At 39.3% G+C, this 72089-nt stretch overlaps 1 protein-coding gene and 1 pseudogene across 1 annotated transcript; one reads left to right on the forward strand and one right to left on the reverse strand.

Moving 5' to 3' along the window:
* Nucleotides 1-12738: 12738 nt before the first annotated feature.
* LOC120248062 lies at nt 12739-29933 on the reverse strand (annotated as a pseudogene).
* A 24137-nt stretch (nt 29934-54070) lies between these two features.
* LOC120248205 (protein FAM47E-like) lies at nt 54071-55513 on the forward strand. The gene has a single exon (XM_039256463.1). It carries the CDS (start codon nt 54090-54092, stop codon nt 55359-55361), a length of 1272 nt encoding a protein of 423 aa, XP_039112394.1. The 5' UTR covers nt 54071-54089; the 3' UTR covers nt 55362-55513.
* The last annotated feature ends 16576 nt before the right edge of the window (nt 55514-72089 follow it).

Raw genomic sequence — 72089 nt, forward strand, 5'->3', positions numbered from 1 at the left:
AGTTAGTATTAACTTTCTACAAGGCATTGTGAAAGGTTCACTTAAGATCCTAGAAGTCGTTCATTTTGATTTGGAAAAGCATTTTACCATGTTACCTAAGTAAATGATTCAGGTTTTGACACAAGGAGAATTTCATTGATTCAACAAATATTTATTGACTACACTCTCACGGCAATAACGTCTAAGCATAATAGCTTGATTATGTATTGATAGCCTTTGATATCAGTTGATAGTCATCTATCTATTGATTGATCGATCAATCATTCTCCATCCATCTCGTGTGAAAAATGCTATAGAAAGGAGTAAATTAAAGTGGAGTAAAAATTTCAGGGGTGTGTATAGATATGGGCTGTATACTTAAAAAGAAAGGACAAGACAGGGAGGGCCTTATGGAGAAGTTAAATTTTGAAAGAAGACTTTCAAAAGAGGAGCAAGCAACCAATGTGGATGTCTGAAGGAAGATGGCTCCAGACAGAGGAATCACCAGTGCAAAGACCAAGGAATGTCTGCATTGTCCGGGGACCAGTAAGGAGGCCATCATGGCAAGAGCTCTGTGTGAGTATGTACAGAAGAGGGGTCAGGGGGTGGGGTGGACAAGGGTTGGTGGTACAGATGTCAGAGTACAAGTGGACCTAGGTTTTGTGGGGCCTGAATCTTACACAATCTTGGGCTTTTCTTTTCTTCTTTTAAGTTTATTTATACACTTTAAGAGAGAGTGAGAGCAAGAGAGGGGTAGGGGCAGAAAGAGAGGAGAGGAAGAGAATCCCAAGCAGGACACACGCTGCCAGCACAGAGCCTGATATGAGTCTGGAACCCACGAACTCTCAGGTCATGACCTGAGCTGAAATCAACAGTCAGACACTTAACTGACAGAGCCATCCAGGGGCCCCAATTGAGCTCCTCTTTAAGAGAAAGAATTCCAATGTACCAATAGAAAATTAGGTACAAAATTGAAGATTTATGCAAAACGACCAAGTAAATCGCTATAAATTTCAAACCTTAAAAAGCTAATAGAACAGACATCAAAAATCCTGCATTATGATCCAGTATTGTGAGAAATAAGTCCACTGACCCAATCAAAGGAACGACGTGGAGACTCATAGCACAGTGAAGCGAGGCTTTAATCAACATTCTCATAAGAGCGGGTGTCTGATGGACAGGCACACTCGGGGGTTCAGAGCAATTTATCTCTTAGTGTGCAAGTCCCTCCCCTGATTCCTCATTGGCTGAGTACTACAGAGGTTACACCCTTACCCAGATGTCATCTATGCCCACGTGAAGTAAAAAGTAGTCTGATTGGAACTACTTGAAGTGACACAGAGATTTCAATTCTTTGGTGCAAGCTCATTGAAAAGCTCATGAAAAAAATCCCCAAAATGGAGAGGGGAAGAACCACCAGGAAGTGAAGGGTCTAAGGGTTTGAGACTCCATTGCATGTGTGTGTGTTGGGGGGTGGTTTGTACATATTTCCAGTAGGTTGTAAACCTACTGTTGACTAGACAGCACACCTTTCATTTGGTATTTCTGAAAATGAATCATCTCACTTCTCACAAGTATTTAACTGCATGTGCTGCATTTTCATGTGTGTTCCTGATATGAGCAGGTTTGATGTGAGCAAACCATTCTGCTTAGAATTTTATATCTAGTGATTAGAAGAGTTTCCCATAGCCTAGCATCTGGTGCTATCCATCTCAGTAATGTTTCTCTCCCACTTCCCTACATGCTTCTAGGCCCCAGGAACCCTAACACATGTTTATATCACTAAGCACTGCTGGGCCTTGCATCCTCATGTTCTAACTCCAGGTGAGTCAACACAATGAGCAGGACATTTCTGGAAGCCATCCCTTACATGGGAAAGCTAGAAGCAGCTTTACCTCTAGGTAGGAATGTAAACCACATAAATATGCCTCAGAAATCCAAACTAAACATATCCCCAGCTCAGTATGCCCATAGCTACATTACAAATACCCACCTGGTCACTCAAATGACAAAATCCCCCTGGGACAAAGACACCCCAGCTAAGCTCGCATAGCACCTTGTAGCATATGGTAAGGTTTCTGACAACCACAGTGGGAAATGGTGGACAGTTTTGAGTATAGAGACTACATGATTCGACTTACAAATTTTATTTATTCCAAGACACCATTTTTTCTAGATGTTATCTATCAGGTCTTAGATTGGGGCTATTGTGATAACCTTGGTACAAACTGTCTTACAACGGTCATCCTGCAGGAAGCAGTTCAGACATAGCTGTCACTGGCTGCGCAAAGAAGAAGCTGTTTAGGGAAGTCCTTATTTTCTTCTCATCTGTCAAATTCTGTGCATTGTCAGTACTACATGCCTTGCAAATGATTATATGATTTAGTCTTGAAACAAGAAGTTGAGGTGCAAGAGAAATCAGGGAAACACAGCAGCAGGGGGAAACCTTGACATGAGTGAAATGAACATTCATGATTGGAGAAATTATTGGAAGTCTGGAATTTCCTACAAACCAGTGACCAAGTAAGTGCTTTAGAAGACCGATGAAAATACACCAATGAGTAGATGGACTTTGATTTTCTCTTGTTCACAACATGCTTCCAAAAAGATTGCCTATCATTATATCACCTGTCCTGGAATTGTGCAAGTATCTTCAAAACAGACAGATTCTGGTGAGATTATGTGATGTTCTGCACAAGGTTACTATTAAGACAAAGTCTCACAGTTCTTAGTTCACGGCAATGTCACTTATAAATCAAAACTACTTATTACAACTGACAGCATTTTAGATGCAATAACACGGTAAGTTTAACAAGATCACTCTACCTACTTGGTTTTAAGAAGACCCTAAGTGGGCAAGGATTGAAGCAAGGAGGCCATTTACCAGATGATTATGGTGATCCAGGTGACCTGGAGATGGTGGTAACAGTGCAGGTGGTGAGAAGTGGTCAGACAATGGATATATTTTGAAGGTAAAGCAAATACAATTAGATATAGGTTGTGAAGAACAGAAACATGAGAAGGAGTAAATCAAGGCTTCTGATTTGAGCAAGTGGAGAAATAAGAAAGTCATCAGAAGAGGATGCATGGAACTTGGTAGAAAAGATTATGGGGACACTAGAGTTCATTTACAGGCAAGTTATGTTTGAGATGTCTATTAACAGGTGGGAAGGAAGAAAATGTGGGTCCAAATGCTGGATAGATGAGGTGGTGGCATCTGTGAAGTCCTCTTCTGATTGCTAGGACTTCCTCAGTGCAGTAGGAAGCAGGTCACTAGCTGGGAGTAGGGGTGGGAAGGGAGGAGTTAGAGGTTTGAAGAGAAATAGTAAGGTATGAAATAGTCATCTAGGACCTTGCTACTCAAGAGCGAGAAGTGTCAAGCATCACCTGGAAGCTGGTTAGAAACACAGGTTCTCATATCCCATGGGAACATCAAAAATTGTTTATCAAGATCCCCAGGTGATTTATAGCACACCAAAGTTTGAGGTACCCTTTAGGAGAGTGACTAGATTAAGGAAGAATAGTCTGATGACCCAGGTGCACTAAGGGCCCACATGAGGTGTGCAGCATAAATGTAAAGACAGGGCCATCTGCACGGTTATGGGTTTTACTCCAGCCAAATGCACTAGCAGGGCACAGCTATGGAACAGGCAGAGAGCTTGATGTGACTAGAGTTATAGTTGTTTTAAGGATATAAGTTTGAAAGAGTCAAAATAATCAAGGAGATAAATAAATAAATACGTATATACAGGGTGGGGATACAATCATTTTTTTTTTTAACTGATTGGGTATGTGATACAAAAAGTTTAGAGACCCCTTAGTTACACGATATTAGGCACAGCACTACCTCCCCCAGGGATATTTGTTTCTAGTAGGGGTTTTGTGAAAGTCAACAAATTCCCAAGGTGCAAAGGAATGACTTTTTAATAGTATTATCTGAGGAGTTCTGGTCAGTGGGGACTAAAGAACTTGCTAGTATTCACTGAAATCACATTTAAAATTGAACAGAGTCTCCCCACTGAGGTAGGGTCATGAGGTTTGTCACATAATCCTTAAAGATTAATTCTAGAGGTGGAAATTTCAAGCATAAATGTTGTCAATGAAAACGGCTTTGTCTCCAAATTTAAGTCCTGCCTCTGAGGAAATGCTATGAAATGAGCCTTCAGGCTTGTGAGTGTATCCATGCTTTCTGCTGCAATAGTCAGAGTCAAATTCAGAGACACTGGGCAAAGATCGCTCTTGGCTTTTAGGTTGGTTTTAAATCCAGCAGCATCTAGGCCATTGGCACAGTGGAAAATGTCTAAATTAATAAAAACATATAATTTTAGAGTAGAAGGAGACTCTATAGGTCTTTCAGTTTAATTTCTTATCCAGTATAGAGATCAATTTTCATCCAGCTGCGCAAGTACTTCCATTACTGGGAAACACATTCCTGTCCAAGTCAGCTAATTCCAGAGTTGGGCCATTCTAATTCCTTTTTATATTGGCTCTGCATCTGCCTCCCTAAAGCTGCCACCATTGGTCTCAATTCTGCCAAATGGAACAAAAGAGAATAACAATGAATCATTTCAAAATTTTTAAAACCTCATTTCAAAATGTTAACACTGCTCACATATCAGCGTCACCCTAGCGACCCACAGTATGTACTTCTTACTCTTATTTATTCATATCTGTGTTAGAATAAGAACCTTAGAAATGCACACATTTTCCAAGTGATGTCTGATCATTTCAGAATACCACGGGAGTTCTCTGTCCATTAATCTGGACATGACACTCCGATTAATTTAGAATAAGATTCCATTAAGTTTTTCCAATGGCTCAGTTAACACTGTTAATTGATATTGAGCAACAAACCCCTCTGGGTGTTTTTCACATTAATTGCTGCCAAGCTGGGTCTCCCCTATCCAGTACCAGTAATCAATCTTTTGGACTTTAATGCAAGGCTCTTGTTTTCTCTTAATAGGCTTCGCCTTCTTGGTTTCACCTCATCATTCTATCCCATAGGGTTCTGTAATACTTTTGATTGCACGATCTAAGGTGTCTGCCAACTGTCCTCTGCAGAAAAGAGTTCACAGGCCTAAGAGTGGTATCCTTAGAAAGACCTGCTTGTAAACTTGGCCCTTGGCTGGTGGTGTCTGGGAACCTGGAGGGGTCTTAATACTCCCTGTTAAGTGTGTCTATTATGCTTAGATTGTTTGTACAATGTGTTTTATTTAGGCGATCTGTCCTTTTTCTCAAAGTCTGGACTTCCACTACTTGATAGGGTGCCTTGTGACCAGGCTCCAGTAAAAACCCTAAAATGAGTCTCAAAGGGCTTCCCTGGGCAGAAACATCGCACACATGTTGCTGCATTTTCGGTGCCAGGGGAAGAGGATACTCCGTGTGAGCGCTCAGGGGAGGCAGAGAGCATAAGAAGGCCTGCACACAGATTCCTCCAGTCCCCACCTGTGTCTCTCACTGTACTGCTGAGATAAGTCCTAGTCCTGAGTACAACTATATACTGAGTTCTATGAATCCCTTTACATGAGTCCTTGCAGTGAACCTCTGAAATTAGTGGTGATATTGAGGATCCCTGACACTCCTAACTTTGAACTAGCTGCAGGTCTAAATTGCCTGATTCTAACAAGCATGGGTGGGAGCTCAAGGATGCCTAGGATAGTCCAATCTTTGTAAGTTTAAGACTGTGTCTTCACTTGTTTGGGGTAACAAATAATGACACTGCACGTTTGACGACACTGTCCACCATCCATAAAGCAGTGCTCCTCAAATGTGTTGTGGGAGCTCTTACTCCTCAAGACTCTTCTTGAGCCCCAATGTCAAGTATATTTTGGAATTCTCAGTACAATAGAGTCCCCTAGACTTTCTCAGCATCCTGTAGCAGGGTGCATAACTGACACACTCCCTGAGCAAAGAAAATAGAGTTTGCTTTCTATGACTCTTTCACTTACACAAAAGAAATACAGGGGTACCTGGCTGGCTCAGTTGGTAGAACATGTGACTCTTGATCTAGAGGTCGTGAGTTCAAGCCCCATGTTAGGTACAAAGCTTACTTTTAAAAAGAAGTAGAGGAACACCTGGTGGCTCAGTTGGTTACACATCCAACCCTTGATTTCGGCCCAGGTCATGATCTCACAGTTTGTGGGACAGAGCCTAATGTCAGGCTCTGTGCTGACAGTGCAGAGCGTGGAGCCTGCTTTGGATTCTGTGTCTCCCTTTCTCTCTGCATCCTCATCCCCCACCCCCTGCTTGCACTCTGTCACTCTTTCAGAAATAAACATTAAAATATTTTCAAAAATGAATAAAACTGTCTATCAATTTCACATTTACTCCTAATTTTAGTGAATATGATTATACCTTCCCTGTCTCTCCCTTTCCTTTTTACCAAGGGTACACATGCTTTTTATTTTATTTTTTCTATTCTTTTCTTTTTATTCTCACTACTATTGCTAAAAATACACAGAGTGTGCTTCCATGCGCTACTCTCACAGTAGCCAGGGTTTTATGCCAACAGGGCCAGAGGAACACTTGTTTGTTCACTTCGTAAGCTAAACTAATTTGATTTTCATCTTGATTTTGATGAATTCATCTTAATTGAGGTCTTTGACCATATTTAAAACAATTACAGTCCAGGAAGAGGAGAAAACATCTGGGTTGCCAATGTAAAGCCTATGTCTTTTGAACCAGGAAATCTATAGGGTCCTGAGCCTGTGAAATGCTGAAGTCTTTGTATGAGACCAAAACTACTTCTACATCTTAGGAAATCATCTAACTTTTCTTTTTCTTTTTTTTTTTTTCCTTAATGTTTTTTATTTATTTTTGAGAGTCAGAGACAGTGCAAGCAGGGGAGGGTCAGAGAGAGAGTGAGACACAGAATTTGAAGACAGTCTCCAGGCTCTGAGCTAGCTGTCAGCAGAGAGCCCGACACGGGGCTCGAACCCAGGAACCGTGAGATCATGACCTGAGCCGAAGTCGAATGCTTAACCGACTGAGCCACCCAGACGCGCCTCATCTAACTTTTCAAACAGTGTCAAATATGTGTTCGAGGTTTTAGAAAGGGTGATCTTATTTAACAACCAAACTATGGTAATTGATTCTTGCCCAATATGGTGATGTTTGTGAATGTTGTTGTGGTGTTTTTTCGTGTTTATTTTTTAGTTTTTATTTAAATTCTAGTAAGTTAACATATAGTGTAATCTTGGTTTCAGGAGTATGTTTGGTGTGTTTGTAAATATTGTGTCAAAGTGCTATGAAAAAGACTTGAATAATTATTTCAGGTTCTTCCTAAAGGTATCTGGAGTAAGCTCTCTTATGGAGCAATTTTATATGACAATCATTTATCCCTTTGGTCTCATGGTTGACATTCTTGGTAGTTTAGCTTACGAAGTGAACAAACAAGTGTTCCTCTGGCCCTGTTGGCACAAAACCCTGGCTACTGTGAGAGTAGCGCATGGAAGCACACTCTGTGTATTTTTAGCAAGAAATCAACTGCCAACGATAAGGAGAAAGGACACATTGGGAACAAGAGCAGCCATGGGAAACCTGTGAGATACTTTCTCATTTCAAGCCTAGCCTTTCATATTTTTCTCAGGCAACCTTCTCGCTTCACACCACTTGTAAGCATCCTTTTTCCTGAAAGGTTCCACACCTTCTCTACCCTACTTGATCCCTGCACCCAATCCTGGACCCCCCACGTACTTGTCCTGTGGCCTTGGACAAGGTATTTAACCTCTCCGAAACTCCATTCCCTCACTTCTAACATACAAATAAAGTATTTAACACACAATTTTTAGCATGCTGTAAGTAGTCAACAACTGGTAATTCTTATCCATTTCTATCACTATCATTACTTCTGTTATTTAAAAAAATTTAATGTTTATTTTTGAGAGAGAGAGAGACACAGAGCACGAGCAGGGGAGGGGCAGAAAGAGAGGGAGACACAGAATCTGAAGCAGGCTCCAGGCTCTGAGCTGTCAGCACAGAGCCCGATGAGAGTCTCAAACCCACGAACTGTGAGATCATGACCTAGGCCAAAGTTGGACACTTAACCGCCTGAGCCACCCAGGTGCCCCTCATTGTTTCTGTTATTAATGGTAGAATTTCAGGTGTTTTATGATGAACTTGTTTGAATGCTTCCCATAGTCCTCAAATTACATAGGTAGGCAAACATGATGTAGGCTAGCCCTGAGTGGCGTTCCAAGGATTAGGTAGTGGAAGCCATCTGCCCCTTGGTGAAGGCAGAGTACAGGCAATAATAGAACTTACTGACTGTAGACAATTTTAATTAATAATAAAACTGACTACAGTCTGTCTGCATTTCTTTATCACTCAGCATAGCAAAACAGTGGAAGTAATAAGCCTTCCCATAGGGACAGCCACTCCCACTGCCTGGCCTTGTATACCACTGGGCTGGCCTTGAGGTATAATATTGCCTTTTTTTCCCAAAACAATTCCAAAATACTCTGTGGGATTCTGATACTAAATTGAATTCACTTTGAAGTTCAGATCCAGATTGATTTGTTAATTTTGACTAAGCACAAAGATTCTGGCAACTGTTACTGGTTTTACCTATTTTTTAAAAATTTAGTACTGAAAATTTTTGTTTGAAAATATCACCAAGTCCAAGTTTGTGCCCAGAAATAAAGTTTTTTGGGGGGACAGGGCCACACCTATTTGTTTGTGTACTGTCTGGCTACATTTGCATTATGCCAAGAAAATTTAGAAATTGTGACACAGATCATGTGGCCTACAAGCCTAAAATATTTATTAGCTGAACCTTTACAGAAAAGCTTTGCTGACCTCTGACCTAGAGGAAATATATACATTGCGTTAGTGATGCCATTGTCTTTTTTGTTAACTGTTTATGTATTTATTTTGAGAGAGTGCACACACATGCACGAACCACAGAGGGGCAGAGAGAGAGGAGAGAGAGAGTCCCAAGCAGGCTCCATGCTGTCAGTGCGGAGCCTGATGTGGGGCTCGATCCCACAAACCACGAGATAATGATCTGAGCAGAATCAAGAGTTGGACGCTTAACCGAATGAGCCCCCCAGGCACCCCCCAGTGATGCCATTCTTAAGTTGAAAGAAAGATTATATACGTGCATATATAAAGTAAAATATTTTAAGTACATTACTGTATGTAGATATTTTTGAATCCCCTTTTTATTATTATTATTATTTTAGAGTAATCTATATACACAACGTGGGGCCCCAGTATAGTTTATCACAGGAGAATTGCAAACATTACTTTGTGCCAGGTGACCACTTGACCAAAGGTTATTTACCCCGAACCTTTTAGTATAGGAATTATTAACTATTATGCTCCTGAGGAAGGGTCTCTCTTATGTGTCTGACACCAGTATACACATTTGAGAGGCCCTGGCTTGATATTCAGTATCGGTTGACACAAAGAAACTGCTGGCTAACTGCTATCATTCTTCAGATTTAGCTTAAACTTCACTTTGTCTGGCCTCATTCACTCGTCTGGTTGTTGTTGGCTCTGTGTCAGATGAGGCAGGGGATGACCTGGCCATGTGCCTCTCTCATCATCCAGAAGGCTAGCTTGGGCTTGCTCAGTGGTGATGATTACAGGGTTCCCAGAGCACAAGAGGGCAAGCAATTTTCAGGTCTCTATTTATGTCACATTCGCTATCATCCTATTAACCACAGCAAGTCACATGGGCAAGCACAGAGCCACTGTGGGAGGGGGATGCTCAAAGGCATGGACAGTGGGAGAAAATTAGTGCAGTTTTTTTGGTAAATAATCTTCCATAATTATTATGGTAGTTCTAATGATATGAACTCATCCTCTGAGTTGCTCATGTTAAAAATCTCAAAGTTATTTTCTACCTCTTTTTTCCTCCTAGTATAACATGGGAATTATTTAAATTAGTTACATAAATTTATTTTGTGGGAAATCATTTTCTCTCAATATGTTAATCATTTTGTTATTAATAAAATAATGATCACAAATTATTCTTTTAATTAATCATACTTGAAAACTGAAGAGAAATAACATAATTGATAAACTAAAATATTAAATTTATTTAAAGTCCCTTATAAGAAAATGCCACTTAATATCCTGGTAATATATTTCATTGTGTGTTTTCATACAAATATGCAGAGGTAATCACCAATAAGTGGTGATATTTAAACACTTAGGAAAAATATTAAGTGATACTCCTGCCTTAGGTGATTATGTATATGCTTCTTATCTGAAGGTGGCAGTGAGTGAAATTATATGCATTGTCTGTCTATCTCTTTTCAGCGAACTGACTCATTTCTATCATTGCTGCTTCCCAAGGGCGTCACTTGCACTGATGTGGAGTACTGACAATCCCATATGGCATGAAAGCTTCCTACAACTAGCACTTGGAGCAACCATATAAGGGGCCTTTTAGAAAACACTGAGCAGGGATCCTTTCTTACCAGGAGGGGCACACGAGGATACAAACATGGCGCTGTAGAGGCATATTGTTGGTCTCCACTCAAATTAGCTTCGTTACAATTCTGGGCCTCAGTTTATTCATCGGGGAAGCAGGAGATTACCTTTAAAGTCTTCCTGCAACCTGTGGCATTCTAAGTCCACATGGGCTCTGCTGGTGCAATGGGATCAGCACTCTGTTAACCTTAGAAACAGAGAAGGGGCCCTGAACACCCCCACTTCAGGTTACTACAGGAGGCAGGAGCAATCACGAGTATCTGGTAAAAGGTTAACTATTCTTCGGACACAAATCCAAAGTTCAAGTGACACAAGGAACAGCAGGGTAGGAATCCCGAACTTCACGTGCACCAAAGAGTCACAATCATCTATGGGGGCTGTTGGCTCCATAACTGAACCTTCATTTTTTTTCCACATGTTAGAAAATGTCTGTGCAGCATCACCTTGCGGCTGAAATGACTGTCCCCTGCTCTGTGCAGTCCATCAGGGTGACCAGATCAGAGGGAGTGGCCACCACTTCTGGGTCCCAGATCTCTGAGAAGCTGAAAGGGCTCCAGGTGCAGTCAGTCCTCCATGTAACGGGCAAGTGCACGGGGTTCCGGCCACATGGGCAAATGTTCCAGAAGGCTTCATGGGTCTCGGCTGCCGCGGGAAACTCGCTTGCCTGGCTCACCACTCGCTCCCCTTCCTACTGCTGCCCTGCGTCAGGACACCCGTCCTCACTGTCTCAACCCGGGCTGGCACCCACGTCAGTCAGGCCACTCAACCTGAAAGTAAATTCCTCACCTCCAGGTACATTCTGCGTCCCCTTACGTTTACTTCCCTCAAATTGCTTTTCCTCCATACTCCTCAGGGCTTCTCTGCGGAGTAAACACTTGGTCAAACTGGTGTCGTATTCAGAGATTTTAAAATAGATCTGGGAGTCGCAAGTCTCAGTCTTTAGAGCTGAATCCTAAACTTCGCTCTAAAATATGCCTGTCCCTTCCTTTATCCCTCTCTGCCTCCTGATGTTAGAAGCACAAACAGCAAAGAGCCCTCTAGTTCCCCAACTGCCATGTGAAACAGAATTTTTTCCTGAGCACGTAGGAACTCTACAGTATGGTTGTTCAAAACTAGTTTTCCAGAATACTTTCCTTCTTTTGAGCAGCTAAACAAAGGCTGTGGCTCTTACTGGGGAAAGAAGAGTCTATCAGGAATACTTTATGCTGCAAGTAACATAAAACCTGTCTTATAGATGTTTATTTTTCTCTCACAACAGAAAGTCTCAATGTATGCGCCTGCTGTAGACGCTGCTTTCAGGCAAACAGACTTGAGCAATGGAATGTAGAAAGGACCACAGCAACCACGTGGCTGAATAAAAACAGGCCCATCAGGCAATCCACCTCGAAATATCCACAGGCCCTAACTGACCAATGGGCTACTTACAACTAGGCACAGTTACTAAAAAGAGGAGAATTTCATATGTTCCCATACCTCCGCACCTTCTCCTTTTAGATTTTTTTTTTTTTTTTTTTTTTATGTAGGCTTTCCACTCATCACAGAACCCCAATGCTGGGCTTGAACTCACAGCCTTGAAATCAAGACCTGAGCTGAGATCAAGAGTCAGACGCTTAATCAACTGAGCCACCCAGGCAACCCCTCATCTTTCCCCTTTAAAACAAACCCCCCCCCCCCCCCCCGGCCCACTGCCTCATGGCAGACAGTCTCTCCTCTGCTGTCCTGCCCGCAGCTCCCTTGTGGTATATTCAATAAACTTCTATCTCCTTTGTTCTGCCTTGGGAAATTCTTTTCACCTCCCATGGTATTGGCCTCCACTTGATCAGTCGCCCCACTTTTGGGGGCCCTCATCTGATCGAGAGAGACACCCCATGTAGACACCACACCTGCTGACCTCGATCCAGAAGCTTAACAATTTCAGAACCAGCATGTGCTCGTTTGACTTTTTTCTCTTGTTTGATTCCTGGTAAGATGGCTGACACAGCTCTATGTAGTCAGCAGACCCAATGTTGTATAAAGAGAGAGCCCAAAAGATAATGGTTCCCAAAGCAGGATTTCCCAAAGCTGAGTGATATAGGCAAGGAAAATAATTTTCCCTCTATCCTTCTAGGTTCCTGGCTGAGGACCACCAGCCCCCTACCCTGAAATAAAAGGCAGATTAACAGGAGAAAGACAAACAGAAGTTTAATAATATGTATACTCCCTAGAGTCAGGGAAGAGACCCAGGAAAATTGAGTAACTCCCCTGAAATGGCCACAGCCACTACCTTAAATAACATCGCCAGCTAAAGACAAAACAAAATGTTCGGGGGTGGGGAGCCAGTTAAGGGAGGCTACCAGGAAAAGCACAGTCTACAAGGGTCAGGTCGTTATAACGAGATTTAGGTCTTTGCCTTTTCCATCGATAAATTTCTAGAGATTTAGAGTCATCTTCCTCGCCCTGGTTCAGAGAGGAAAACACCCTTAACAAATGGATATTTTCCATATAAAGTAAATATCTCTCACAAAAGGGTAACTTCTACTCTGTTTTCACAGCTTCTCTCATGTCTGCAGTTTCTCAAAAATAAGGAGCCCCAAATAATCCTTATGCCAAAGAGTCATGTTTTGAGGTGGCAAATTTTGCTCCCCTTCAGTGACCATGGGCAAGTTACTAAATTTTGTGAGAATCCTTTTTATCAACAGATATTTATTGTTATGAGCTGAGCACACACTTTAGCAAAACAGTAATAGTCACTGTTCTCAATAATCACCTACTGCAAATATTTTTCTTACAATGTATTTTATTCTGATGAGGTTACAAAAGTAGATTTAAAAAAACACTTTTTAAAAACTGCAGTTAACTTACTCAGAAACATAGACAAAGCTCTAAAGGTTTACAAAGAAAACATAAATTTTTAATGTAACAAACACTTTAGAATATTTTAGACGGCAAACAAGGCTTACTGTTTCTGATGTAGACAAGACATGTAATGTTCTTTTTTTTTTTTTTTAAATGTTTTATTTATTTCTAGGAGAGAGAGAGAGACAGCGTGAGCAGGGGAGGGTCAGAGAGAGAGGGAGACACAGACTCTGAAACAGGCTCTAGGCTCCGAGCTGGCAGTCAGCACAGAGCCCGATGCGGGGCCTGAACCCACGAACCGCGAGATCATGACCTAAGCGAAAGTCAGACACTTAACTGACAAAGCCACCCAGGCGCCCCAAGACATGTAATGTTCTATAACAAGTGTATAACACACTGGTAATCCATTTACAGAATACTTATTTGGAACAGAATCTGATAATGAGAAAAAACCCAAGTGAATTTCCATGCAGGTGTTTCAATAAAATTGCTATCCTGTTGAAAGCCTTTCACAGCCTGGGACATCAAAATATAATGCAAAACACAGTAAGACTGAAGATGTAAGATAATTATTCTCCCTTTTGCCAGGATTCTATGGTAGCAAAAATCACATCCACTCACTGAACTGAACGTTCAGGGGGAAATAATGTCCCTGTCTGAACGTGTTCAGGGTTTGGTGTCGTTAAAAGAGAAGATGAGGCACATTAAAAATTTTAAGAGTTTATTTGAGAAAAATCAATTTGAATCTGGCAGTGCCAAAGGAAAAGTGGCTAGGTACACTCTGTGATAGGCGCCAGGAGAAAGACTTCATAGAGAGAGGGCAGAAGCACAGAAAGGAAATTATTTGTTCGGCTTAAAGCCTCGTTGGCTATTTGTGCTTGGATGTCCTTAGGTTTTGATTTCATGATCTTGAGGGATTTACAGGCTTAGATTTAGTTTGCTTATGTAGGCTGCTGCAGTATGAAAGCCACCTCAGTCCAGTGGCCTTATTTAATTGAGTTGAGCATCTCCAGGCCAGTATTTCTCAGTCTACGGTCTACACTGACAGGTCTACAGGGCAGCACGAGTACCATGACTGCGTCTCCTTAGAATCAAATTTCTAGGACTTACACTCTTTGGGCCTGATTTTTCTCTGCTCATGAGATAGTAACGGTGTGTTTGCTTGTTTGTTTGTTTATTTATTATGTTTGTTTATTTTTGAGACTGAGAGAGACAGAGCATGAGCAGGAGAGGAGCAGAGAGAGAGGGCAACACAGAATTCAAAGCAGGCTCCAGGCTTTGAGCCATCAGCACAGAGCCTGACACAGGGCTCAAACCCATGGACCACAAGATCATGACCTGAGCCAAAGTTACTTAACTGACTGAGCCACCCAGGCACCCCGTGACGTTGTGTTTTAAAAGAAGCTCCACTTCTGCTTTAACCTCACCACTCAAAGGCCAACAAAATCATAAAGAAAACTGAATAAGGTTTGGAAAAGTTAAAAATCACCACTAGAATTATTCCTGTGACCTCTGCAATACTAGAAAAACTTGTGTTGTCATCAAAGTCATGGTGAGTGCAGACTAGCATTTGTAGAGTAACAAGCAACTACCTGAGCTAGGAGTCTACAAGTCTAAGAGGAAACACTTTGATAACTAGCAGCCCTGTAAAATCACCAGATTTATTCACAGTGTGAAGAAGAAGATACATCTGGCTGCCAATAAAAACGCTGTAGATTTTTAGGGGCGCCTGGGTGGCTTAGTCGGTTGAGTGTCTGACTTTCGCTTAGGTCATGATCTCGCGGTTCATGGGTTCGAGCCCCGCGTCGGGCTCTGTGCTGACTGCCAGCTCAGAGCCTGGAGCCTGTTTCAGAGTCTGTGACTCCCTCTCTCTCTGACCCTCCCCTGCTCACATTGTCTCTCTCTCTCTCTCTCTCCTAGAAATAAACAAAACATTTAAAAAAAATAAAAAACAAACAAAACGCTGTAGACTTTTAAATATTTCACAGATTTTTAAATACTTCACACTCCCACAGAGATTTTTTAAATATTTCAACAAAAATCTATGACAGCATCATTGATGGGGTTTGGAGGTGATGGTGGGGTTCGAAGCTGACAGCCAAGGAAGCATTCTTGACGACGTCCTTGGTGCAAAAAGGTGATTTTATTAAAGCCACAGGGATAGGACCCGTGGGCAGGAAGAGCTGCACTGGGGTTGTGACGGGTAACTGATTATATACTTTCAGGTTGGCAGGGGGTCAGGGACAGCATAAGCCTGTAAAGAACTTTGGAAGCAAGGTTTCCAGGACATTGAGGGGCTGGGTGTTGTTAGGAAAACACCATTTATTACTGTTTAGTAAAACCTCAGTCATGAGACCCTTCAGATGTGTATCAGGAGCCATAAGCTTGGAATATGATTGCCAGCGTATATCTTGGGGGAGTTGAGATAAAAGAAGTTTCCAGAGGAATTTTTATATGTTAAAGTAGACTTACAGGATCCTGGGATGTCAGGATCATGTTACCCAAGATTCCCTTTTGCCCACAGCAGAGTGTCATCATTGAGGCAGCTGAGCTCCTACAGGGAGGTCACTCTGCCCATCTCAGGGACTTGTCAATGGGCTGTAGGCAGTAAGGGAATTTAAGTTTTCGTTTGTCTTTGTTTCCCACTTCACGGTGGCAAGCACTTAAACCCCCTTATCTTGATGAGGGTGATATTAGGGCTCCAGGAAATGGAGTCTATACGTTTTGGAGATTCGGCTATAGGTTAGATTGCCTTTTTTTGCAGTTTACTAAGTTATCCATAAACTGAAGGAGACTCCCGTCCTGCATGACTGTGATCTCTATCAGTCAACCATTTTCTTCCTTTCCTTTCCCCTGTTCTTGGGTAGCCAGGAGTGTTTGAGGAATATCACACATATTCCACCTGGCGGGGGGTGGGGAGGGTGGTGGTGGTGCTCTTATCCTATACTTTACCCTTAGCCTGCCTCACACTCCCTCATCACTGTCCAAAAGTATTTTTTTTTAAAAGGCCCAACCATTAAAGCACCATATGATTAACTGCACAATGGAGCAAGAACCCTCCACCCCTTGGTTGTGATCGGGTACAAACAAGAAATAATGATCACAGATACTGAGAACCAAGGAATTCTGATTAGGAGGAGAAAGGGGAAGGTGGTTTGTATAACAGGGAGCCCTGCTTTAGAGCAGACCCCAGGACAGACTGATTTCTTCTGACTCAAGTTTGGTTCAAACTCAAGTTTGGCTCTTTACTCAAGTCAAGAAGATGCCATCCTCTCCCATTCTCTCCCCTTCCGGTTTTCTTCCTACCCTTGACTCCTTGGCCCATGAATGTAAACAAGTAATGTGAACATTAATGTTTAGGTGCACCTGGTGATAAAGTACTTATTAAAAATAATAAAGGCCATTATGTGTCTCAAGTTACCAACAAACTTGTGATTTGTATCTGATTAGGAATCTGTCTTGGGGAAATGATGATGTTTGGTTTCCAGCCTAGTCATGAGGAAAAGGAAGATTTCTATTGCTGAAAATTCATGGATAAAAGTGAGCACCCCTTTGTTTAAGGATACTAGAAATACTAGAAATGAAGATGAAAATGAAACCTAGTTGAATAATAGAAGTTAATTCCTTAAGGAATTAAAAAAATTAAAGGTAACAAGGTTTAGTTGAAAGTTGAGAGGCACAAACATAACACTGTATGTTAACCGACTGGAACGTAAATAAAAACTTAAAAATAAATAAAACATAAAATTAAAACTTAGTAAAAAAAACAAAAAATGGACCAAATTTTACCGATTTTCTAAGGAAAAAAATAAAGCTGAGAGGCAGTAACATTCTAGGCAGTATCTAGAAACCAGCTTTCTTATTAATGCTCAATGTAACCCTACAGAATGACTGACAGAGAACTTTAGATTAGCTTAACATTAATTGTACAATGTTTCACATGGGACTTTTCTCTTTTCACAAGTGCATATCCTATTCTTTAAAACCACAAATAATGACATATGGTTTCAGCCTAAATTGGATGAAATTTTTCTTTAAAATCCTATATGTATTTAAGAATTTATTAACATTGAGTTATTAAAAAGGGATTTTTTTCAAACAATGATTTTCTTTATAGTCTATTGGGATAATAAAAATAAATATCAAGAAATTCTATCAAATCTAACCTTTACTGAAGCCATCAAGGAAGTCAGTGAGTGACTATAAGAGTCACAGCTCTGAAATACAGAAAGTAGGCCAATTTAAAGCTTTTTCTGTCTGGCAAATCTTCCAGTATATTTGCTGTGCCTTAATGTATTCTAAACAGTCAGCTGGAGTTTACTAAGTCCTAGGACACAAATGAAAAATGTTTTTGTTTTCCTTGTTAAAGGGGAAGATCCTTTTTATCCCAACAGAAATAAGTTTGAGTATTGACAGAAAAACAGTCAAACTGAAGAAAACTTCTATGAGGGCTCAGTTTAGTCTTTTAATATTAGCAACACGAGGGAAGATGTTTTACTCATTCCTCCCTTATAAATATATACATTAAACAAGAGGTAGCATACTATACCTTTAGCTGTTCTATAAATTTTGTATACCTTCATGGTTTTCACTGTGGTTTTCCTTACTTTATCTTTATTGGGATAAAGTTGGTGGACTCGACACTACAACATGAATAAAAATAGTGGATTTGAGAACCATGTTTGTGATACTATTTTGGAAGACTTTTTTAATTAAAAATTTTTAATTTATTATATTCTGAGAGGTAGAGGGAGAGAGAGAGAAAGAAAACACTTGAGCAGGGGAAGGGCAGAGAGGGAAGGAGGGAGGGAGGGAGGGAGGGAGAGAGAGAGAGAGAGAGAGAATCCTAAGCAGGCTCTGAGCCAAGCACAAAGCCCAACACTGGGGTCCATCTCAGGACCGTGAGATCATGACCTGAGCCAAAAATAAGAGTCAGATGCTTAACAAACTAAACCACTCAGACACCGAGGAAGATTTTTTTTTTAAGCCAAAATCTTCACGTGTTAAAATTAATTTGAATGATGCATTTCAAAATAAAAACCTTTAACATTATTGTGGTATCTCTCCTGATCAGAAGGGGCCCCCAAATGTGGGCAATGATCAGGAAGAATCCTGTGGTATGGGTGGTGAAAGAATTCACTGGAAGCACAACAAAGGAGACAGAAGTTTAGTGAACACACTGCAAGGGAGCAGTGGGCAGTACAGCATGGGAGAGACTGCCATGAAGCAGTGAGTGGGAGCTGTATTTAAAGGGGAAGGTGAGAAGGTGACATATGGGATTTTCCCTCTTTTGGTAGCTGTGCCTTTTTTAAGTACCCATTGGTTAGTTAGGGCCTATGAATATTTTGAGGGGGGTGAATCACCTGATGGCCCTGTTTGTACTCAGCCAGGGGGTCCCTTTAGGCCCTTTTGCTTTGATCAAGTTTCCATTGCTCAAAGCTGTTGTCTAAAAGTGGCCTCTACAATTATCCTTAGAGGCCTTAAAAGATACTATTTCTGATATATACACATATACTCTCCTAACAACCTAGATAGATTTACATGTTGATAAAATATCAAATAAATATTAAAAGATAAAAAGGACTTTTAGAAAAAAGCTTTGGTTGCTCATATACCTCATACATCAAATGATGATTAACACAGTAATCATAGGAAATAAATAATAAATAAAATATCAATCATGGAATTTTTAAAGATAGATGGATAGATAGAGACATATAAACATAAAGATTTTAATCTTTAGAAGCAGTGGCATACAGACTTGAAAACAGAATACAAAATGATATAAATGTTCTAAATATTAAGAACACTAAAAACGTCCTTTAACTTCTAAGTTGAAGTGGAATGAAAATTACCTGGTTATGTGATTATGTTGCTAAGAAATTTGGTTTGCAAATATGCTAATAAATTATTGGCAGAAATTTTCATTATTTATCATGTTGTCACCTGAAATAGACTCAGTCTATTTCTTCAGCAAAGAAACAATAGCCAAACTAAAAGTGCAGGTTAGTCACCACATATTAGAACCAAACGTGACTTCGTAAAAACAACAGGCCACAGAGAACGTCGAAGTTAGCTATGCTTAAAAGTCCTTGCTTAGAATCCAACCTATTTTTGGAATAATTTTATCACTAAACACAGACAATGGGTGTTTTTGTATCCTATTTTCTCAGACTGTTTCACTAGCTGTATTAGTTTGCTAGGCCTGCCTGGGTAACAAAGTACCGCAAACCAGATGGCTTAGAAAAATAGAAATATATCATCTTACAATTCTGTAGGCTACAAGTTCAAAATCAAGGTGCTGGCAGGGTTGGTTCCTTTTTTTTTTTTTAATTATTTATTTATTTATTTATTTATTTCTGAGAGAGAGATAGACAGCGTGAGCAGGGGAGGGTCACAGAGAGGGAGACACAGAATCTGAAGCGGGCTCCAGGCTAGCTGTCAGCACAGAGCCTGATGCAGTGCTCGAACCCACAAACCGTGAGGTCATGACCTGAGCCAAAATCAGACACTTAACCGACTGAGCCACCCAGGCGCCCCAGGGTTGGTTCCTTTTAAGAGCTTGGGGGAAAGGATCCATTCTAAGCCTCCCTCTTTAACTTATAGACACATCACTCTGATCACTGCCTTCATGCTCATATGGTGTTCTCCCTGTATGCATGTCTCTGCATCCAAATTTTCCTTTTGTGACACCAGATATATTGGATCAGGGCTCACCATAATGATGTCATCTTAATTACATCTGCAAGGACACTATTTCCAAATAACATCATATTCTGATGTACTGGGAGTTGGGACTTCAACCTATAATACATGGGAAGAGCCCAATTCAACCTGTAACTAGAATCTGTAACAGACTGGCACTAACATAACTCTAAGAATCGATGAAGTGAAGGGTCAACTGTGTTACAGAAATCTTACAATCCAAGCTTCTCAATGAATTCCTGTAGTGGTGCCACCTCTCCCATATCAATGAAATTGAACTTTGGAACAAATAAAATACTTTTGTATTTTTTTGTTTTTTTTTTTTTTTAAATAGTTTATTGTCAAGTTGGTTTCCATATAACACCCAGTGCTCATCCCCATGCCCTCCTCCATGTCCATTACCTCCCTTCCTCTCCCCCCCATACCCATCAGTCCTCAGTTTGTTCTCAACATTCAAGAGTCTCTCACGGTTTGCCTCCTTCCCTCTCCCCCGCTACTTACCCCCTTCTTCTCCCCCATGGTCAATAAAATACTTTTTTTGATATTTTTATTTATTTATTTTCTTTTCAAGTTTGTATTTAAATATCAGTTAACATACAGTGGAAGATTGTTTTCAGAAGTAGAATTCAGTGATTCATCACTTACATACAATATCCAGTACTCATCATAACAGTGCCCTCCTTAATGCCCATCACTCATCTAGCCCATCCTCCTTCCACCTCCATCAACCCTCAGTTTGTTTGCAATGGTTAAGAGCCTCTTATGATTTGTTTCCCATTCCCATATGTTAATCTGTTTTGTTTCTTAAATTCCACATATGAGTGAAATCATATGGTATTTGTCTTTGACTGACTTATTTTGCTTAGCATAATACACTCTAGTTCTATCCATGTCATTGCAAATGGCAAGATTCTATTCTTTTTGATGACTGAGTACTATTCCATCACACACACACACACACACACACACACACACACACACACACCTTCTTTATTCATTCATCAGTCAATGGACATGTGGGTCTTTCCATAGTTTGGCTATTGTTGATAATGCTACTATAAACCTTGGGGAGTATGTATCCCTTTGAATCTGTACTTTTGTATCATTTAGGTAAATGCCTAATAGTGCAATTGCTGGATCCTAGGGTATTTTTAAATAATTTTTTTAATGTTTGTTTATTTTTGAGACACAGAGAGAGGGAGCATGAGAGGGAGAGGAGCAGAGAGAGAAGGAGACACAGAATCTGAAGCAGGCTCAGGCTCTGAGCTGACAGCACAGAGCCCGATGTGGGGCTCGAACTCACAGACTGCAAGATCATGATCGGAGCCGAAGTTGGATGCTTAACCAACTGAGCCACTCAGGCGACCCTATTCTTGACTTCTTGAGGAACCTCCATACTGTTTTCCACAGTGGCTGCACCAGTTTGCATTCCCATCAACAGTGGAAGGGAGTTCCCCTTTCTCTGCACCAACACCTGTTGTTTCTTGTGTTAACTTTAGCCATTCTCACAGGTGTGAGGTGGTATCTCGTCATGGTTGTGATTTGTATTTCCCTGGTGATGAGTGATGTTGAGCATCTTTTCATGTGTCTCTTAGTCATCTGTTTGTCTTCTTTGGAAAATTGTCTATTCATGTGTTCTGTTCATTTCTTAACTGTATTATTTGTTTTTTGGGTGTTGAGTTTGACAAGTTCTTTATAGGTTTTGTCTACTAACTCTTTATTAGACATGTCATTCGAAAATATCGTCTCCCTTGGGGCGCCTGGGTGGCTCAGTCGGTTAAGCGTCCGACTTCGGCTCAGGTCATGATCTCACGGTTCGTGGGTTCAAGCCCCGCGTCGGGCTCTGTGCTGACAGCTCAGAGCCTGGAGCCTGTTTCAGATTCTGTGTCTCCCTCTCTCTCTCACCCTCCCCTGCTCACGCTGTCTCTCTCTCTCCCAGAAATAAATAAAACATTAAAAAAAAAAAAGAAAATATCGTCTCCCATTCTATAGGTTGCTCTTTAGTTTTGTTGATTATTCCATTCACTGTGCAGAAGCTTTTTTTTCTTGATGAAGTCCCAATAGGTCATGTTTGCTTTTGTCTCCCTTGCCTCCGGCCAACATATCTAGTAAGAAGTTGCCACAGCCGAGGTCAAAGAGGTTACTGCCTGTGTTCTCTTCTAGCATCTTTATGATTTCAGGTCTCACATTTGGGCATTTCATCTATTTCTCATGGCAAGAGCTGTGCAAACGCTACCATTTCCTCCCTGTGACTGTCATCCAGCGAGGCCAGTGCGGCTCCCAGCAGATTTCTGTACCTTGATTTTATATCCTGTGACTTTACTGAATTCATGTATTAGGTCTAGCAATTTTTTGATGGAATCTTACGGGTTAACTACATAGAGTATCATGTTATTTGCAAAGAGTGAAAGTTTGGTTTCTTCCTTGTTGATGTGATGCCTTTTATTTCTTTTTGTTGTTTGACTGCTGAGGTTTAGAATTCCAGTACTATGTTAAATAGTAATGGAGAGAGTGGACATCCCTGTCTTGTTCCTGACCATAGGGGAAAAGCTCTCAGTTTTTCCCCATTGAGGATGATATTAGCTGTGGGTCTTTCATGTATGGCCTTTATGACATTAAGGTATGTTCTATCTATCTCTACTTTGTTGGGGGTTTTTAATCAAGAATGGATATTGTATTTTGTCAAATGCTTTTTCTGCATCTATTGGTGGGATCATATGGTTCTGTTTTAAAATTTTATTTGAGAGAGAGAGAGAGACAGAGAGACAGAGAGTTGGGGGTAGGGTCATAGAGAAAGGGAGAGAGAGAATCCCAAGCAGGCTCCGTGTTGTCAGTGCAGAGCCTGTCATGGGGCATGGGAGATCATGCCCTAATCAAAATCAAGAACCAGATGCTTAACCGAATGAGCTACCCAGAAGACCCCATAATTTTATCTTGCATATCACTGATTCTTTCTGTTCTTTCTGCTTTGTCCATCCTCATTGTCATAGCATTCATTTAGGTTTGCGTCTTGGACACAGCATTTTTAATTTCACCTGACTAGATTTTAGTTCTTTTTCCTCTACAGTAAGGGATTCTCTAGCATCTTCTATACCTTTTTCAAGCCCAGCTAGGATCCTTAAAATTGTTTTAAATTCCAGTTCAGGTATCTTACTATATCCTTATTGATTATCTCTCTGGCCATTACTTCTACTTCCTGTTCTTTCTTTTGGGGTGAATTACTCCATCTTGTCATTTTGTCCAGTAAAATAAAAAGCTAGATCCTAGGTGCATTTTGGTCTGCTTGTTAAAAGAAGCTAGATCCAAAAAGTTAAAATTAAACAATGAAAAAATAAACATTAAAAGGAAGGTAGATCCGGTTTTCCCTAGAGCTGAAGCTTTGTACACTCTATGATCAGTAGACTTGGTACATGAGAAGGGTTTGTGTTGGTCTTCTGGGGGAGGGACCTTGTTGCTCTGATCCTCAGGTGGACTTGCCCTAGTAGAGACGTACCTGCAAGGCACCACAGGGCGGGGTGGGGGTGGGGGTTGAGGAGGTGGGACTTGCTGTAAGCAGCTCCAGTTTCCACTTGGTGGTGCTGTTTAGCTCAGTGAAGTCTCTCAGTGCTGATGGGGGTGGGGAGCAAAATGGCATTGCCCTGCTCTCTCATCCCCAGATCGGAGAGCTCATGCCTGCCTCTCTTCAGGAAGCCCTCACAGAAAAGCAAACTATCACCCCTCTTGTGTCTCTGGCTTCTGTCAGATCCCTGCCTTCACCCTATCTGCGTCTAAGCTGTCTGCCTGACACAAGGCACAGGGCTCCTATGTTTTATCTCAGGCATGTGGTTGGGTTTCTAAACTCCAAATTTTATGGACTTGCATGGCACTGCTCTGTGCTGATCCTCTGGGGGAGGGTCCCACCAAGCTTTTGCCATTTGCAGGCCCATCCCAAGAAAGTGGATGCTCAACTACGCAGCAGTTTGGAGTTTATGGCAAAGTGGAGCAGAAGCCGACACTGAGTCTCACTGCCCTCGGCCTGTGTCCCCACTCCAATGTCTGGGAAAAGTGAAGCACGTTGGTGCCACCCATTCTGTTCCTGGAGAGGCCATGCCACCACTTTCAAATGTACTCCATGCAGGGGAACTGTTTCTCCCTGTGTGACCCAGGGGATCTCAGACCATGCTGTCAGCTCCCAGGTTTCTGCCCTCCTTCCCTACAGGAGCACCTCTAAGCCAGGAACAACCACAGTGATGGCAGAATTCAAAAACTTCAGATTTGGGGTTTCATGGCTTATAATAACTTGCAGTAGTCTCCGTAAGCAGGCTCCCTCCTCTTCACGGCAGTTCTTATCTCTCTCACATCAATTCTCTTCATCTTCTACCTTCCATGATTCTACTTGTAGACTTGTAGTTTTGTTCTGTCAGTTCTCAGGATGATTTCTTGGGTGTCCAGAATGATTTGATATTTATCTAGTGGTGTTTGTGGGACAAAGCAAGCTCCTCTGCCACCTTCACAAATAAAATACTTAAAAGTATGCGTTGTGGTAGGCCTTTTCTTGCAATTACATCACAGAATCAAAGTGCTGGTAAGAAATATGGGCATAAACCTTAAACAAATGCTTTAGAATTATCTTTACCACAGATAAAAGGTTTTGGGGAAATGGGACATCAATCTTAGATGGAAAAGGGGTTTCATGATCACGTTTAATCCTGAATTCAAGCCTTCAAATAGTTGATGTATTTTGGAGCAGAACATTTGAGTGCGCCTTAATATTAATAGCATCTTTCCAATGATACTCATATCTTGGACCTGCAGACATGAGTAAACAGCTTGCTCCAGTGCAGAGTTATCATCTGGTTGAAGAAGTCTACAGTACTGTCAACTACTGATTGAGGTCTTCTGCCTCTGGCAACAAGACTGCTCTTATAGTATGACCACTTCTCAGAGTGCTTCTGCAGGTTTTAAGTGTTCAAACTCATGAAATCCTTCAGGGATGTTCTTCTTTGACTTAAATGTATTAGAATAATAGTTGTATTGGAATAATGAAGAGGAAGCTCATCTCCTCCTCAGGGGTGGAGGAGGGGACAGGGAAAGTCCATCAGACTGCAGTGCAGTCAGTATTCAGAGTCAGCATTTGGGGAGTGAAAAGGGGTAGACAGTTCTCAGTCTGTGGAAGGTACAGCCCAGGCTATCGCTGCTCTGAGATGGAATCAAACTTGGTACAGATCTCTGTGCTGCCCCTTCTACCTCATCAACCATAAACCCAGCTACCTCTCACAAGAGAAGGCTTCATTTACACTATGATTATAATCTTTTATATCAATCAAATACCCAAGCCAATATGTAATTATGAATTGTGGTAAGTTATATGAAGAGAAAGAAAAAAATTCTATAAAGAACATAAGTGTCAACATTTGTAAAAATGTGGTAACATGCTATATGTTTCAAGGATTAAATACTATAATGCATGAAAAGCACTTTGCATAGCATCTGGTGTTCAAGAAATGGTCAAGGATACGAGCCATTTTGATACTGAATTTTTGCTTTGTAATTCCAAACTATAATATCTTCTATGTTGAAATGTTTGCTGATTTACAGTGAACAATTCTTCTAAGGATTTTATAGTCTATTATTATTTACTGCAATTAATTCACCAACTTGTTATTCTACCCTTCCATAAAGAAGAATTAGGTATATGTAGGTTCTATGTCCCATTAAAAGCATATATGGTTTCTTCCTATGCACACTAATTACAGAGTTCTCTTAATTCTATTGCTGTCAGAATGGACAAACTATGTGATATTACTTGTATTATTTTCTGCCAAAATGTTAAGAATTTATATTATTTATATCACACAAAAAATCAGACTGACATCTAAATCATGCTTGCTAGTTTTCATGATCAGTTATTTACTTAGGTTTGTTTCATTTTTTCCAGCCATCTTACAGTTTTACTGTTTTGATTTACTCTAGCTCGATGCCAATCTTTTCCCCACCTGGAAAGCATTCTTGGCACATGGCACTGCGACTAAGACTGTTCTCATGGGCAGCCTCTGTGCCATTCCAAGTGACTGTGTGATTGGGAAGGACCAGAGTGTCTGAGAACAAAAGGATGGAGTTTCCCTCGGTGTGTGACAAGAGGTTGACCGCAGGCTTGGGCTGTGACGTGTCTCTGGTCTATTCTGCTGTTTTCCTGTGCTCATAAATTTGCAGGTAATAATATAGGTCATAGAGTCATGTGATGTGGAGTTTTAGGTCTGAGAGGGCTTTAAAGTCTATCCTGTCATACATGTCAGCATGGGACTGTATCTCCTAGAGAATAATACTTAAAAATAGTAATGACAGCTAAACGTATTAAAATTTTAATAGCTGTCAGTCTTGCACAGTAAAAGGTCAGCCCTTTACCTACTGACTCACGTATTTTTGGCAATGCCCGCCTGTGGGACGTACCGTTGTTCCCAGATGAGCAAACCGAAACGTGGGGAAGGTGCAAGTGTCCAAGAGACTGTTATGGAGGCCATGTGATGGCTGATTTTTCCCCAGAAATAATGTTGCCTATGTATATACTTGTTTAGAGTTTACAAACTTCTTTGGCATATGTTATTTCCATTCGATCTTCCTCCTCACGGGCTTGTGTGAGGCTTCTCCAAACAGATCTCGCCGGCCATCCATTTCTGCACCTTTCATCTGAGAAACTGGAAAGGCTTATCCATACAGCATTATCCACATCCTAGAAACAAGGGCCTGGAGTGTGGGCCTAAATGTCACCTCCATGGTTTGTTCTGGGCCATTGAAAGTCTCTCCAGGTAAATCGTGGTTTGGGTAAAGAAGCAGATTGGATAGGCATGGAGGAGGGCACTTGTTGGGATGAGCACGGGGTGTTGTATGGAAACCAACTTGACAATGAACTATGAAAGAAAAAAAAAGAAGCAGATTGTCCAATACTCCCAGGAAGCACTGGGTTAGTAACGAAGACACCTGGCATCCCCTGCTGCCTCCAGGTCCCCCTCTCCTCCATGCAATCACAGTGAACCCAGGCTGAGCCAGGAGCTGGTAGGGTCCTTCCCGGCCACTAGAGGCCAGCAAGCCGCAGTCAGCAGCCTCCAGGCTGGAGCCAGAGTGGGCTGCTACTCACATCAGGACAGTGGTGAAGACATGAGCATTCTAGATGAGGAAAATGATGCTAGGGTGTTTCTAGAAGAGGCAGGTCATTTCAGTGTGTTACCACTGAGATGCCTGTGGTGTTCCAGGTCTCCCAAGACTTCCCTGAAAGGCAGTCCTAGGCAAATTCAACGAGTAGAGAAACGGTGCCTTTGGGATGTCTGCCCACGTCTTCCAAAGCACCGTACTTTCCTTTTCAGCATAGTGCTTTCCTTCCTCCCCATGCCCGTTTGAAATAAAAAACAAACTTTATTCTCTTTTTTCTTCCAATAATTTAATTTCTTGAACACAGTAAAGTCTCACCCCTCTTTCTCTTCTCTTGGAGTTATATTATCTTTCTCTCCCGGTTTTTCTTTCTAGTGCTCACTCCTCTCTTCTCTCTGCTGCACGTCTGCAAGGGGATAAACACTGCCTGGGCAGGTAAATTACTCTCACTGTTTGAACTACCACCTGTGACCTAGTGACTCATAGATCTCATTTCTTTGCCCACACTCCGACAAGCTCCAAAGTTCCCATTTCTCACTGAGTGTCAGACATTTATATTGTAAAGCCACAAGTCTAAACGTCTAAACCAAACTGACTCCATGACAGGCTTTAAGTTTCCCCTCTAAACTAGAAGGCTTGAGTTTCAGCTTCCCCGAAACTATCAGGGAAACAAACACATTGCCCAAGGCAGGAGAAACCACCCTTGCAACACCCAATCAGGAAAGGCCAGCGACCACCCTCCACATTGTTAAGGGAGAGGCCTGGAGATACAAACTATAGATAGGACCCTGTTACCTAATGTTAAAGTTAACCCGTTAGTCGCCGAACAAGACCCTAGGCTCGCTCTGCGATTGGTTGAATTTAAAGGTTCTCTAAATGTTGTAACTGGATCCCGCCAAAAGTAATGAATACTCTAGACAATGTGTATGGTTAAACCCGCTGTCGATAATGTTGAATAATTATGACTGGATCACTGTTCCCATGTCACAACTTCTGTAACTCCCCCATCACAAACCCCATAAAAACCCTACTCTGCCTTTGTTCGGGGCTCTCAGCACGGATCCATTGCGTTGGTGAGGTCTGGGAGCCCGAGCTTAAGCCTTTAATAAAGCCCTTTGCTTTTGCATACGTGACTCGGACTCCTTGGTGGTCTTGGGATTTTGGGGAGAACGCGATCTGGGCATAATAATATGTGGGTGTGTCACCGGGACCTCAACTCAATTCAACCAGAATGAACCCTATATGGTATTGTGTGAAATCATCCTAACAAACATATTTGCAAATATTTACATCTGTAGATAATATCTGTGAAAGGAGACACAAGAAACCAATACAGGTGATAGCCTTCGGAGCTGGACACACTACAGCCAGGGGATAAGTCTGCAGAGAGACTCATTTTTCTCTATAGGCCTTTTTCAACCATTTATATTTCCTTTAATGTCCATGATGAGCTATTTTTACAAAAATTTTTAATGTTTAATTATTTTTGAGAGAGAGAAAGAGAGAGAAAGAGGGTGGGAAGGAGGGAGGGACACAGAGGGAGACACAGAGTCTGAAGCAGGCTCCAGGCTCCCAGCTGTCTGCCGGGAGCCGCACCGGCCTCTCTGGATGGCAGTCACAGCAAGGAAATATCAGTGTTTGCACAGCTCCTGCCATGAGAAACGAAAACTGGTATCTCTTTCTGCTACTACTGGCTCATGTTGGAAATGAGCCTGCTGGTATTGACCAGGCCTCACAATATTCTACGTCAGACTGACATTCCCCACACAGATTGCTCATAAGGAAAGGCATGTCCCTGCCTTTTCCAAAGAGATTTCAGATAAAAATACTGTGGATGATCATTAAAAGGGCCTTATAGATCCAAGACTTAACATAACAAAAGGGGCTTGAGTCTGGCCCTGAGACAAAGAGCCTAATTTAGAGTTAAGGGCAAAAAAAAAAAAAAAAAAAAAAAAAAAAAAAAAAAAAAAAAAAAAAAAAAAAATAGAGTTAAGGGCAAATATCAACCTCCACCCATTTGTTTCTGCCTGGAGCATTTTCTGGCCATGTATATGCTGATTACTCCCTGTGAAGGAACCTATTGAGGAACTTCTTCTTTTGTGATTTTGGGAGCCAAGGTGTCTCCTGAAAGACCTGTTTGACCCCTGCTCACAGAGAAGTAACTTCACCCTTTTATGCTAAAAAGATTGTCTGGTATGCTAAAGATGCCTTCCTTCCCCATAAGATAAGCATCTAAATCCCCTACCTCAATCACTGTTGATAAAGGTTATACATGAGTCTCCTACAAGTCTATGTTCTGGGAAATTCTTACATATCAAATAAGTTTGTTATCAGAAATCATTGTCTAAGGCAAATGCCACCTCTGTGCCGTCCCCCAAACGTAAAATAAAGTTGAGCCCCAGTCAGAGCAGAGATGCCTGCCTGGTGATCAGAAAGAATCTCCGGGGTTCTTGCACTCTCTCTCTCTCGCCGACACTGCCCATCCTTCAGGGACCCCTGGACATGCCAGAGCCGGCCTCCGACAACTGTCAGCAGAGAGCCTGACGTGGGGCTTGAACTTGTGAACATCATGACCTGAGCCGAAGTTGCACGCTTAACAAAATGAACCACCCAGGTGTCCCTGCTAACAGGACCTATTTTTTTTAAAAGGTAGTTATTTTTTAAGGTAATCAAATAGACATCTTTACATTAAAATCTTCTAGTGTTCTACCAAGCTCAGAGTCGTTCTTCTGTCACACTGTCTGGGTAGGTAAGTTCCTCTCACGGTTCTGACTACTGCTTGGGAGCTGGTGACTCCTAGATCTAGTATCTCTGGAAGCTTTACAGTTGCATTTCTGACTGTCAGACATTGACCCGTGGGTGTGTCACCAACCCCTCAACTCAAGCCCTACTACACCCCATTCACCGCCTTTCAGCTATTGTCCCTTGAGAAAGGACATCTACAAATAGTATAAATACCATCAACTTGTATTTTAAATACAGATAAAGAAGGGACCCCCTTCTCCTCCTCCTGAATTGTCAGTCTCAGCTGCAAACGACCATCATCTTGCCACATGCCCTCCAGAACTGTGATTCATTCCTTCCATCCCCAGATCCCTAGAACCATCATTATCAAGCAGCCCTGCCCCTGCCCCTACCCAGAAATACCACTCAAATTCAGCCTGTCTTCCTCATTTCTCTTACCTTTCTTTAGGCTTCAGTGATCTCTTTTGTGGGTTTCCCTGCTACCTCCCAATTTGAATTACTTTTTCCAGTACAGTTCTTTTCAAGGTCACCCTCCACACAGCTGCCCAAGTGATGGACATAAGCATACATCTAACAGCCTCGCCCCCGGCCTATGCCCGAGTGGTTCCCCATCCAAGGTGAGGTGGCATCCCGCCCTTCCCGGGCTGGCCCTTTACGGGGCCTCATCTGCTCCCGTCTCGTCTCATCACAGAAGTCACACCACTGTTTGCAGTTTCCTCGCCCTGACACTCTCTGCTCCTCCTTCTGCTCGGAAGGCCCACTCCTGACCCCCTTCAGTGTCCCGTCGTCTTGGCCGTCTTCTTACCATCACCGAAGACTCTCTCCATCACCGGAGACTTACACCAAGCCCTAATGAAGGAGAGTGGAGTACAGGCTGTGGAGACTATGCAGAAAACTGCCAGCTGCGGGCCCAAAGTCACCCCCTCATTTACAAGGTAAGGCAACAGGATCATGATTTCCAGCCAGATTAACTGTAAGTAACTAATCCACAATTCCCATGGCTGTGACATCAGTAACCTGGCATAATCCCTGGAGAAATGAGAAGGAGCATGGAGAACTCACACTTAGACTGCACAGTGTCTGGCTGCCCGACAAGACGTATGAAAGGAACCGTGTAGGTACTAGGAATCCAGAGAGTTCCCTGCTGTCCTAGAACGTCTCCTGACAACTTCAGTGCACTTCTGACTTCACAGTGAACTAGGTTAGTATTTACCCTCCTTTCAGACTTGGGCACAATCTTATCAATTTGCTATGTAGGCAGCAAGATGACAATGAGTTTCTGTCTCTCATAAAGTCTACCTTTTCATTGCTCACACCTAAAATTTCAAAGCAAGTCTAAGTTCATTGAGTGCAGAGAAAAAAATGTCAGCATTTGGACATTACAGACTTAAGTTTAAAACAAAAGTGCCATGAGTCTTTGTATAAGTTTCAATGATAAAGATATGTGGTAGGAAATTCTCAACATCCAAGTGGTCTCTACCAAATAAGAGTGGGGCTGAAATATCTGTGATAATGAAAAAAGATATGCAGAACTGAAAGAGAGGCACTATCAGGAAAATTCAGAGTCAGGGTTAGCAGTTACCTTATCTTTGTGGCACACACCAAGAATCAGAATGGTCAGCAGAGGAATGTTAGACTGTTGGCCATTCTCTGGGCTTTGGAATGTGTCACAAAGATTACATGGATGGCACAATTAAAATAAACTCAGCTTAATTTCAAGTTGTTTATTAATGCATTCAACAAATATTTGTTGAATGCTATGTGCAACAATTGGGGAAAAGAGACTTCTAAAGAAAGTGATAACACACATCTGAGACACCTCTAAATTAGCCAGTCTAGATTTTTCAAGGGGATTTGTGAAAAGGTGTCATGAATAAGAATAGATAACAGAATTAAATAACATATCTAGTTAGGAATGAGGCTGTCTATGTCTCTCGCTTCTCATTTGAAGGTAAGTCACAGCTACAGAATAAAGGAACACAAAATATAGATAGAGAGATATCGTGTCCATACATCCAAAGGATTTGGGACAATCTCAATTTAAATATCCTTTCCCCTGTCTTAAAGCATATGCTTGTACCTATCAAACCACATATATAAATTTAGACTTGGGAAATACAGCTAGGTTGGCAGAAACAGAGGGCATCCAAAGATTCACTGGGTCTCTTCAGGAGGACAAAAAGAGAGCACATTAAAAACTTAAGAAACAGTGACTTCAAGGATCATGAATGGGTACCTGGCTGGCTCAGTTGGAAGAGCATGCAACTTTTGATCTTGGAGTGGTGAGTTCAAGCCCCATGCTGGGGATAGAGATTACTTAAATAAACTTTAAAAAAAGGATCATTAAGACAAAGACAAAGCCATAGACAGCTGTGCATACTGGAGAAGACAGAGCAAAAGAGCCTAGGCAGGCTGTTTTCAAAGGTGGAAGGCCTGAGAGACACTTCTTTGGCATTCAGAGGGAGGGGAAATTTTTTTTTTTTTTAAAAGCGGGGGGTGGGGGGGCGTGGGGGGGGAGGAGAGGCTGGAAGAATAACGAAAGTTCCTCCTGAACATTTCTTGAAGGCCAAGTTAATTTGCCAGAAGATTTGCACTGACTCCATGTCACTCATTTTGGAGTTCCAATAAGCCCTGGTATAATTTTTCTTTCTTTCAGAGAACAAACCATACTAATCTTAGCAAATGGTCATAGGTATTTTTCAGGGTAATAGAGGCATTGCTAAAACACAAATAGATAAGGTGGTTTATACAGGGAAATCTAGTCATTGCAATACTTCTTCAAGGCTAGATATGTTTTGGGAATATGTAAAAATTTTGACTGTGTCTAGGGATGGACCACAAATGATATTTCTACAGAATGACTCACCTACATTCTCTTGTCCAAGGTGGGAATAGCTATTTTGAGCCAGAAAATATTAATTGAACCTGGTTCTACCACTTGCTGACTGTTAGATCTGAGACCAGACATTTTAAGCCGTCTGAGCTTGAGATCCCCATTTACAGAAAGGAGACAAGTTCTTCCTTGCAGAGATTTTAGAAAGATTGAGATTTTCTCTATCCTCCTCTCTGTCTTTCCCACCACCCCACTCACATATGTAAACACGCATACTCTCTCTCAAAATAAGTAAATAAACATTAAAAAAACAAAAATAAGAGCAAACAAGGCATAACTCTTGATCAATGAGCTAAAAATATGTCATAGAATAGTAGGAGAGCTGACTTTTTTTTAAACTTAAAAATTTTTTTCTTACTGTTTATTTATTTTTGAGAGAAAGGGAGAGCATAAGTAGGAGAGGCACAGAGAAAGAGGGAGGCAGAGGATCTGAAGTGGACTCCATGCTGACAGCAGACAGCCCGATGTGGGGCTCGAACTCATGAACCCACAGATCATGGCCTGGGCCGAAGTCAGACACTTAACCCACTGAGGTGGCCGACAGAGAACGTACTTTCGATAATCATGTACAACAAACTATTTTTACATCTGGGTAATGTCAAATTCTATATATAATACCAATGTTGGCTCCCCCCCCATCATTTGACCCTACCATTAAATATTTAGCATGAATAGATATAATAACTGTCTTCAATAAAGTGGATATAAATGTTTTACCTACCATGGTCTTCAATGCCAGTCTCACAATTAAGGCCAGAGATAAGGTCATCTTAAAAACTAACAAAATGTTCACTATTACCTTCTGGATGTCACTTGTGTAATATTCTTGCTGCAACCTTACCTAATGTCTTCACCAAATGTTTCCTGAATATCTGACAAACATTCATACCATACTAAGTTCTATAGGGGACATAATGATAATTAAGGCACAGTCCATGCCCCAAAGGCACTCATGATCTAGTGAGAGAGAGGTGCTAGTAATAACTGATAAAAAGGTCAGCTCTTAAGGGGTTTACCAAGAAGGGTACAAATTATTCTGAAAATATAGGCAAAAGGTTATTTCCAACTTCAGGGATCTAGGAGGCTTCTGTGGGGCAAGTTATTTTGAGCAAGGTCATGGAGGATGGGTAGGACTCCATCATCATCATCTTCATCAGATATGGCAGTAGGGGGATGGGGGTTAGCAGCTAGGCTGAGAAGCAAGCTTGAGCTTGACCTGGAAAGAAGATGAAAGTGGGACATACTCAGAAACAGATGCTGCAACACCATGGCCAGAACACAGGAAGGAAGAAGATGAAGTTGAAAATGCAGGTCAAGAGAACATGTGGGAGATTCTGAATGCCCAGCTGGAGAAGCTAGAGTTTTTTTTTCTAGATGCAGAAATCCAATGAAGGAAAAATGCCATGATGGGTCTTGATTCTGGAAAGGTGTACTACTCAAGTCAGTATGGAGGATTTATTGGACAGGTGAGAGAGAGCCTAAAAGGAAGCTAACCAGATAAGGAACATAGCCACAGGTCAGGGGCTTTAAGAGCTAGAAGGAGAGCAGTGGAAGCAGAAAACAATGGATTAACAGCAGTTTGCATCTTTATCTTGACATATTTCTTGAGGGCACTGGTCTCAGGTACACTGTATTACTTAGATTAAGGGCCTTGGGCTAGACTGAAGAGATGAAAGTACTTAAATATGACAAATTTGTGCAACTGCTCTTATAAAGTTTTGCCTGGTGGTAAATGTCTGAAGAAGGCACACTGAGAAGTGATCATGTGCAAAGGTTTTTTTTTTTAACCAAAAGACATGTGATACAATAAATATAATATGAAAATGTAAGTTCAATGATTTGCATTATTCTGACACCACACAATACCCCAGATTTTTACATCAGTGTCCTCTCAGCAGTTGATGTGAATTTTCTTTAGCCTTTTAACTTTGGCAGTTTCTGTTATTTTTACATGAATATCTTTTGCACCTGATGGTTGACAACTGGAATGGTCACTAATTTGTTCCCCAAACATGACTAAGCCAAGGTACCTATGTTTTAAAAATGCCTTGAGATCCTTGTATAGATGTCCAAACTCAGATAAAAATCACATAATCATGAAATGAAATGACCTGTCCTGTTATTTAAACTCTATCCTCAGAAATAAAAGAGTATGAATTAATACTGTTAAAATGTCCATACAAACCAAAGCCATCTACAGGGTCAATGTGGTCCTTATCAAAATAACAATAGTATTTTTCATAAAACTAAAACAAATGATTCTAAAATTTGTATGAAACCACAAAAGACTCCAAATACTGAAAAAATCTTAAGAAAGAAGAACAAAGCTAGAGGTATTGTAATTCCAGATTTATTTTTTTAATGTTTATTTATTTTTGAGAGAGAGAGAGAGAGAAAGAGGCAGGCAGGCAGGCAGATAAAGAGGGATACAGAGAATCCCAAGCAAAGCTCCATGCTGTCAGTGATGAGCCCAACAAAGGGCTCAAACTCATGAAACATGAGATTATGACCTGAGTCAAAATCAAGAGTTGGATGCTTAACCAAATGAGCCACCGAGATTTCAATTCCAGATTTTCTACAATTCCAGATTGCAAGATATACTACTAATCTATAATAATCAAAACAGTATGGTACTGGCACAAAAATAGACATATAGATCAATAGAACAAAATAGAAAGGCCAGAAATAAACTCACACTTATATGGTCAATTAATCTATGGCAAAGGAGGCAAGCATATACAATGGGGAAAAGTGTCTTTGCAATACATGGTGCTGGGAAAACTGGATAGTTAAATGCAAAAGAATGAAACTGGACTACTTTCTTATACCAAACACAAAAAAAGCCAAAATGGATTGAAGACCTAAATGTGAGACCTGAAACTATAAAACTCCTAGAAGAGAACACAGGCAGTAATTTCTCAGACATTGGCCACAGCCATATTTTTCTAGATGTCTCTCAGGCAAGGTAAACAAAAACAAAAATAAACTAGTGAGACTACACCAAAATAAAAAAACTTTTGCACAGTGAAAGAAACCATCAACAAAACAAAAAGGCAATCCTACTGAATGGGAGAAGATATTTGCAAATGAAAAATATGATAAGGGGTTAATATCCAAAATATAAAAAACACTTTACAACTCAGCATTAAGAAAACAAATACTCCAATTAAAAAATAGGCAGAGGACTTGAATAGACATTTTCCAAAGAAGACATACAGATAGTCAACAGACACATGAAGACATGCTCAACATCACTCACCATCAAGGATATACAAATCAAAACTACAAAAAGATACCACTTTACACCAGTCAGAATGGTTAATATGAAAAAGACAAGAAATAACAGGTATTGGTGAGGATGTGGAGAAAAAGGAAGCCTTGTGCACTGTTGGGGAATGCAAATTGGTACAACCTCTGTGTGAAACAGTATGGGGGTTTCTCAAAAAATTAAAAATATGATCCAGTATATCTACTACTGGGTATTTACCCAAAGAACACAAAAACACTAGTTTGAAGAGATACATGGATCTCTATGTTTACAAAAGCTAAGATGTAGAAACAACTCAAGTGTCCATTGATAGATAAGTAGAAAAGAAGATGTAAGGCACACACACACATAATTGAGTATTACTTAGCCATTCAAAAGAATGAGATCTTGGTGAACCTGGGTGGCTTAGTCAGTTAAGCGGCTGACTTTTGCTCAGGTCACGATCTCACAGTTTGTGAGTTGGAGCCCCGCACTGGGCTTACTGCTGTCAGTGCAGAGCCTAACTGGGATACTCTGTCCACCTCTCTCTCTTCCCCTCCCCCGTCTCAAAAATAAAATAAAAACATTAAAAAAATGAGATCTTGCCATTTATGACAACATAGATGGATCGACCTGAGGGCATTAGGCTAAGTAAAATAAGACACACAGAGAAAGAGACATACCATATGAATTCACTTTAGGTGGAATCTAAAAAAAAACCCCCAAAACAAACAAAAACAGAAACAGATGCATAAATACAAAGAACAAACGTGGTTGTCAGAGGGAAGGGTGGTAGGGGGATGGGCGAAAAGGGTTAAGGGGAGGGGGAGATACAGGTTTCCAGTTATGGAATGGATAAGTCACAGGGATGAAACGTACAGCATAAGGGACATAATGGCATTATAATAGCATTGTATGGGGACAGATGGCAGGTACACCTGTGGTGTGTATAGCATAACACATGGACTCATAATAAACGTCGTACACCTGAAATTAATGTAACACCATGTATCAACTACAATAACAAAATATTTTAAGAAAAAATAAATAATCAAAGATTCTGAAACACATGCAACAGGTCAAATACCACTGTCAGGATTGATTCTTCTCACACCTAAAGTAAGAGCTCTCATTTACACTACTGCATTTGTTTTCTTCCTTGAGATAAAAAAGTGCATCTGGGAATATAGTTAAACAGATTGCTTTAGAAAAGAATTCAAGAATGACTCTAAGTGAAGATTCCTGGCACTTTTCTATGCATGTTAATGCATGTACTCTGCATATCAATGACAAAACCAAAAGGAAGGCTCACTTGTTTTCTTCTTCCAAACATATTAGGATTCTTCCTAGCTCCGCTCTTTCCTCACTCCCTAAGGAAATCAAGATCTGGGCAAGACTACAAGGCTGGACAGGGGATGAGAGGATAGTGGGATGTGGATTCCTGGCTCAAACTATGGCAGTACCACCGGATTAACAAATGTTCACCATCTCTGGGAAACAAAACAAAAGATTTTGTATCCCCACCCCCACCCTTATTTATTTTGCTTTGCAGATCAGGAACCCAGGAATGTATTTAAAAATAGAAACACTGATTAGCTTTTGATAATTAAATAGCTCTTTTTTCTTGCATTTAAAGACAATTTCATACTGTTAAAATGTAGTCTACTGTCATATTGGTGACAATACGAAGTGTTTCTTGCTCAAATTTTCCAATGAATTTGATTAGTCTATTGACATGGTTAAATAAAAGAATCAGAGAGACAGTGAGATACAATATCTACAGACAAGCAATAGTTGATAATTAAAACATATATTAAGGGCTCTATAATGCTTTTTACTGTCAAGTCTGTCAAGCTATTCACCAACCCATGCTATTCTTGATATTTACTAGGGAAAAAAAAACCCAAAACAAGAAACTGCAGTTCGTTTTTAAGATAGTACAGTAAAATATGTTCTTAGTGGGAGGGGAGAGTCACTGTAACTCTTCTCCAAAACAGAAAGTGCTGTTCCGGTAGTCCATCTGAACTTTAAAAACTCATGGAGACAGGATGGTAATAACAACTGAACTATAGATAAATGACTACCTCATTCAATTACTGTTTGAATAGAAAAACAAAATAAAAATTGAAAAGAAACACTAGGGTGGTTGGGTGGCTCAGTCAGTTAAGCGTCCAACTCCTGGTTTCAGCTCAGGTCAGGGTCTCACGTTGGGAGTTCAAGCCCCACATGGGGTTCCATGCTGACAGTGTAGAGCCTGCTTGGGATTCTCTCTCTCCCTCTCTCCCTCTCTCTCTCCCTGTCCGTCCCCCACTCACTCTCTCTCTCTTGCTCTCAAAATGAATAAATAAACTTAAAAAAATAATAAAGAAACATTAATGTGACTGTTTAAAAGGAGACCACACAACTCCTTCCTTGGAGCACTAATCTTGAGAGATAATGGAGCAAAAGGCTTATATTTTGGATGGCAGCTGCAACTTTTCCTGGAAACTAAGAATTCTTTAATACAGAGGAGTAAATTATTTTCTAAATGCACTGATCCAAGCTCCTAAAATGTCTGCTTACTTCTGAGAAATAAGAACTTCATTCTCTGTTCTTAATGGAAGGATAAAGCTCGTTGTTTCTGCTTAAGGATCATTGAGACGGTACTTTAAAATTCTCCCTACACAGAGATTTTTCAGATATTTATGAAAAAATCTTCTTGATTTAAATTATTTTGGTCTACAAAGCCAGATAATCTGCTTCAACCACTTCATTTTACACATGAGATAAATACAAAAAGGTAAAGGAAACAGCTCTAGATTGTCTATTATTTTAAAAATCTGTATGCTTGGGGCGCCTGGGTGGCTTCGTCGGTTAAGCGTCCGACTTTCGCTTAGGTCATGATCTCGCGGTTCGTGGGTTCGAGCCCCGCGTCGGGCTCTGTGCTGACTGCCAGCTCGGAGCCTGGAGCCTATTTCAGAGTCTGTATCTCCCTCTCTCTCTGACCCTCCCCTGCTCACGCTGTCTCTCTCTCTCTCTCTTCTAGAAATAAATAAAAAATATTAAAAACAAAAAAATAAAAATCTGTATGCTTAGAAAAGGAGGACAAAGGTCATTTCCTATCAGTATATACAAGCTGATCTCAGAACTCTTGTGGATCTCCAACTTGCTTCAGAGTTCTAGAAGCTCTGATATCGACTGCTGGCAGCCGCACTGGCCTCACTGGATGACAGTCACAGCAAGGAAATGGCAGCGTTTGCACAGCTCCTGCCATGGGAAATGAAAACTGGTATCTCCTTCTGCTACGACTGGCTCATGTTGGAAGTGAGGCTGCTGGTATTGACCAGGCCTCACAATATTCCAGATCAGACCGATATTCCCCACACAGATTGCTCATAAGGAAAGGCGTGTCCCTGCCTTTTCCAAAGAGATTTCAGATGAAAACATTGTGGATGATTGTTCAAAGGCTCTTCCTAAGGGCTTGAAGATCCAAGACTTACATAATAAAGGGGGCGTGAGTCTAGCCCTGAGACAAAGAGCCTAATTTAGAGTTAAGGGCAGATATACACCCCCACCCAATTGTTTCTGCCTGGAGCACTAGCCGCCCAGACCCCAAAGCATTTGTTATCAGTATTTGAAGTGACTTATTCTGGCCTTGAATATGCTGATTGCTCCTTGTGGAGGAACCTACTGAGGAACTTCTTCTTTTGTGACTATGGGAGCACAGGTATCTTCTGAAAGACCTGTTTGACCCCTGCTCACAGGGAAGTAACTTCACCCCTTTATGCTAAAAACATTGTCTGATATGCTAAAGATACCTTCTTCCCCATAGGATAAGCATCTAAATCACCTATCTCACTATTGATAAAGCTTACGCAGGAGTCTTCTACAAATTTATGTTCTGGGAAATTCTTACATATCAAAGAAGTTTGTTATCAGAAATCATTGTATAAGGCAAATGCCACTTCTGTGCTGTCCCCCAAACACATAAAATAAAGCGGAGCCCCAGTCAGAGCAGAAATGCCTGCCTGGTGACCAGAAAGACTCTTGGGCCTCTCTCATCCCTCCCTCGCCGACATCGTCCATCCCTCAGGGATCCCTGGACCCCGGCCAGAGCCAGTCTCCAACAATCGACATAAGCAAGAACTGCATAGGACAATGCCCAGCTACCAAATCTTGAACTGAATTCTGTGCTGATCTAATGACAGCCCTAAGAAGATACAAGTGAATACCTCAAGTTGCTGTGATAAATAAATACTCATATATCCTTTGATGGCCCCTGTTTTTCCCTCTGCTGGAGGCTGAGCAGGCTCCGGCAGGTCCAGGGGTCCCTGAAGGATGGATGGTGTCGGCGAAAGAGAGTGAGAGAGCCCCGTGATCCTTTCTGATCACCAGGCAGGCATCTCCGTCCTATCGGTTTTGGTGTCTTTATTTATACGTTAAATGATAACATGACATCAGAAAAAGGAATTTTTACAATGGATAACTCTTTGTGATAAGATGCTTTGGAAAGTGTACAGAAGCAGGTTTTACAGAAATATTCTTGCAGAACTATTCCAATTATAGTGAGGTTAAGTAAATCTTATAACTAAAGAATTAAAGGGTATTCTTAGTAAAACACAGGATACATATTTGTTCTAAATTAATAACGCTAAGGTTAGGTCATAGGTTAAGTGTATAGATGGGCTAAGAGTCATTCTGTCTGGCTCTCAAGATGACCAGTGTTTTTGAGCTGGTTAATGAGTTGTTTGTGGAAACCTATTTGATGCTTCATGTGTGAACACCACGGAGGCCCTAAAAGTGTCAGCCTTTTGTTTGTGGGTAATGTTTTAGCTACTCTTATCTATCCTCATCCCAGCCACCTGTAAGGGAGGGTGTTTGCAGAAAGTAGGCCTTGGGGAAGGGGCTGCCATACATCACCAATTAGGAGAAGGTGTAAGTATTAACTTAAGTTCTGCCCTTATCTGTACCTTAACTCTAAATTAGGCTCTTTGTCTCGGGGCCAGGCTCAGTTGTAATTCTTGTGTTCTTAACCCCCTAAGTCTTGGATCTGCGAGGCCCATAGGAAGAGCCTTTTGACAATCATCCATAGAGCTTTCATCTAAAATCTCTCTTCCAAAGGCAGGAATATGCTTTTCCTTATGAGGTATCTGTGTTCAGAATACGGGTCTGATATGGAATATTGTGAGGCCTGGTCAATACCAGCACAACATGAGCCAGTAGTAGCAGGAGATACCAGTTTTCATTTCTCATGGCAGGAGCTGTGCAAACACTGCCATTTCCTTGCTGTGACTGCCATCCAGAGAGGCCAGTGTGGCTCCCGGCATCCCCCCTTTTTTTTTTTTTTTTGCATTACATCTTCTTCCTACCATTAGATTCTGTGACATACATGCACTGCATGGACTGATAAGTGCTGGTCAACGTATAACAAAAATGAAAAAACAGAAAAACTTATCAGCTTCTCAAACCTTATTAGCATGAAACTCATGTAATATGTTTTGGTCATGGCAACTTACTGCTTTCACAAGAGTTCGTTGAAATGGATATAGATTTATTGGGCATATGTTTATGTGGTTAGAGGAGAAAAAAACAATTCTATGCACTGGCCTTTTTTTTTTTTTTTTATGTCATGATGGTATTAGGGGGAGTGTGGTGGGGGTATGGAGAGCATCAGTCTCTTGTCCTTGACTCTGGAGTAGCAGCACCATAACTTTAAAAGGCAGGACCACAGGGTGGACCCCCAAAGGGATGCTGTTGTTAGTCGTGGGCCTGTCCTGCTCACCTTATCCAGCCTGGCAAGGGTAAGTATACTTATCAGACAAAATAGACTTTAAGTATAAAACTCTCTAGAGACAAAGAAGGTCACTTTGTAATAAAGTGGGAATTCAATAGGACAATATAATAATTATAAATATATAGGTACCCAACTTCACAGCAGCTAAATATATAAAGCAAATATCAACAGATCTAAAAGCAGAAATTGATAGCAGTACAATAAGAGTAGAGGACATTAGTGCCCCACTTATAATAAAACAGCCAGACAGAAAACCAATCAACTGATTTGAGATCACTATAGACTAAACAGACATAAAAGACATATATAGTAGTTACCCTCCAAGAGTAGAAGAGCATGCATTCTTCCTAAGTGCACATTAAAACATTCTCCCAGAGAGATTACATACGAGTTCACAAAATAAGGGTTAATGAATTTAAGACCCCAAATAGCTGAAATAATCCTGAGAAAGAAGAAGAAAGCTGGAGCTGTCACAATTCATGATTTCAAAATATACTGCAAAGCTATCATGATAAAAAAGTACGGCACTAGCATAAAAATAGACATATAGACCAAAGAAACAGAATAGAGAACCTAGAAATAAATCCATACACCTAGGATCAACTGATCTTTGACAAGGGTGCCAAGAACACATGATGGGGAAAAGAGTCTCTTCAATAAACGGTGCTAAGAAAGGAGGATATAAACATGCAAAAGAATGAAATGATCTCATACCATATTAAAAAAAATCTCAAAATGGATTAAGACTTAAATGTAAGGTCTGAAACTGTAAAACTAATAGAAGAAAGCATAGAGAAAAAGTTCTTGACATTAGGCTGGGCAATTATTTTTTGGATATGTCAGCAAAAGCAAAAGTAGACATGTGAGGTTACATCAAACAAAAAGCTTCTACAAAACAAAAGAAACAATCAACATAGTGAAAAGGCAACCTGCAGAGTGTTTGAAAATATTTTCAAACCATATATCTGAGAAGGATTAATATCCAAAATATATAAGTAATTCAAGCAAATCAATAGCAAAACAAAACACTTTGATTAAAAAGTGTGCATTGTTGGGATAAGCACTGGGTGTTATATGGAAACCAACTTGACAACAAACTATGAAAGAAAAAAAAAGTGGGCAAAAGACCTGAATTTCTGCAAAGAAGACATACATACAAATGGCCAACAGGTATAAAAGAGTGCTCAACTTCACCAATCATTAGGGACATGCAAATCAAAAACACAATGAGATATGGACTCACACTTGAAAATGGCTTTCATCAGAAAGACAAAAGATGGGGCGCCTGGGTGGCTTAGTCGGTTAAGCGTCCGACTTTCGCTTAGGTCATGATCTCACGGTTCGTGGGTTCGAGCCCCGCGTCGGGCTCTGTGCTGACTGCCAGCTCAGAGCCTGGAGCCTGTTTCAGTCTGACTCCCTCTCTCTCTGACCCTCCCCTGCTCACGCTGTCTCTCTCTCTCTCTCCTAGAAATAAAAATATTAAAAAAAAAAAAAGGCAAAAGATAACAAATGTTGGTGAGGATGTGGAGAAAATGGAACCCTTGTGCACTGTTTGTAGAAATGTAAATTGGTACAGCCACTATGGAGAACGGTATGGAAGTTCCTCAAAATATTACAAATATAACCACCTTATGATCTAGCAATATCACTTTGCAATATATATCCAAAGGAAATTAAATTGTGGGTATATTGAGATACATTTACTCCCATATTCATTGCTGCATTATTCACAGTAGCCAAGATATGGAAACAAAGGCGCCCGGATGGCTCGGTTGCTTAATTGTCTGACTCTTGTTTTTGGCTGAGGTCATGATCTCTCAGTTGGGGCGTTCGAGCCCTGTGTCAGGCTCTGAGCTGACAGTGTGGAGCCTGTTTGGGATTCTCTCTGTCTTTCCGCCCCTCTCCTACTCACGTACTGTCTTTCTCTCTCTCTCAAAAACAATAAATAAACTTAAAAAAAGATATGAAAACAAATTACATGTTTACCCACAAATGAATAAGGATAATGTAGGACACACACAGAAATATTATTTAGCCATAAGAAAGAAGAAAATCCTGCCTTTTGCAACAACATGGATGAACCTGGAGAATGTTATGCTAAGTGAAATAAGCCAGATTCAGGGCTGCCTGGGTGGCTCAGTCGGTTAAGCATTCGACTTTAGCTCATGTTGGAGGCCGGCTCTGGCAGGTCCAGGGGTCCCTGAAGGATGGATGGTGTCAGCGAGAGAGAGAGTGAGAGAGCCCCGTGATTCTTTCTCATCACCAGGCAGGCACTCTGTCCTGTCAGTTTTGGTGTCTTTATTTAAAGGTTCAGCAACAACATGAAGTCAGAGAAAGGAATTTCTTACAATGAGAGGCCTTTTGTGGTATCAATTGCAGAACTATCCCGACCAAGGAAATAACGGGATGTTCTTAGTGAAAAACAGGATAACATATAGGTTAAATTGTATATAGATAAGCTAGGAGTCATTCTGTCTGGCTCTCAAGAGGATGAATGTTTCTGAATTGGTTTGTTTGTGGAAACTACCATGGGGGCCCTAAATGTGTCAGTCTTTGCGCCTGGGTTTATGTTTTAGCTACTCTTATCTATCCTCATCCCAGCTGCCAGTGTGAGAGAGGGTGTTTGTGGAATGTAGGCCTTGAGGAAGGGACTGCTATGCTTCACCAATTAGCAAAGATATATATAGTAACTATGTTCTGCCCTTATCTGTACCTTAACTTTAAATTAGGCTCTTTGTCTCCGGGGCAGGCTCAATTGTAACTCTTGTGTTCTTAACCCCCTTCATTATCTAAGTCTTGGATCTGCAAGGCCCAGAGGAAGAGCCTTTTGACAATCATCCACAGAGCTTTCATCTAAAGTCTCTTTTGTAAAGGCAGGAATATGCTTTTCCTTATGAGGTATCTGTGTTCAGAATATGGGTCTGATATGGAATATTGTGAGGCCTGGTCAATACCAGCAGGCTCATTTCCAACATGAGCCAGTAGTAGCAAAAAGAGATACAAGTATTCAATTCTCATGGCAGAAACTGTGCAAACAAAGAAATTTCCTTGCTGTGACTGCCATCCAGAGAGGCCGGTGTGGCTCCCAGCAAGCTCAGGTCATGATCTCCCAGTTCGTGGGTTCGAGTCCCACATCGAGCTCTGTGCTGACAGCTAGCTCAGAGCCTGGAGCCTGCTTCAGATTCTGTGTCTCCCTCTCTCTCTGACCCTCCCCTGCTCACGCTCTCTCAGAAATAAATTTTTAAATAATTAAAAAAAAGAAATAAGCCAGATGCAGACAAACAAGTAATGCATGATTTCACTTTCATACTGAATCTAAAATAAACTCCTAAAAGCAGAGAGTGTTAGCAGTGCTGACTGTCAGAGGCTGCGGAGGAGGAAGAATGTCCAGGAGATCTAATGTACAACACTGTGAATACAGTTAACAATAGCATATTGTATATTTGAAATCTGAGGCACCTGGGTGTCTCAGTCAGTTAAGCATCCAATTTTGGCTTGGCTCATGATCTCCTGATTCATGAATTCAAGCCCCACATCGGGCAATGTGCTGATAGCTCAGAGCCTGGAGCCTGCTTCAGATTCTGTGTCTCTCTCTCTCTCTGCCCCTCCCCCACCTGTGCTCTGTCTCTCAAAAATGAATGTCAAAAAAATTTTAATATTGTATTGTGTATTTCAAATATGCTAAGAGGGTAGATCTTAAGTGTTTTCAACACACATAAGAAAAGAAGATGGTAACTGTGTGAGGTGCTGGATGTTAATTAGCTTGACTGTGAGGCTTGTTTTACAGTATAAATGCATATCAAATCACCAAGTCATACACCTTAAACATAAAATTTTAAGTTGCCAACTATACTCCACGAAGCTAGGGAAATAAGAGTAATGAATTTCGAAAGACTGAGGAGAAAAATTAAAATCTGTACATAAATGTTTATAGTAACATTATTCATAACAAAAAACTATAAACAAACCAAATGTTCAATTGATGAATCAATAAAGTATAACCACACAATTATTTGCAAGAAAAAGAAACAAAGTACCCAGTATATGCCATAATATGGATAACACATGAAAACAGTATGCTAAATGAAAGAAGCCAATAAAAAGGACCACATATTCTATGATTCCATGCATATCAAATGTCCACAGTCAGCAGATCTAAAGAGATAGAAAGTAGATGAGTGGTTGCTTAGGGCTGGGATGGCTGGAGTTGTTCCAGAGTCATTTGTATGTCATATGACAAAGTGGGAAGATACAGAACTTTTAAAGGTATTTGAATATCAGAATTTATCCTATTTCTGGCCATAAACTTTAGTGAACTTACTCATCATCCTTTTCATTAATGTTTATTTCTTTTAGAGAGCGAGGGAGAGGGAGAGACAGAGCAAGAAGAGGGGAGGAGCAAAGAGAAAGGGAGCACAGAATCTGAAGCAGGATCCAGGATCTGAGCTGTTAGCACTGAACCCGACATGAGGCTCAAACTCACAAACTGTGAGATCATGACCTGAGCCGAAGTCACATGCTTAACCGGCTGAGCCACCCAGGTGCCCCATCATCTTTGTTTTATCATCTGAAAATGTCACCTTGCTCCTGCATTTAAGTGGAGATTGTCTGCCAGTGATTCACACTGCAGCAAACGAACAAAATAAAACAAGCAATTATCTTCAGACTTAGACCATGTTCCTATTTTCTTGCTCACATTTTTTATTTCCCAGTTTCATACTTCAGCTTCTGACACCAATCTTAGTTTACCCTAGTTGTACTAATCCATTTAATTCCAATTCATTGATGGGCAATCTTAACCTACATCAGTCAATACTTATTCAGAAAAGATTTACCTCAAAGATGAAATTTGAGCACAACTTTTGAAGTAATTAATATGAAAAAGCTGATTTCATTGGCAAAGAAATAATGGGAATTTCATTACTGGGAAAACAGACTAATTATACTTTTAATTGCAATAGTTTGAGGATCCAGCACACGGTCTGGCATAAATTGAGAACTTAACAAATGTGTAGTAAGTAGAAGGATAAATAACCAAATGGATTTAAACAAAGACCTATTATCAGGCCATAAGTGAGGGATGATATCTAATCTGTAATTGGCGTACTGGGAAATTTTGGTGATGACAAAAGAAAAGCTATGTTAAATCAGAATGATAAAATAACAATGTGGTATGGTGAGGAGTTTGGTATTCATGTTGTGTATTTGAAAATGGATGTATATTTGGGGTGCCTGGGTGGGTCAGTCAGTTAAGCGTCCGACTTCAACTCAGGACATGATCTCATGGTTCGTGGGTTCGAGCCCCGCATCGGGCTCTGTGCTGACAGCTAGCTCAGAGCCTAGAGCCTACTTCAGACTCTGTGTCTCCCTCTCTCTCTCTCTCTGAAATAAATAAAAAACACTAAAAAACATTTAAAAAACCCAAAATGGTTGTATATCATAAGCACGAGGAGAAACTGAACTGAATGGTATAAAATTTCAGGAAGAATGTAAGCTTCAACAATGTAGGTATGATCCACAAATTTCTAAAAAAAAAATTTAATGTTTATTTATTTATTATGAGAGAGAAAGAGAGAGGAGCAGAGAGAGAGGGAGAGCCCAAGAAAGCTCTGCACTGTTAGCGAAGAGATGTGGGGCTTAATCTCCTGAATCATGAGATCATGACCTGAGCCAAAATCGAGTCAGGCGTCTAACCGACTGAGCCACCCAGGTGCCCCATGATCCACAATTTTTAATGATTAAGATCAGTGATAAGAATATGATAAGGTATTTGATGGTTAAAAATTCTTTATTAACTTTTGAGAGGGCAGCTTCACAAATTCATGGAGACAAAGCAAAAAAAGATAGATAGATAGATAGACAGATAGATAGATAAAATTTCCTCTTCTGGCCAAGATAGAGGAAAAGGGTCTAGATTTACCTGTTGAAACAACAACAAAAAAAGATGGGGGAAGGGGTGGAAATATAAGACAATAGTTTGTAAGACACTGGACATTAGGCAGTAGAGATCCGTCTCTGAGAGATGGAAAACAAATGAGATGAGCCCTATGGTTGCCCCAGATTACTTAATAGATTTCTAGGCCATGGCTCAGGGAGGGGGAATCTAGGCAGAGACCAACATTCACTCTAAATTTAGGAGAGTAAGCTAAGAGACATTGGAGAACAAAATGGGTAGACTTCTCAAGACTAGAAAGTAAAATTTTATGGAGAGAGAGAACTTCAGAAACTTTCAGACCCCAACCTCACCTCCATCCTAATTGTTCAACTGATTACTGATCTGCTCATACTTTTGAGGAAGTTATCTAAGGCCAGGAAATGAAGTACCTAAACAGATTACAAGTAATAATGCCTGGCAGGTATCCCAGGCCTAGTATAGTGACTGTTCCTGGCAGCGAGACTGTAAAGCCTCAATATTCACAGGCAGTAGTTGTGGACCTGAAAACTTGGGAATAATTTGCCATAGATTGAACACTGCTCCGTTTCTGCCTATTAAATCTTAAAAGGAGCCCAAAAGGATCAGACCATTTCTAAGCAATTTAACAGCAGATAAAAAACAAGCTTCAAAAATATTTATATAATTATAAAACTATCCAGCACCCACCTGGGTAAATTTTACTATTTTTGGCATCCAGCAATTACTAGGGTGGAAGAGGCAGTAACATGCTTCTATATTTAAGAGACAAACCAATCAATCAAAACCAACCCAGAATTGATACACATGTTAAAATTATTAGGAAAAGACATTAAAACAGTTTTAATGTCTGTATTCCTAATTTTCAAAACATTAAGTAGAGACATGTAAACACAAACTCAATCAAACTTCTAGAGATGAGAATTTCAAAGTGTAAGATGAAAATTATGTTGTAAGGCATTCATGACAGATCAGATATTGCAGAAAAAAAGATTACTGTACTTGAAGAACTAGTGAGAGAAATGACCTGAAATGCATCACAAAGGAAAAAAGAAACCTTCAAATGAGCACAGTATCAGTGAGTTGTATGAAACTTCAAGTAATATAATATGTGGATAATTGGAATCTACAAAGAAGAGAAGAAAAAAGCAAGGTAGAAAACATATCTGAAGATATTATGGCAATTTTCCCCCAAATTTCATGGAAACTATAAACACACAAATTCAGGATGTTCAACAAGCCACGAGCATAAGAAATACAAAAAATGACACCATGGCACCTAATAATCAATTTTCTCAAAAACAATGATAAAGAAGACATCTTAAAAGTAGCCAGAGGGGAAAAAGACACATTATGTACAAACTGAAATCAGAGTGACTTTATACCTCTCGTCCAAAACAATGCAAATGAGAAAGGAATGGAGCCATCGTTTTCTAAAGTACTGAAAGAAAAACCTACTATGATCCCAGAATTCTATACACAGAGGATATATCTTTAAAAATGTCTCTGAAATGGGGCACCTGGATGGGTCAGTCGATTAAGCATCCAACTCTTGATGTTGGCTCAGGTAATCTTGTGGTCATGAGATGGAGCCTTATGTTTGGGATTCTCTCTCCTTCTCTCTCTGACCCTGCCCCCCTCCTCTCAAAATAAGTAAATAAATAAACATTTAAAAAAATCTTTAAAAAAAAAAAAAACAAGGCAAAATAAGAACAAAATTCAAGTATGTAAGAAAGGAACAATTTCAACATCAGGAGACATATGGTACAGTATATTTTTCTTTTCCTTGAAGGAAAATGATACAATAGATATATTGATCTAAACCAAGGAGTAAAGAACAATGAAGCTGATCATTACATGGGTAAATACTTTTTAAATGTTTATTTATTTTGAGAGAGAAAGAGAGAGAGCAAGTGAGCATGAGAGAGGGGCGGGGAGGGGGGGGCAGAGAGAGAGAATCCCAAGCAGGCTCTATGCTGCCATGCAGAGCCCGATGCAGGGCTTATCTCCTGAACCATGAGACCATGACCCGAGCCAAAACCAAGAGTCAGATGCTTAACTGAGCCACCCAGGTGCCCTGGTAAATGTTTTTATGTTAAACTCTATTTAAGAGTGATATAGTCTTTAAGCCAAAGTAATTCAAAAAGTAGTGTGGAGGTTATAAAATATATAAAAGTTAATGAACGTCCACATGCTACAGGCTAACTATGTCTCCCTCAAACTTGTATGTTGAAACTTAATCTCCAGTATAATGATATTTAGGCATAAGGCCTTTGGGAGATGATTAAGTCGTGAGAGTGGAGCCCCCTTGAATAGGATTAATGCCCTTATAAAAGAGGCTTTAGAGAGATTCTTAAGCCTTTATGCCATGTGAGGACACAGGAAAAGATGGGTGTCTATGAACCAGGAAGTTGATTCTCACCAGATACCGAATCTGCCTGTACCTGAACTTGGAGTTCCCAGCCTCCAGAACTGTGAGAAATAGACTTCTGTTGTGTATAAGCCACCCAGTGCAGGATGTTCTTTTATGGCAACCTGAAAGGACTAAGAAATTGGTACCAGAAGTAAGTTGCTGCTGTAACAAATACCTACAAATGTGGAAGTGGCTTTGGAATTGGGTAATGAATAGAGGCTGGAAGAGTTTTGAGGTGCATGCTGCAAAAAGCATTGTAGATTGCCATGAACAGACCATTAAGGGTGACACAACAACAGACCAAAGTTGGGAGAAGAAACCAATCAAAGAGAAAACAAAAAATAATGGGACAAATCAATGAAACTAAAATCTTTATTTAAGAAGATCAATAAATTGTGTTATTCTGTATCTGGTCTGATTAGGAAGAAAAGGAAAAAAGAAGATATGAACTACAAAAATCAACAATGGAAGAGGTGACATTACCATAGATTCCATAGATATTTAAAGGACAATAAGGAAATAGTATGGATACTTTATGGCAATAATTTTGATAATATAAATAAAACGAACATATTACTTGAAATATACAAACTAACCAAAACTCATTCAAGAAAAATTAGATAATCGAAATATCTCTATAGCTATTAGAGAAACAATTTGCAGATTAAAAAAACAGAAAACAAAAACCTTCCCCCAAAGAAAATTTCAAGCCTAGATGGCTTCACTAATGACTTCTACAAAATATTTAAGAAAAGACACAACACCAATCGTATAGTTTCAGAAAGTGGAGGCCATGGAATACTTCCCAAATCATTCTATGATGTCAGCATAACCCTGATAACAAAGCTAAACAAACGCATTAAAGGAAAAGAAACACCAGATAAACCCCATAAACAGAGATGCAGATACATGTTTGTAATGTTTTATCAAATTTAATCTAACAACAAATACAAAGGACAGGTGGGGTTTATCTCAGGAATTCAAAGTATTTTTGCCACACAGAAATTACTGTTATTTATTATTTTAGCAAACTTTATTTTTTTTAATGTTTTATTTATTTCTGAGAGAGAGGGAGAGACAACGTGAGCAGGGGAGGGTCAGAGAGAGAGGGAGAGAAAGAATCCGAAACAGCCTCCAGGCTCTGAGCTAGCTGTCAGCACAGAGCCTGATGCGGGGCTCGAACCCACAAACCGTGAGATCACAACCTGAGCCAAAGTCGGACGCTTAACCAACTGAGCCAGCCAGGCACCCCAGCAAACTTTACTTTAGAAAGTAAAAGTTGTATGAATATCTCAGTGGGTGCAGAAAAGGCATCTGACACAATCCATGTATCTGAAACAAAGTATTTGTCACTAGGCCTCAGAACTCTAGGAATAAAAAGAACTTAAACTGAAAAACAGTATGTATAAAAAAACCTAAAGCTAGCATCACACTTAATGGCGTTCCCCCTAAGATCAGAAATAATACAAAAATTTGGGCACCTGGTGGCTCAGTTGATTAAGTGGTCAACTTTGGTTCAGGACATGATCTCAGAGCTTGTGAGTTCAAGCCCTGTGTCAGGCTCTGTGTTGACAGCTCAGAGCCTGAAGCCTGCTTTGGTTTCTGTCTATCCCTCTCTCTCTACCCCTCCCCTGATCATGCTCTCTCTCTATCTTTTAAAAATGAATAAATATTAAAAAAATTAAAAAAAATAATACAAAAATTTCTGCTCTTATCACTTCTAATCAACATAAGTAGGTTCTAGCCAGTGCAATAAGGCCAGGAAAAAGGTTTTTCCGATTGGAAAGGAAGAAGTGAAACTATATTTATTAAGAGATGACATGATTCTCCATATAGAAAATTCAATGGACTTCACAAAAAAAAATAAAAAAGATACTAAATGGGATGCCCAGGTGGCTCTGTGGGGTTAAGCATTCAAGTTTTGGTTTCAGAAGCTCAGGTCATGATCTCATGGTTCATGAGTTTGAGTCCCACACTGGGCTCTGCACAGACAGTGCAGAGTGTGCTTAGGATTATCCCTCTTTTCCTCTTTCTCTGCCCCTCCTGCATGTTCTCTCTCTTTCTTAAGATAAATAAATAAACTTTAAAAAAGCTATAAAATTGATGTCAGTTTACAAAGGTTGCGTGATATAAGATTAATACACAAAAATAAATTATTTTTGTATATATTAACAATGAACATGGTGACTAAAAATTACAATACTAGTTACAGTAGTATCAAAAAAACAAAATATTAAGGAAAACCTAGAGAAAAAAAGATGTGAAAGAACTATGCATTAACAACTACAAAATATTGCTGAGATAAATGAAAGAACAAATGTAAATGGAGAGTTGGACTTTTTTCATGGGTAAGAAAACTCAATATTAGATGTCAAAATTGATTTATTGATCCCACCAAATCCTAATCCAAATCCCAACAGGCTTTTTTATAGACCCTGACAAACCGATTCTAAAATTCCTATAGAAATTCAAAGGACCTAGAGGAGTCAAAACAACTTTGTAAAAGAAGAAAAGAACTTGAAAGACGAATACAACCTTATTTTTAGACTTATAAAATACAAAGTAATCAACACAGTGTGGAATTGGTATACAGAGAAAGCAGTGAAACAGAAAAGTATCCAGAAATGAACCCTCAGAAATATGGACAACTTACACCTACCAAATTATAAAGGTAATTCAGTGGAGAAAAGATATTCTTTCAAAAAAAAAAATTCTGGTTGCTCAATCAGTTAAGCATCCAACTCTTGCTCTTAGTTCAGGTCATGATCTCACAGTTTGTCGGTTTGAGCCCTGTGTTGACTCTACACTGATGACATGGAGCTTCTTGGAATTTTCTCTCTCTCTCTCTCTCTCTCCTTCTCTCTCTCTCTCTATCCCAAACTTGCTCAGGCAAATGCGTGTGCGCGAGCTCTCTCTCTCTCCCAAAGTAAATAAACTTTAAAAAAAAGATTCTTAAAAAAAATTCTGGAACCATGGGATATCCACAGGCAAAAAAATAAAATAAAAAAAATAAAAACTTTGATCCATATTTTGCATCACCTAAAAAATTAAATTTAAATAGAGGACAGATCTAAATGTAAAAACTAAGATTACAAAATTTAGCAGAATGAAAAACACCTTTATGACCTTTGTGTAGGGAAAGCTTTCTTAGATATAACACAAAAAGAACAATCCATAAAAAAAACTGATAAGAGGACTTCATCAAATATCAAAACTCTGCTCTTTGAAAAACAGTGTTAAGACCATGAAAACATAAGCCATAAACAGAAAAAACTGAGAGAAAAATTTACAAATCATATATTTGATAAAGGACTTACATTCAGAATAAACAAAGAACTCAGAACTCAATGATATAAAGCAATACAATTTTAAGACGTATAAAAAATTTGAACCAACACTTCACCACAGGAGAGAGAAATAGCAAATAAGCACATGAACGGATAGTCATTAGGGAAATGCAAATTAAAAGTACAGTGAGATATCACTACACACATATCAGAGTAGCCAAAATTAACATGGCTAATCATGGCAAGTATTGGGCAGTATGTGGACGAAGAGCAATTCTCACTACTAGAAGGAATATTAAATAGTACATCCCCTTGGAGAAACTTTGGCGGTTTCCTAAAATGTTAAACAAACACTTATCATATGCCTCTGCTATTTCTTTTTCTGCTAATGTTTACCCAAGAGAAATGAAATGATGTACAAAGACATGAACACAAATATTTGTGGCAGCTTTATTTGTAACAGCCTCAAATTAGAATTAACCCAAAGGTCCATTAAAAGGTGAATGGATAAATAAAATGTGGAGTACGCCCATATAACAGAATAGTACCCTTAAACAGAAAGGAATGAACTTTCGGCACCCACTCTAGGAGAAAGCTGGCTGCCAAGAGGCAAATGCGTGGACCCCCTCCCCCCCCCCCAGCCCCGGGAAGAATCTGGGGGCCTGACTACAGAGGTCGCCTAGCAACCGGAAAACAAATCACTGAAGCTGATGGTCGCCCAGGGGCTAGAGGTACCATGGAGAACAAGAAGTGGCTGTTAGCCCCAGGGCCGCTGGAACCAATGCCCCTGGGCATGACCTGCAAGCCCTGGTACAAAGACAAATTACCTTCCAAGTGTTTTGCAAAGCACAAGAACAACGTTTTGAAGTTTCCCACCTCCTTGGACAGCCGGAGGTGGATATTTGTGAAAGAGGGGCTGGACGACTTCAGGAGGGGGTGTCCACCTTGTGAAGATCTGATTACTCGCAGCCCTAAGGAGGGCTTTCTCCCCATCATTGCTCACAGAGTTCCCCAGCCTGCCCCAACAAAGAGTCATAAAAAGCTGACCAAGGAAGCAGACCCATTTTCTACACTCTCACCAGCCCAGCTAGCAAGGAAGGCATTCATGGAGGACACTGAAGCCCACCTGACTGAGCATCCCTTGGCTTTCTATCCAAGTCTAGAGAAAAATCTACCTGCAGACCTCTTACTAAAGGTTCTGAAAGTGCTGGATCCTGACAGGAAACTGGAGGCCACTTGGGCTTCTTGTGAGAACACGGAGAAAAAAAAGAAGTCTCCCACAAAGCTTAGTAAGAAACGTCCTGTCAAAGTTGAATTTCCCAAGAAGACTCCTGGGTCATATCCAGACAAAGTGCCTCTTGAAGAAAAGAGCTCAAGCACAAATGATTTGCTCGAAATTCCTCCTATTCATAGACAAATACCAAGAGGAGTTCGTAAATTCTGCAAGTGGGTTGCTACTTTCGGAGACATGGGCATTGATGAAGAGTTCATCATGAAACTGTTTGACATTGGCTATGAGTGCAAACTATCCCGTGAAATGGTCTGCCTGAAGAAATTAAACCAGGTTCCTATGGATCTAAAGAACAGGAAGGGGCTAGATGAGATGGAGGGCATAAGATTCTCCTTACAGGGGAAAGACTGGGAGAAGAAACTCCAGCCACCGCAGAGCCCTTATAAACCCAACTGGGTGAAAATAAGGTATGGAGCATGGTACCTGAAGCCCAAGTTGTGGAAAAAGCTAATAAATGATGAACCTTTGATTGACCCCAAGGTCTTACTTGAAGCTCAAGATGGGAGTCTGAATGTTCCTGAAAAGGATATTATTGAAGACCTTTATGGAACAATTGCCTTTAAAGATTTCATTCAACTCAAGGGCTACAGGATGCCAGGCTTTCTTGAAAGGTTGTTTACCAGGAAGGGATGGAGCTATGATTCTGTTAAGACTCCTATACACCGAGTAATGAAAATGCACCCAAATATAGAAGAAGACCCACAGGAAGATGTTTAAACATTTTTCTATTTACTACTTACTTGGTGATTTCTCTTGTATTTTAACATCAAGTAGAATTCATGATGAGTGTTCCACTGTGCATGTACAATTTTGATTCCACAACGTGTGTCGATTTATCACTTAATGTCTATAAAGATTCCTCAATGACCTTCTGCTTGGCATCAATATTTTATTAACTATAAAATCAATATTGATATATACTCTTTTTTTTTAAATTTTTTTTTTTAATGTTTTATTTATTTCTAGGAGAGATAGGGAGAGACAGCGTGAGCAGGGGAGGGTCAGAGAGAGAGGGAGTCACAGACTGAAACAGGCTCCAGGCTCTGAGCTGGCAGTCAGCACAGAGCCCGACGCGGGGCACGAACCCACGAACCGCGAGATCATGACCTAAGCGAAAGTTGGACGCTTAACCGACTAAGCCACCCAGGCGCCCCTGATATATACTCTTTTTATAGCATGGTGAATATTAGATCATTATATCAATTACTGGTAAAAATAAAACCATAAAAGGACTACTTAACAAAATAACCTAGTTATGTCCACAATATGAAAGGAGTCTCAAAATAAATGTGCCAAATAAAAGACTTGTATAGTTTTGTTTATGTTCAAATTGTAAGGAAATAATTATGACAATTATTTTGTTAAGCAAAATGTAAAAGTCACAGCCAAAATAATGTTAGCTTCATTTAATAATAAAATTGTTACTTCACCTGTCAGGATTGTATCAGGCCCCCAAACTAGACTGAAAACTATTCATGAAGGGGTGCCTGGGTGGCTCAATCAGTTAAAGTGTCTGACTTTAGCTGAGGTCATTATGTTGCGGTTCATGAGTTCAAGCCCTGCGACGGGCTTTGTGCTGACAGATCAGAGCCTAGGGCCTGCTTTGGATTCTGTGTCTCCATCTCTCTCTGCCCCTCTTCTGCTTGTGTTCTTTCTCTCTCTCGTCTGTCAAAAAATAAATAAATGTTAAAAAAAAAACAATTTAAAACTATTCATCAAAATTATAGATAAAACTTTAGTTATGCTGTTTTATCATACGTCCCAAATGAATATATTTAAAACTTTTCAACATGTTCATAAAAATTCACCATGAAAGAATGTTTCCATATCATATGACATGGGTGCAGAATAGCAGGGAGCTTCAAGTCTATGGCAAATCTAATGTGCACAGTAGATCTATGTAAGTAAAATGACAGAGCAGCATCAAATATCCTCACATATCTGTTCAAGTGAAACTTTTTTTTAAATGTTTATTCATTTTGAGGGAGAGAGCATGCAAGCCAAGGAAGGACAGAGAGACAGGGAGAGAGAGAATCCCAAGCAGGCTGTACACTGACCTTCAGTGCCCAGTGTGGGGCTCGAACCCAGGAATCATGAGATCATGGCCTGAGCTGAAATCAAGAGTCAAAGGCTTAACCAAATGAGCTACCCAGCCGCCCCTCTATTCAAGTGAAATTAAACTTTGCATCTTGTGAATAGCAATTTAAAATTCACTCATACATTTAAAATAAGAAATCAAGCAACCTCGGGGCGCCTGGGTGGCTTAGTCGGTTAAGCGTCCGACTTTTGCTTGGGTCATGATCTCGCGGTTCGTGGGTTCGAGCCCCGCGTCGGGCTCTGTGCTGACTGCCAGCTCGGAGCCTGGAGCCTGTTTCAGTCTGTGACTCCCTCTCTCTCTGACCCTCCCCTGTTCACGCTGCCTCTCTCTCTCTCTCTCTCTCTCTCTCCTAGAAATAAATAAAACACTTTAAAAAAATTATTAAAAAAAAAAAAGAAATCAAGCAACTTCTTTACATTTCTAAAACAACAGGTAAAACTGGGACAAGTAAATCTGTATCTAGAAATATTTGTAGCACAGATCTAAAACACACTTCTGTTTCTAGTAATGAAGGAATCCATCTGTATATTGAAGTATATGTATATATTTCATCTTTGTAACATGGGAACACAAGTCCTCAGGTTGTATCATCCACTCATATCCTTATTGCAATCAACTACTCTCCTTTCACTTACTTCCTCGTTTTCATTAAGGTTTCTTAGTGTCTAAATTACTGTCTTGCTCTCTGTGACTACTCTTAATAATATTCTTGACACACAAAGACCATTCAAAGTCACAAAGACTATCCATTCAAATCTTGGCATTGGTTTTTTTTTTAATATATAGAAAAGAGAATTACTTTCTTTACTTGCGTATAAATATATACACACATGGCTTATATATTAGCTTCAAACATATAGGTGTTCTTAGCCTTTATAATGTTTATTCTAAAGGAGAAGTACAGTAAGACCTGCAAGTTCCTGAATCCCAGAGATTACAAATGTGTGTATTTTTTTTTTATTGGGGTATAACTGACACACAATATTATATTAGTTTTACGTGTACAATAGTGACTTGACATTTGTCTACATTGCAAAATGGTCACGATAGTAAATAATCTAGTTATAATCTGCTACTTTACAAAGATAATATTATTGACTATATTCCTCATGCTGTACATTACACTCCCATGACTTATTTATTTAATACCTAGAAGTTTGTGCTTCTTAATGTCCTTCATCCATTGTACATCCCCCCCAACCCCTGTTACCTCTGGCAATCTCCAATCTGTTCTGCATATCTAGGACCCTGAATTTTGTGTTTTAGATTCCACATGTAAGTGAAATCATGTGGTATTTGTCTTTTTCTGTCTGATTTATTTCACTTATCATAGTACACTCAAGTTCTACCCATGTTGCAAATGGCAAGATATCATTTTTTTTTTTTTATGGCTGAGCCGTATTTCATTGTACATATATACCATATCTTCTTTACCCACTCATCTATTCATGAACACTTAGGTTGTTCCCATATCTTGGCTATCGTAAATAATACTGTAATCAACACAGAGGTGCATACACCTTTTCAAATTAGTGTTTTCATTTCCTTCAGATAGATACCTGATACCCAGAAGTGGAACTACTGGATCATATGGTACTTCTATATTTAATTTTTTGAGGAACCATCATACTGTTTTCCATACTGGCTGCAGCAATTTACATTTCCATTAAAAGTGCATGAGGGTTCCCTCCTCTCCACAACCTTGCCAACACTTGATATTTCTTATCTTTTTGATAATAGCCATTCTGAAAAGTATGAGGTGATATCTCATGGATTTGATTTGCATTTCCCTAATAATTAGTGATGTTGAGCATCTTTTCATGCATCTATTGGCCAATCTGTATGTCCTCCCTGGATAAATGTCTATTCAGATCCTTTGCCCATTTTTGTTTGGATTTTTTTTTTTTTTTTTTTTTTTGCTATTGAGTTGTAGGAGCAACTGGTGGGACTTAAAGCCTGGAGTTCTAAAGGTCAGTGGGCTTGGCTGCTGGTATAAGAGCCCAGAGGGCACTACACTGCTCTAGGAGAGAAGGCAGGCAAACATCCTGGGGGCAAACAGTTTCAGAACAACAATCTGAAAAGAGCCTGGGGCATACAATGAAGAATGAAGAGATTATTCCCTCTTTTTTCTTCTCTGAGTGCATCTGGAAAGGCAGCATTCACGGGAGACACCTCTCCAGGAACAAAGGAGGTGACTGGCACCATTTCTCCCCCACACCTGCCACTCCTCAGTATAAACACAGAGCCACCTACAGGAAGAAGGACAGTGCTAACACTGGATGCCTAACTTGTTTACACCAAGCCCCGCCCCCTGCTTTCCTATGGACTAGCTCTTCTCAGTTATGCCTGCCTCAGTCCCAGCTCAGCAGGCCACTCCCCCAGCAGACCAACAAAAATCTCTGCCCACCTCAAGTCTCTCAACCAGAGAGTTTTGCAGGCCCTCAGTTCCAGTGGAGGTGCACACAGGCCTCATTTCACAGGCAGACCAGAGCACACCCCTTGCCACTCTTGCCACATTCAGGCCAGAAACCAAACACCACCTGCAGCAGGCAAGGAGCATGCAGCACACACCAGAGACGTTCTCTGAAGTGCCAAGCCCTGGGCACTACATGCCCTCTTCTTCATAAGGTTATTACTTTCAGGGGCAGGAAACATAACTGGCCTTTTAAACAAAGAGAAAGCAGAGACTTAGATAAAATGTGAGGATGGAGGAATTTAACCCAAATGAAAGAACAAGATAAGGCCATGGCCAGAGATCTAAGCAAGACAGATATACGTAACATGGTTGATGGAGAATTTAAAATAATGATAAGGATATTCACAGAGCTTAAGAAAATAAGATATCAGTGAGACCCTTACCAGAGAGAGAAAAAGGTTAAAAAAGAAGTGAAAGACTTGTGCTCTGAAAACTATAAAGCAGTGATGAAAGAAATTGAAGATGACACAAAGGGAAAGATATTTCATGCACGGGGATTGGAATAACAAATATTGTTAAAATGTCTATACCACCCAAAGCAATTACACACTTAATGCAATCCCTATCAAAATGCCAACAGCATTTTTCACAGAGCTAGAACAATCTTAAAAGTTGTATGGAACCACAAACGACCCCAAATAGCCAAAGCAACCTTGAAAAAGAAAAAAAAAAGCTGGAGGCATCACAATTCTGGACTTCAAGTTACATTATAAAGCTGTAGTAATCAGAACAGTATAGTATTGCTACAAAAATAGACAAATAGATCAATGGAACAGAATGGAAAGCCCAGAAGTAAACCCACAACTATATGGTCAATTAATCTTCAACAAAGCAGGAAAGAATATCCAATGTGAAAAGACTGTCTCTTCAACAAACGGTGTTAAGAAAAATGGACAGCAACATGCAAAGGAAAGAAACTGGATCACTTTCTTATACCATACAGAAAAATAAAAAAAATAAATTCAAAATGGATGAAATATCTACATGTGAGATCTGAAACCATAAAAATCCTAGAAGAGAACACAAATAGTAACTTCTTTAACATTGGCCATGGCAACTTTTTTCTAGGTATGTCTCCTGAGGAAGGGGAAACAAAAGCAAAAATAAACTATTAGGACCAGGTGAAAGTACAAGCTTCTGCACAGTGAAAGAAACAATGAACAAAGCTAAAAGGCAACCTATGGAATGGGAGAAAATAATTGCAAATGACATATTTGGTAAAGGATCAGTGTCCAAAATATATATAAAAAATTTATACAACTTCACACCCCAAAACCAAACAATACTATTAAAAAGAGATTCAGAATACATGGATTGTTATTTTTCCTAAGAAGATATCCAGATGGTCAACAGACACATAAAAAGATGCTCTACCTGGGGGGCGTCTGGGGGGCTCAGTCAGTTAATTCTCTGACTCTTGATTTCAGCGGTTCGTGGGATTGAGCCCCACGTCAGGCTACTCGCTGGCAGTGCAGAGCCTGCTAGGGATTCTCTCTCCTCTCCCTCTGCCCCTCCCCTCTCTCAAAATAAATAAACTTAAAAAAGAAAGATGTTCAACATCACTGATCATCAGGGAAGTGCGAATCAAAACTACAATGAGATACCACCTTATACCTGTCAGAATGGTTAAAATCAAAAATAGAAGAAAGAAATGTGGGCCAAAATATCGAGAAATGGGAGCCTTCTTGCACTCTTGATAGGAATGCAAACTGGTGTTTGGGATCTTCTGTGGTTCCTTACCAATTTTAGGATTATTTTTTCTGGCTCTATGAAAAATGCTGTATTTCAGTAGGGATGGCATTAAATTTGATAGTAGATTGCTTTGGGTAATGGAGATTTTATTTTTTATTGTTTGTTTGTTTTTGAGAGAGAGAGACAGAGTGTGAACAGGGGAGGGGCAGAGAGAGGAGGAGACACAGAACTCAAAACAGGCTCCAGGCTCCACACTGTCAGCATAGAGCCAGAATCTGGGCTCAAACCCACAAACTGTGAGATCATGATCTGAGCTAAAGTTGGACATTTAACCAACTGAGCCAGCTAGGCACCCCTGGGTAATGGACATAGTGATAATATTTGTTCTCCCAATCCACGAGCATGTAATATCTTTCCATTTGTCTCATCTTCAATTTCTTTCATCAATATTTATAGTTTTCAGAGTGCAGGTCTTTCCCCTACTTGCTTAGGTTTACTCCTAGTTATTTTATTATTTTTGGTAAAATTGTAAGTGGGATTGTTTTCTTAATTTCTCTGTCTGTTACTTCATTATTAGTGTATAGAAATTAAAAGCTATTCACATTTTAAAACTGCTTTACCTGCTAACTTTCCCACTAGAAATAACATAAAAGAGATTTCAATGACTATTTAAATTAGAAAAGAAACAGAATAAGAGGGAAGAGAAAAACTATTAGCCTTCTAGAATTATAACAGAAGAATCTAAAATTAAAAATTAAAAAATTAAATGAGCTTTCATATAATGAGTATACTACTTTATCAGGGTGAGTCTAGTTCCTAAAATGATATCTACCACGTATTGATTGGAACCATTGAGCTAAGTGTAATATTAGCATCATCTTAAATGAATCACCTAATTTAATCCTTATATTATTTCGTATCATTAGTACCATTTTTTCTGATGCGTACATCACTATTAGCAAGTTTGCATAGCTGGGAAGGCATGGAGCCAGGCTTTCAACTGAGGTCTATTTGACACAGAACCCTACATCTTTCACCACCTCCAATGAAGGAAATAAGGAATGCTTATTGCATTCATTCTGTACCTATGTACCTTAAGTGATGCAGCAGTACACAGAGAATATAGATCATTAATGATCTAAATTCTCAAGATTCATGTGCTCATTACAGACTACACATTAAGGGATGAAAACTTAAAATCTTGCCTTATTTTCTAATAGCTAGCAAAACATTTCCCAAATCACTTCACTTCATATTATGTACATGAAAATGCAGAATAATCAATAATCTGTTTTCTACTAGTGCTCATTTAATTCTACACCATGGCTTCTAAAAAAAAATATATATATATATATACATACACACATATATTTTTTAGAAAATATGTTTAGAAAATATTTTATATTTTATATAAAAAACTATATATTTTAGAAGCCATGGTGTAGAATATATTTATATTTATAAATATATATTTATATTTATATGTTTATGTGTTTATTATGAGAAAGAGAGGTAGAGAGCAAGCAGAGGAAGGGCAGAGAGAGTGGGAGACAGAATCCCAAGCAGGCTCCAAGCTCTAAGCACGAAGCCTGATGCAAGGCTCAAACCCACAAAATGTGAGACCATGACATGAGCTGAAACCAAGAATTGGATGTCTGACCAACTGAGCCAGCCAGTCACCCCTATATTTTTTAAAGAAATTAACATTCACAGAATACACATACACAATCAGCTAAGATGCATATTCTCACTAATGTCTACCTGACTAATGTCCAACATTAGAAAGGCAGGCAAAAATATTCATATTATTATTATTCATAAATTATATCTGTAATGTTAATTATGAAATATAGGCTATGATTGCATGTTGGTAATTATTTTTCTTTAGAATAATTTAAAATATATAGTATTTGTATTATATAAAAGTGTAACATATATTTATTTATTCATATCACAATCCTAAATTTTAGTTAATACTGACATTAACTATCAAAGCCTAGTATGTACACACAAATGTCTGCATTAAATACACATATACACACACCACAGTTTTCTAAGATGTTATTGAACCTATCACAAAATATGAATGGAATGATTGTTTTATAAAAATAGTTCTGAACACCTACGTGATTCAGTCTGCTGAGCATCTGACTCTTGATTTCATCTAGGTTGTGATCCTACGGTCGTGGGATCGAGCCCTGCACTGGGCTCCGCATTGAGCATGGATCCTGCTTAAGATTCTTTCTCTCTTCCTCTGCCCCTCTCCCCGACTAGCACTTCTCTCTCTCTAAAATAAAAAAAAAATTCTAATATATATAATTACATATTTTCTCTTGTTCATTTGACCCAACAACACTCCTTCGCAAGAAGAGAGTCTGAGGAATGCTCTATGTTATTCAGCTATGAAATAGTTTTATAAAACCCAGTGTCCCATGCAAGGATTTATTCCAATGAACTGGTTTAATTTAGAACGTAATCAAACCACATATATTTAATAGCATGGCTAAGAGAATCACCACCATGGTTTATCAAACAGTTTCTCTGGAAGAAAAGAGAGTACATTTTTGGTTCTGCTTAGAATCTTTTTATTCCTATTTTCATTTCCCCCTCCTACATTTATAACTACTGAATAAACCAAGGATCTTTTTTCATCTTGTAGCTGTAATCTCTGTAGACAAAATGATTACTCAAGTACTCCAATGTGATCAATGTATTTACCAATCTATAATGATACAGGAATTCATTTTCATAATTTGGGGAATTGTGTACGTTGATTCATTTATAAACTTTTTTTCCTAAAAGTTAGGGATTGTTAATGTGGAAAAGAAAAAAAGAATTAAGAGGTAAGGACCACACTGGGAAAAATGCACTTCTCTACAGCATAATTGAAGAAAACAGTTGATTAAGGGCCAAAGTAATGATTTAGAGGGTAATAAAAACATTGATAATTGACAGAGAAGGAAGCAAAACAGGGAAAGAAGCACTGTAAATACATTATTCTGGACATGGAACTGACATTTCCAGTTATCATTAAAGCTTTTAGTCTTTGGCACTTATTTAAGCTCTAAGGAATGCTAAGCAATTACGTGTACAAGAAAAGAATATTCCCTGCCACCAGAAGTTGTTCTCTGCCCAGCTTTCCCCTTCTGCTCCAGGCCAGGGACTTTACCGCACACAGCCAAAGGGAAGAGTAATTCTTTTCAATAGTTTTCTTCCCCGCAATTTCCGTTTCAACCGGCTCTTTGCTCTCAAGAGGGCTGCCTTTGGCCTCACCTTCCTTCCCAAATCCACCAGTTACTCCACAACCCATCTTTAATTCACATTCTGTAAAGGAACGCTAGGTTTTGTCTTTACACTCAACCCTTCTTCCAACACACGCGCGTGCACGCATTCGCGCGCGCGCACGCACGCACACACACTGTATAAATTCATCTTATTGTCAACAGTTTTGAAGAATTTGCATTTTTCTGGCAGGAGAAAATCAAGGGGTAACATTACTAATAGAAAGTAAAATCGTATGGCTGACAGCATTTAGCAGATCATTAATAAGCCTTTCCTCATGGGTTGTCATGTAAGAAATCATAATTTAAGAGCACCATCTGCATTAGCAAAAGCAAAATGCTGATAATTGTTCTAGCTAAAGAATATATCCCAGTCCACTAACGCACTTGATAATAAATGAGGTTTAAAATCATTTTTGGAGAATACTACTAAATATCAGATATTTCTTGGAAATTTGAAACTCTCTAAATGAATTTAACTGACCTTAAATGCTTACAGATGTATTTGGAAAGTGGCAAAAGACTTCAAGAAATTAAGTCAAATAGCTATTGTTTATTTTTCATGTATGACCAAGAACTGAAGAATGAACAGTTCAGGGTGAAGGTGATAAATGTGAATAATAAAAAAGAAACACTTTACAGAACTATTACTATGAAAATTGTGTTTTTCAGTGAGTTTTAACATTGGCTTATTGAGATCATTATCATATTTTTATAAATGAGGAATTAAGCAAATAAGCCATAGAGAATACGGAAAAACTTTAGAAAATGAAACAGTGAGAGCACATCACTTGTGTCAAATTATGAAGAATAATGATGACATTAAACGTTTGTTCTATGAACATACTGTGTTAATCTTATAGTAAGATATGGAATCATAAGGAAAGTTTTATAAGGTTTATGCTTTTCTTCCCCAGCTTGTTTGGGAAAACTTGCTACACTTGATTTTAGTGTAATAAAGTATCTACAGTTTCACCCAAGACATTCTGGACCTTTAGGCTAACTAATATAATTCCATTAAATATATTTTAGTTAAACATAATCACTATGTAGGGAAGGGTATGAGCAATTTCTATAGCAATTTCCAAGTCCATGACAACAGAAGTAAAGATTTCCATATTACTGAATACATTAATACATATAAGCAAATGGCATATGATTTCACTCATATATCGAATTTAAGAAACAAAACAGATGAACGTAGGGGAAGGGGAGGCAAAATAAGATGGAAATAGAGAGGGAGGCAAACCATAAGAGACTCTTAAATGCAGAGAACAAACTGAGGGTTGCTGGAGGGGAAATGGGAGGGGGGAAGGGGCTAAATGTGTGATGGGCATTAAGGAGGGCACTTGCTGGGAGGAGCACTGGGTGTTATAGGTAAGTGATGAATTGCTGGGTTCTACTTCTGAAACCAGTACTACACTGTATGTTAACTAACTTGAATTTAGGTAAATTTTTTTAAAAAGAAAAGAAATAGGTCCATATAGGAAAAATTATTAGGAATTTAAGAATCTAGCCAAAAGGTGGAAACAACTCAAATGTCCATCAACTGATGAACGGATAAGTAAAATATGGTATAGCCAAAAATGGAATATTATTCAGCAATAAAAAGAATGAAATACTGATGTGTCTACAACATGGGTGAACCTCAAAAAACATGCTTAGTGAAAGAAACCAGTCACAAAAGATCATTTATTACATGATTCCATTTATATGAAATGTCCATCAGAGACAAATTTATAGAGGCAAAAAGTGGATTAGTGATTGCTTAGGTCTGAGATGGAAGAAAATGGAAAGTGACTATTAATAGATATGATTTCAGGGAGGGGCGGTGATAACAATTAGATTATGGTGACTGCTGCACAACTTTGTATATATTCTAAAAACCACTGTAGACTTAAATGGGTGAATTTTATGGTATATAAATTATATGTCAATAAAGCTGCTAAAATATTTCAGAATACATGTATTATTAGCTATTAATTCATTTGCAACTTTTATCTATCTATCTATCTATCTATCAACTTATTTTTGAGAGAGAGAGAGAGAGAGCACGAATGAGCAAGGGGCAGAGAGAAAGAGAGATAGAGAATCCCACACAAACTCCATGCTGTCAGCACAGAACCTGAATTGGGGCTCGAACTCTTGAATAGTGAGACCATGACCTAAGCTGAAGTTGTATGCTTAATCAACTGAGCCACCCAGGAACCCCAGCAACTAGTTTTATATTGGTCATATTTACAGTTTTCAGTAAAAAAGCAAAGAGAAACAGATACTTGAGCCAGGAGATTCAAGTCAATGTCTGCTACAATCATTCAGCATTTCATACAAAGCTGGACATTCAGTCCTAAATAGTTATTAAAAAAATTTTTTTAATGTTTATTTTTGAGAAAGAGAGAGAAAGCATGAGTAGGGGAGGGTCAGAGAGAGAGGGAGACACAGAATCCAAAGTAGGCTCCAGGCTGTGAGCTATTGGCATAGAGCCCAATGCGGGGCTCAAACCCAGAAACCATGAAATCATGACCTGAGCCTAAATTGGACCCTTAAATGACTGAGTCACTCCAGCACCCTCAGTACTAAATAGCTACTGATTAGATAAATGGTATGTACACACTCCCAGTGTTCTCTATCTATATTTGAGAATTCCATGGATCTGTTCTTGTGTTTATATCTAAATTAGAAACTACTTGTAAGTATTTTCAAGATTATTTTGATTTCCTCATGGCTCAATATGGCCACACAAACTCAGAGTCCACATTTGCATGTGTGCTCTGAGTTAGGCTGTGTGTGACTGCTGCTAGATTGGTATGTCCTAGTGACAACTGTCCCATGTCCACCCTTATAGTCACATCGACTTATTTTACTATCTGTAAAAACTAAATGATGACTAGGAAATAAAAAAAATTTGGATAGAGTGAAACTTCAGTACCTTTAGTTATTAAAGTTATTGAGACTTTTAATGGTACTTCAGAAAATCAACAAACTGTACCAGAATAAAGTATTTTTACATAGACAGACATATTTAAATGATGGCTTCCACTATGTGAAAGCAAAATTACATTATGAACTATCATATGAACCAAAATGTGTAATCATTTCAATAAAGAGGACTGGTCAAGAACTGAGACGGTCTATGAATATGAGGGTCTATAGGCATGGTATCCAAAAGGGAACTTGAATCTCAGTATATGGAGAAGAGAACTTATATCAGTTCTCAGTGAGATATGATTGTGTTTAAGAGAAAAAGCATAATCTGAAATATAATTAGAATTTCTTAATTGCACCTGAGTGGCTCAGTCGGTTGAGTCAGACTTCAGCTCAAGTCAGGAGCTCACAGTTCTCGGGATTAAGCCCCTCATTGGGTTCTGTGCTGACAGCTCAGAACCTGGAGCCTGGTTCAGAGTCTGTGTCTCCTTCTCACTCTGCCCCTCTTGTTCACATTCAATCTCTGTCAAAAATGAATAAACCTTAAAACAAATTTTTAAAGAGTTTCTTTTTTTTTAAATGTTTTATTTATTTCTAGGAGAGAGAGAGAGAGAGAGAGAGCGAGAGCAGGGGAGGGTCAGAGAGAGAGGGAGTCACAGACTGAAACAGGCTCCAGGCTCTGAGCTGGCAGTCAGCCCAGAGCCCGACGCGGGGCTTGAACCCACGAACCGCGAGATCGTGACCTAAGCGAAAGTCGGACGGTTAACCGACTAAGCCACCCAGGCACCCCTTTAAAGAGTTTCTTAATTGTATTACTTCATAGTTTTATTTGCATATATTTATAAATTGTTTTATAGTTATAAAAGAATACCTTTAAGCATAGAGATTTTTATACCTAGTTTTATGTTTATGCACACTAAAGTAAAATAATAATAATTTGTCATCCTTGGGTATATTTCATTTTGTTAAAGGGAAATATACTTCGAACACATATTTAACACCTACTCACTGTTTTAATTTGGATATAATGAGACTAAAACTATAAAAGATTACTCAATCTTTTAATTAATGTTTCTGAACCCCTACTATGTGAAATTTAGTATTAACAAAAGTTAGTCTTTGTTCTAAAGGAACTTATGGTCCAGCCAAGCTTTCCAAACTACCTAGAGAATAATCTAGTTCAGAGAGTCACTCTCTATCTACAAGATGTGTGCTTGAGCATGCTAACATACTCTTTAATCCACAATGTCTTTACCTATAAAATATGGGTTTAAAATAGGGTTGATACATCACTTTTCACTATCCCTCACTACTCCTTGTTATACATATGCATGTACACACACACATAGGCAGACACACATATACACACACATATGGATTTATATATACATGTGTAAATATACACAAACATACATATATATGTATGGAAAGTGAGATAAACCACCAGCTGCTGCTACCTATGGTCAGTTTCACTATGAACCTACTGCATGTATTAATTTTTAAAGAAGAGATTATATAGAACATAGAATAGCAGTTAGCTACAAAACAATACAAATATGAGGAATTTATAGTGCAAGTTTTTGCATTAGTATCTATAAAAATACCTGGCATAAAAAAGGTGCTCAATAAAAATACACAAATGAATAAATGAGAGCTAATCACTGACACCAAGTAAGAATGTCTTGCCCGGCTGACTCAGTTGGAAGAGTATGAGACTCTTGATCTCGGGCTTGTGAGTTCAAGCCCCATGGTGGGTGTAGAGATTACTACAAAAAATAAATTAAAAAAAAAAAAAGAGCTTTTTGCCTACTATCAGTCATGTAATTATTCTGTAACATTTTTAAATGAAGACAGGAATTCAAAGTCAAAACAAATAGTTTACATAAACTATAACACTAGAACTTTTATTTGCTCACTCTGAATGTGCTATAAATAATAATGTGATGGTTAGTTTTATATGTCAACTTGACTGAGCCATAGAGTACCCAAATATTTGGTCAAACATTCTGAGTGTATCTGTAAGGGTAACATTTTAATTGTACAAGGATGCCCATTCTCATCACTTCTATTCAACAAAGTACTGGGAATCCTAGCCAGAACGATCCGTCAAGAAAAAGAAATAAAACACATCGAAATTGGAAGGAAGAAGTAAAACTGTCTCATTTGCAGATGATATGATATTACAGATAGAAAACCTTCCGGGTGCCTGTGTGGCTCAGCTGGAGAAAGAATAGTCACTTCAATAAATGGTTTTGGAAAAATTATACAGTTACACACAAATGAATGAAACTGGATCCCTATCTTAAACCATAGATTAAAAAAAAAAAACTCAAGTTGGATTAAAATTTGAATATAAGACCTGAAACCATAAAATTCCTAGAAGAAAACATAGGTAAGCTTCTTGATATTAGTCTTAGTAACAACTTTTGGGATTTGACACCAGAAGCAAAGGCAACAAAATAAAAAATAAACAAGTGGGACCATCAAGCTAAAAAGCTTCTACACAGCAAAGGAAACAGTTAACAAAATGAAAAGGCAATATATGGCATGGGAGAAAATAGTTGCAAATCATATCTCTGACAAGGGGCTAATATCCAAAATACATAAAGAACTCATACAACTCAGTAGGAAAACAAAAACAATCTGATTTTAAAAATGACAGAAAAACTGAATATACATTTTTTCCAAAGAAGACATCCAAATGGCCAATGGGTACATGAAATGATATTCAACATCATTCAGCATGAGGGAAATGCAAATCAAAACCACAATATCAACTCATACCTGTTAAAATAGCTATCACCAAAAAGGCAAAAAATAACAAGCACTGGTGAGATTGTGGGAAAAGAAGGAACCCTTGTGCACTGTTGGTGGGAAATACTATTAATAAAAATAGAACTAGATCCAGTATTTCACTTCTGGGTATATATTCAAAGAAACTAAAATCACTGTCTCAGAAATATATATGCACCCTCATGTACTGCAGCACCGCTTAAAATAGACAAAGCATAGAAATGACCTAAGTATCCATCGATGGATGAATAAAGAAATTATAACATATATGCAATGGAATATTATTTAGCCATAAAAAAAAAGGGAGAACCTGCCAATTGTGACAGCATGGATGGACTTGGAGGGGTATTATGCTAAGTGAGATAAGCTGAATAGAGAGAGACAAATACTGTATGATTTCACTTATAAACGGAATAAAAAAAACCCCAAACTCACAGAGACCATATTGGTAGTTGCCAGAGATGGGGGGTACGGAGGAGGGGAAATGGGTAAAGGTGGTCAAAAGATAAAAGTGTCCAGTTATAAGATAAGTAAGTTTTGGGGATGTAATGTATAGCATTGTGACTATAATTAACAATACTGTATTGTATATTTGAAAGTTAATAGAGTAAATATTAAAAGTTCTCATCATAAGACAAAAAAATTGTAACTCTTTGAGGAAATTAACATTAACTAAACTTATTGTGGTAATCATTTGGCAATATATATATCAAATCATTATATGGTACTCTTGGAATAATAGAATCCCTATATATCTCAGTAAAACTGGAAAAACACCTTGCCTTAAAAAAATTTTGAATTGATAGATTACCCTCCCAGGGATGAGACTTACCAATCAGTTGAAAGCCTGAAAAGAACAAAAAAGCTGACCCCTCCTTGAGTAAGAGGGAAATCTTTCTGCCTGACTTCCTTCAACCTGGGACATTACTATTTTCTTGCCTTCAAACTTAAACTGAAAATCAGTTCTTCATGGTTCTTAATGCTTCTAGCCTTTGGACCCACACCATCATCTCTGCTGGGTCTCTAGTTTGCTGACTGTACATCTTGGAACTTGTCAACTTCTGTAATTGCATGCACCAATTTCTACCCCATCCCAATTAGTTAGTTAATTATTGTAGTTAGTTTTTATTTAAATTCCAGTTAGTTAACATACAGCGTAACATTATTTTCAGGTATAAAATTTACTGATTCAATACTTCCATAAAAGCCAATTTCTTATAATAAGATATCTATATCTATCTATATATATCTATATTTATTATTGGTTCTGTTTTTCTGGAGAAACCTAACACAAATGCTGACCACAAGTATTTCATTTTATGGTCCTATAATCATATTAAAAAAATTTTTTAATGTTTTATTTATTTTTGAGAGAGAGATACAGACAGTGTGAGCAGGGGTGGGTCAGATAGAGAGGGAGTTACAGAATCTGAAACAGGCTCCAGGCTCTGAGCTAGCTGTCAGCACAGAGCCCGATGCAGGGCTCGAACCCACGAATCGTGAGATGATGACCTGAGCGGAAGTCGGATGCTTAACCGACTGAGCCACCCAGGCGCCCCAATCATATTTTTTAAAAACATGACCTACTCTAAAGTTTTCCCAGTCTATGTTTGTATTTAATTTTATACTCCTCACTAAAAAAGTAGATAGAATGTTTTTGTTTATACATATACATATTTCCTTTGTGGAAATTTGAGGTCCTAGTCCATGCTTGTTTGTTGATTTTCTCTTAGAAGAGTTAATTTTTATGTCTTATGTTTCTTTTAGTTATATATTCTACTGCTACCTACTTCCCTAGGAGGTAATGATGAGGAATGAAATATCTGAGATACACCATTAGCACCCCTAAGTACATGGTACACATAAAACTATTCAATAACATTATTATTTTAAATATAAATAGAGTGACATTGTAGGGATAAGTTAATTATTAAACAATCTTGGGAATATAATAAATATTCCACAAAATCAAGACCTCTTTTATTTAAACAGATTCTTACAATGAGGTCCATAATGGAATCTCACAAGGAAATTTTGAAAGTTTACAATTGTATTAAGACAAAGCATTTGTGTTAAGCAAATACAGAATACAATTTTATGTCATTGAGAACTGATCATGTAGTTCATTTCCATTTCCTGTGTGTCATTTTATCATTAAAATAAGCTTATAAAGTAGACAG

This window comes from Hyaena hyaena, unplaced genomic scaffold (assembly GCF_003009895.1).
Source record: "Hyaena hyaena isolate Hyena2069 unplaced genomic scaffold, ASM300989v1 scaffold_12, whole genome shotgun sequence".
Classification (NCBI taxonomy): Eukaryota; Metazoa; Chordata; class Mammalia; order Carnivora; family Hyaenidae; genus Hyaena; species Hyaena hyaena.

Bases quoted from the DNA above. Each gene is read 5' to 3' on its own strand.
- LOC120248205 (XM_039256463.1), top strand. From the start codon at position 54,090: ATGGAGAACAAGAAGTGGCTGTTAGCCCCAGGGCCGCTGGAACCAATG.